General features: G+C 45.2%; 1 non-coding gene and 1 pseudogene across 1 annotated transcript; both read right to left on the bottom strand.

Moving 5' to 3' along the window:
* Positions 1–37,513: 37,513 nt before the first annotated feature.
* On the bottom strand, positions 37,514–37,587 carry Trnat-ugu (transfer RNA threonine (anticodon UGU)). Its single transcript has one exon. It is a non-coding gene; the product is annotated as a tRNA-Thr (tRNA).
* Positions 37,588–44,964: 7,377 nt separating this feature from the next.
* On the bottom strand, positions 44,965–45,082 carry LOC126295529 (5S ribosomal RNA; annotated as a pseudogene).
* Positions 45,083–72,089: the final 27,007 nt, after the last annotated feature.

Here is a 72,089-nt window from a genome sequence, read left to right on the forward strand (position 1 = left end):
CGATAACATTTCGAAGCTTGTCCGGGCATGTTTTCTCAGTATTTCGGTATGAGCCAGCCGTGGCCTGCAGTGGCACGTTACACACTAATTCTATTTAGCCCGGTTTGTTACCTCCCATCTATCTTTCTATCTGTTTCGCGCTGATAATATCTATACAGCGTTGCATATACCGCTATATATGTATAAAAAACATTTTAATTATTCTTTTATTTGTCCGTCCGAGTAGCAACTCGATTTAGCCATCAATGATAGTTACAAAAGTACATGGAATAAAGGCATACTCCGTCTTGAGGCCACGAGTGGCCTACCGGGACCATCCGACCGCCGTGTCATCCTCACTGGAGCATGCGGATAAGAGGGGCGTGGGATCAGCACACCGCTCTCCCGGTCGTCATGATGGTTTTCTTCGACCGGAGCCGCTACTATTCGGTCGAGTAGCTCCTCAGTTGGCATCACGAGGCTGAGTGCACCCCGAAAAAACGGCACCAGTGCACGGGTGGTCACCCATCCAAGTGCCGGCCACGCCCGACAGCGCTTAACTTCGATCATCTCACGGAAACCGGTGTATCCACTGCGGCGAGGGCATAAAAGAATACAGAAGTGTCAACTTATCAGTCAAGCGTCATAAAAAAAGATTAACACGTATGAGTACTTCTTCTGCGGTCTTAGAAAGCTTTTCTGATATATCTTGCGTATATATTGGTGAGTCATCCTGTACGATGGACTACATCCTTGCGGGCTCCTTAGGGTCCTCCTGTGTGATTGTTTTGTGCCAGTACATGACATATAGATGCATTCGCACGTCGTTGTTTGTCATCCTATCCGCATTCTTGTGGACGTTTTTCATATTTTCTACATACGTTACGATATAAGATGGGTCTTACATTCGGTCTTCTAAAACGTCTCGGACGTTCATTTTACGTATGTAACACAATGCATGCTGCTCAGTTGTGTACGACTTAGCGTTTTATACTTTCACACGACACACAGCTCATGTTCCTGTTCTCTACTTCTGTATAAGGTATTGTCTCCTTTATACATTTATCACATTCTGCAGTTATTTTGTCTTTTAGTGGTTTATTTCAATTTTCGGTAGATAATGTATGTCCGACTGACCAACAAAACTCATGACTGCTTATAGACAGAACTTTTTAATAAATAATATAATTGTATAATTACGAGTAGGAATTAAAATCCACGGGGAAGAAATAAAAACTGAGGTTTGCCGACTACAGTGTAATTCTGTAAGAGACAGGAAACCACTTGGAGCAGCTATTGAATGGAATGGACAGTTTCTTGAAATGAGGATATAAGAGCAACATCAACACAAGCAAAACGAGGATAATGGAATGTAGTCGAATTAAATGGCGTGATGTTGGGAGAATTACATTAGGAAATGAGACACTTAAAATAGTAAAGGAGTTTTGCTATTTGGGAACCAAAATAACTGATGATGGTCAAAGTAGAGAGGATATAAAATGTAGACTGGTAATAGCAAGGAAAGCGTTCCTGAAGAAGCGAAATTTGTTAACATCGGGTATAGATTAAAATGTCAGGAAGTCGTTTCTGAAAGTATTTGTATGGAATGTAGCCATTTATGGTAGCAAAACATGGACAATAAAGAGTTTAGACAAGAAGGGAATACGAGCTTTAGAAATGTCAAGTTTGTTTGTCGTGTGTTGCTACAGAAGAAAGCTGAAGGTAAGATGGGTAGATGACGTAAGTAATGAGGTGGTATTGAATAGAATTGGGGAGGAGTTTGTTGCAAAACTTGATTAGAAGAAGGAATCGGTTGGTGGGACATGTTCTGAGGCACCAAGCGATCACCAATTTAGTACTGAAGGGCAGCGTGGAGGGTAAAAATCGTAGAGGGCGACCATGAGATGAATACACTAAGCAGATTCAGAAGGATGTAGGCTGCAATAGGTACTGGGAGATGAAGCAGTTTGCACAGAATAGAGTAGGACGGAGAGCTGCATCAAACTAGTCTCTGGACTGAAAACAACAACATAATTGTACAATGTTTTGAGTGGGAATTGGTTACGGTATATTTTAGATATGTGACATTGGATGCCTCTGTTCCTTCTATCAAGTTTTTGCTGTTAATTCACGTGTAGTGTCATGTCCTTTCTTCTTATTCTGTTTTTATATTAATTGATTGATAAGTTGATAATGCTATCATTACTGTTTTACGCATACAGGCCCGAAGATGGGGTGCATCTGTAGATTTAGCCGGTTTTTTCTCTACACTTCGCAGGTCTATCATCAATTCTTAGTTCAGTAAACTTTATTGCAACAGCAATAAATATACGATCACAAAGTATAACTTTAGACGAAACACCAGCACGTTGAAGCCCCGAAACTGGTTGAATCAAAATAAATAAAATCATAAGATCGGCTGTAGGCGTTTTATTTCCTCAGGATTTGACTCTATTGACAAATTTTGCACAAGTTTGTCCTGTATTGTGTAAAGGGAGCGTTTGAAGGTGTAGGCCGAGTTGGTAACGAAGTAATCGGCTCCCTCAGCATATTCAGCGGGCTTCGTGGAGTGGCAGACTGGTGTGTTACATCCCGGCACTGCTGTGGTGGCTTCAGAACAGGGGGGCCAAGCCTGCTTTTAGTCTCTCCACCGACTCGCATCGAGCGTTCCGCTCTCTGCGCGGTCTGGCGTTACGTGAAGGTGGGGGGGGGGGGGGGGGGGGGAGAGGCAGTAGCAGTACAGCCTCTGGAAAACTCCACACAGCGGCTTGCTGGAACAAAACAAAAGTATACGGTAGCGTGAACAGGCTGAGCTGCAACAAAGAAACACGTTGCACTGATACAGATCCAACGACAACAATTTCTACATTTCGGCTGCCGATCTAAAAATCGTTCACCAGATCGTTGCAGTCAAAGTGCATCTTCTCAGAGATGTCCAGTGCGGGCCGTAATTATCAAATGGTTCAAATGGCTCTGAACACTACGGGAGTTAACTTCTGAGGTCATCGGGCCGCTAGAACTTAGAACTACTTAAACCTAACTAACCTGAGGACAGCACACACATCCATGCCCGAGGCAGGATTCGAACCTGCGCCGTAGCGGCCGCGCGGTTCCAGACTGTTGCGCCTAGAACCGCTCGGCCACTCCAGCCGGCCCATAATTGTCGTCCGGGAGCAGAACTTCCTAGATACGCTAATGTGTTTAAGCGGAGTACATTTACACTGAAAAAAAAAAAATGTTCTTGCTTTGCCACCAGGAGCAAATGTGGCACTCTGAAACAAAAAAATACACAAGTAAACTCTTACGTTTGACATCCACAACTGGTGCTAAAATTTGTGATTACGAGTAAATCCTTTTCACTTCACAGATCCTTTATTTAGTGAAAATCGTACACATTATCTCCCAGTTTAAGCAACTATTAATTCAGAGTCACTGTGCTAGCTCCAATGCTGATGGCGCTTTGTAACTCATGTTTGGTTCTACATCTACATGGATACTCTGCCTGGCAAAGGGTTCATGAAACTACCTTCACTATTCTCTGTTATTCCAGTCTCGTATAGCGCACGGAAAAAGCGACCAACTCTCTCTTTGTGTGCGAGATGTGGTTTCCCTTATTTTATCATGGTGATAATGTCTTCGATACGCCTGGGCATTGAGTCAAACACAGCTCGGATGGCGTGTACAGGTACAGATGCGCATGCAGTTTCAACACGATACCGCAGTTCATAGAGAGTAGTGACTGGCGTATTGTGACGAGCCAGTTGCTCGGCCACCATTGACCAGACGTTTTCAGTTGGTGAGAGATCTGGAGAATGTGCTGGCCAGGACAGCAGTCGAACATTTTCTGTATCCAGAGAGGCCCGTACAGGACGTGTAACATGGGCTCGTTCATTATCCTACTGAAATGTAGGGTTTCGCGGGGATGGAATTGAGTGTAGAGCCACTGGTCGTAACACATCTGAAATGTAACGTCCACTATTGCAAGTGCTGTCAATGCGAACAAGAGGTGACCGAGACGTGTAACCAATGGCACCCCATACAATCAAGCCGGGTGATACGCCAGTATGGCGATTACGAATACACGCTTCCAATGTGCGTTCACCGCGATATCGACAAACACGGATGTGACCATCGTGATGCTGTAAACAGAAGCTGCATTCACCCGAAAAAATGACGATTTGCCATTCGTGCAACCAAGTTCGCCGTCGAGTACACCATCGCAGGCGCTCCTGTCTGTGATGCAGCGTCAAGGGTAACCGCAGCCACGGTCTCCGAGCTGATAGTCCGTGCTGCTGCAAACGTCGTCGAACTGTTCGTGCAGATGGTTGTCGTCTTGGAAACGTCCCCATCTGCTGACTCAGGGATCGAGACGTGGCTGCACGATCCGTTACAGCCGTGCGGATAAGATGCCTGCCATCTCGACTGCTAGTGATACGAGGCCGTTGGGATCCAGCACGGCGTTCCGCATTACCCTCCTGAACTCACCGATTCCATATTCTGCTAACAGTCATTGGATATCGACCGACGCGAGCAGCAATGTCGCGCTACGATAAACAGGAAACGCGATAGGCTACAATCCGATCTTTATCAAAGTCGGAAACGTGATGGTACGCATTGCTCCTCCTTACACGAGGCAGTTGAACAACTTTCCACCAGGGAACGCCGGTCAACTGCTGTTTGTGTACGAGAAATCAGTTGGAAACTTTCCTAATGTCAGCATGTTGTAGGTGTCGCCACCGGCGCCAACCTTGAGTTAACGCTCTGAAAATTTAATCATTTGTATATCACAGCATCTTCTCCCTGTCGTTTAAAGTTCGCGTCTGCAGGACGTCATCTCCGCGGTGTAGCAATTTTAATGGTCAGTAGTGTAGTTGTAAGTTCAGGGGAGACTGATGACCGCAGATGTCAAGTCCCGTAGTGCTCAGAGCTTCTTTTTTTTTGTGTCGCGGAACCGTTCCGCCGGCCGGTGGATGTGCCGTACTCAGCTGGGGTGGTGCGCCTCCAGTTGTCTGCGGGATTCGGTAGCGGCGCATCCGGCAGGCGGCTCACACACACACACACACACACACACACACACACACACACACACACACACACACCAGCAGCCGGGCAGGCAGCCAACACCGCGCACCGCAACTTCCCGTCTCGCTTGCGCCACCGGCTGCTCAGCCCGTGGCGCGGTGCAGCCGACCGCGGGCGCGTCACGCCGTGCCAAACACCCTGCGCCAGGACACACACTTGGCCGGTGGACGAGCCATGGCGTCCCTGTATACGGCGTAGTTCAGCGACTCGACGTCGCGTTGGGCTTACTAAGTCGCTGCAAGTCCCCACGTCGAAATACTGACTCGCGCTGCCTCTACAGCCGTCCACCATTGTCCAACTGTTTCCGATGCTCCAACTGACCTCCGGGTGATGTACCCATAAACGTTCGATCGGATTCCTGTCTGGCCATCTGGGTGGCCGAATCATTTGCGGGAATGTTGATGGTTTTGGGGCAGCAACCAGCCACTATTAATACTGGTATTTATTTGGGTAAAAAGCGCCTTTAACGGTTTCGAACTGCCAAGTTCACCATATGACGGCTGTTCACATGATTTTAAAGATACACTTTACGTTACCGTCCGTTTTCGATTTTTATTATTCCAGTCTGCTGAACTATTTTTGGTGGGTTGTTGCTCTACGGTAGAAAACAGTGCTAGAGGCGCCCTGTGTGAAAATAACTAACCTCCAAACGATGAAATACACCCACAGTATATGTGCGAGGTTAAGTCGTTATGGTACTTACGTCGGAAATTCCAGGCGCTTTTCTTGCGAAGTTGCGGGATTGTATTTTTCGCATATTCCTAAATATATCCAGCACTGACGTAAGTGCGGAATTTCCGACGTAAGTACCATAACCTCGCACATATATTGAGGCTGTAATTCATCGTTTGGAGGTTAGTTATTTTCACATAGGGCGCTTGTAACACTGTTTTTCTACCGTAGGACAACAGCACACCAAAAATACTTCGCCACAGTGGAATAATAAAAATCGAAAAGGGACGATATTGTGAAGTGTATCTTTAAAATCATGTGAGCAGCCGTCTGATGATGAACTTGCCAGTTCGAAACCGTTAACGCCGCTATTTACCCAAATAAATAGCAGTATTAATAGTGGCTGGTTGCTGTTTCCTTCTTTGTAAGAATTAACCTACATTAATTGTACACAGCCACGGTCTCACCATGTCAGTTTTAGACGAAATAGAGAAGATTTCTACCACGCACCAAATGTTTTGATACATGATATGTTTCTAAGCTCTTTGTATATGTCAATCTTTTCAGTGACAAAGCTTAAGTGTTCAGTGAGAAATATGAACGTGCGCAACGATAACAATGCAGTAGGAATGTATTCGCATCTGTTGTACGAATGTTGTGGAAACGAACACTCCAAACCGACATTTCCCAAGAACTAATCTGTAAAAAGAAACGCACCACATCTAATAAGGAAACCGTGTAAAGAGTCTGAAACGAATCGTAACCGTCAACGGTACCCTCTGAATAAAGGAAGTGAAAGTAAATTTGTGGCTGGTAGCTGTCTCAACACCATCAAGATTTCTCTTCACATAACGGCCACCGTCTCCGACCACGTCATCACATGACAAAATTTGAATTCGCTCCAATTGCCAAGAATGTTCTGGCTCACTGACATGACGTATTGTCTCCCATAAAAGTGCCATCATTGTTCGATGCAGGTAGTCTCCGGGTAGGCGGGCGTAACCATTTCCGGTCAGTGGTCGGTTAAGCTGGAGCACAGGACCGAGTCCAGTCCATTCCATGTAAGCACACCACACTCCATTGTGGCCTCGCCACCCAGCTTGCACAGTGGTTTGTTGACAACTTCGGTCCGTGGGTAAATGAGGTGTGCGTGGCAGTCGAACCCTACCGTCAGCTTATAACGACTGAAATCTCGACTCACGTGACCAGGCCACGGTCGTCCAGTCGCCTAGATTCCAACCGATACGGTCACGAGCCCACGAGAGGCGCTGCAGGCGATGTCGCTCTGTTAGCAGAGGCACTCCAGTCGGTTCTCTGCTGCCACACACCATTAACGCCAGATTTCGCCGCCCTAAACCGATACGTTCGCCTTGCGTCCCAGATTGATGACTGCGGTTATTCGACGCAGTGTTGCTTGTCTGTCAGCACTGACATCTCTTGGGCAGCGCCACTGCTCTCTGTCGTCAAGTGAAGCCCGCCGGTCGCTGCCGCATCCCTCGTGAGAGCTAGCGCCTGGTGTTGGGTATCCTCGGCGCGCACTTGAGATTTCCGGAGGGGAATGTCCCACGCGTCTGCTTCCTGCTGTCATTCTCCGTTGAGAATGCGGTGATTGGCGCGCTGCCCCTCCCGCCGGAGGTTCGCGTCCTCCCTCGGGACAGGTCTGAGTTGTCCTTACGGTAACTTAGTTGGGTAGGACGTCAAACAGGCCGAGTTGGAGCAGCAGAGGCACCACAGGACATTTTAATTTCCCCTGTCCATACTTTTACAAATACATCCATAAAACTTTGTCAGCATCAGCAGGAAGGATTCAGGATTCACACTCATAGGAGTGGAAGTTACAAAACATAACGAAATAATTTTTTTACATGAGAAATTTCATCATTTTTTCACTTACTAATGGCAGCATTTGTTGCTGTAGGTACACTTTTCTTCGTAAGTTAGAGTCTTCGATTAATTTTGCACAGCATACAAACCATACTTAAAGGTGTATGAAACTCTAGAACTTTCCAAATCTATTACAAACTGTAGTAAAAATTGAGGTTCTTAACTATAAAACCAACAAAAGCAAAACGAGGATAATGGAATGTAGTCGAATTAAGATGGGTGATGCTGAGGGAACTAGATTAGGAAATGAGACACTTAAAGTAGTAAAGGACTTTTGCTATTTGGGGAGCAAAATAACTGATGATGGTCGAAGTAGAGAAGATATAAAATGTGGAGTGGCAATGGCAAGGAAGGCGTTTCTGAAAAAGAGAAATTTGTTAACATCGAGTGTAGATTCAAGTGTCAGGAAGTCGTTTCTGAAAGTATTTGTATGGAGTGTAGCCATGTATGGAAGTGAAACGTGGACGATAAATAGTTTGGACAAGAAGATAAGAGAAGCTTTCGAAATGTGGTGCTACAGAAGAGTGCTGAAGATTAGATGGGTAGATCACATAACTAATGAGGAGGTATTGAACAGAACTGGGGAGAAGAGGAGTTTGTGGCACAACTTGACTAGGAGGAGGAATCGGTTGGTAGGACATGTTCTGACGCATCAAGGGATCACAAATTTAGTACTGGAGGCAAGCCTGGAGGGTAAAAATCGTAGAGGGAAACAGAGATGAATACACTAAGCAGAGTCGGAAGGATGTAGGCTGCAGTAGGTACTGGGAGATGAAGCTTGCACAGGATAGAGTAGCATGGAGAGCTGCATCAAACCAGTCTCAGGACTGAAGACAACAACAACAACTACTATAAAATTTGTGTTTTTTCTAAACATGTTCAAAATATAACAGTTCATTCATTTTCTCATAAAGTAAGTAAATTCTAGAGTTTCATACACCTGCATGGTATGTATGCTGTGGAAAATTCATCGAAGAATCTCTCTAACGTATGAAGAAAAGTGTGCTATAGCCATTAGTAAGTGAGAAAATGATGAAATTTCGCAAGTAAAAAGAAAATTATTTTGTTATATTTTGGAACTTCCACTGCAATGAGTGTGAATCCTGAATGCTTCATGCTGTTGCTGACAAAGTTTTACGAATTTACTTGTAAAGTTACAGGCACTGGAAACTAAAATGTCCTGTGATGCCTCTCGTACTCTTAAGTCGGCCCGTTTGACCTCCTAACCCCCTTAATTAGTTGTAAGTCTAGGGACCGATGACCTCAGCAGTTTGGTCCCAAAGGAATTCACACACACTTGAACTGAAGCGCCAAAGAAACTCGTACAGGAATGATTATTCAAATATGAGATACGTAAACAGGCAGAATACGGCGCTGCGGTCCGCAACGCCTGTGTGAGACAACAAGTGTCTGGCGCAGTTGTTAGATCGGTTAGTGCCGCTACAATGACAGGTTACCAAGGTTTGAGTGAGTTTGAACCTGGTGTTGTAGTCGGCGCACGACCGGTGGGACACAGCATTTCCGAGGTAGCGACGAAGTGGGGATCTTCCCGTAATGCCACTTCTCGAGTGTAACGTGAATGTCGGGAATCCGGTAAAACATAAAGTCTTCGACACGCTGCTGACGGAAAAAATACTCGTCCACGAAGACGAATGCCTCGTCGATATGCTGCCGATATGGTTGAACTGTCGGTCGGAGGATGGCATTCACGTATCGTACAGCCGTTACGGCGCCTTCCGTGACCACCAGTGGCGTACATCGGCCCCACATAATGCCACCCCAAAACACCAGGGAACCTCCACCTTGCTGCACTCGCTCTATACTGTGTCTAAAGCGTTCTGCCTGACTGGGTTGCCTCCGAACACGATTGTGTGGTTGCAAGCATATGCGACACTGATCAGTGAGGATAACGTGATGCCAGTCCTGAGCGGTCCATTCGTCATGTTGTTGGGCCCATCTGTACCGCGCTGCACGGTGTCGTGGTTGCAAAGATGGACCTCGCCACAGGCGTCGGGAGTGAAGTTGCGCATCCTGCAGCCTACTGCACACAGTTTGAGTCGTAACACGACTTCCTGTGGCTGCACGGAAAGCATTATTCAACATGGTGGCGTTGCTGTCAGGGTTCCTCAGAGCCGTAATCCGTAGGTATCGGTCATCCACTGCAGTAGTAGCCCTAGGGCGGCCTGAGCGAGGCATGTCACCGACAGTTCCTGTCTCTCTGTATCTCCTCCGTGTCCGAACAACACCGCTTTGGTTAACTCAGAGACGGGTGAACACTTCCCTTGTTGAGAGCCCTTCCTGACACAAAGTAACAAAGCGGACGCTATGGAACCTCGGTATTGACCGTCCAGGCACGTTTGAGCTGCAGACAACACGAGCCGTGTACCGCCTTCCTGGTGGAATGACTGGAGCTGATTTGCTGTCGGACCCCCTCCGTCTAATAGGCGCTGCTCATGAGTAGTTGTTTACATCTTTGGGCGGGTTTAGTGACGTCTCTGAACAGTCAAAGAGACAATATGCACAGTAAACGTCTGTCGCCAGGTGTTCTGGGAAGCGGGGTGGTGCAAAACTTTTTTTCGTGTATTCTTGTTTCAGAAGGATGTAGGTTCCAGTAGGTACTGGGAGATGAAGAAGCTTGCACAGGATAGAGTAGCATGGAGAGATGCATCAAACTAGTCTCAGGACTGAAGACGACAACAACAACAACAACAACAAGAACAACAATTATTCTTGTAGAAATCCAGTCCAAAGTTTGAAGGGCACTTCCCGGCTACCAACGGGTATGGATTTTCGTCACTTTTTGACGTGGCTGCTGATACCGTTTGAAAACACCATGTCTTTTCAGAGAGGCCTTAGGTGCCAACTATAGCAATTAACATGTCATCTGAAAGCTAGAGTACTGCGCTGCGTAATCCGTAGACACAACTCAAGTGTGGGTTGTAAACCATCTGCCGACATTGCTTGGACGCGCTGTCTATGATACAGAAGTGTAATTGCTGATGCAGCGTTACTACCCACACTGTTTTCTGCTGAGTGGGCATCTCAGGGGCAACTTGCGGGAGAGTCATCAGTGGATGTTCCCTCACTCGTTCGAACGCCGTCTGCTCAAATTCTACAGTCCGGGCAGTTGTTTTACGGGAACCTCCGCCAGGTGTTCGGTGCTCGCAGGGCCCAGTTTGAGACGGGTTCCTAACCACAGCGTTAAGTGTCTCCTAAGTACAGCCACACCTGGTGCGAAATATCTGCCAGTACTTACGTTCGACTTTCTGGCCACTAACATTCTTCTTCACTGTGGGCTACATTCAGTTTCCAATTAGTCACACAAAGTGTGGTGGGGGCGAAGTGGGATATCTTTCACGATAATCCATGACATGAATCCACTTTAGTGGGAAATTTCTTGCCAGTGTTTTTGTGACAGTTCTGCCAATAGAATTTCTCACATTGGGGGCCAGAACAGAACACGGTTCCAGAGCATAACTAAGAAAGCTTAATAGTTTGAATAAATTGAAATGACCAACGTAAGCTGCTTTTGCCGAAGAGTGGTAACCCAACCACTCTGAAGTCTCTTAAGAATCGAATTCCCATGTGTAAAACAGTGAGAAAAGGCTTAAAAAATGTTTGGAAAAAGGTTCATAGTTTAAATCGTCCAGTGCTCTCATAAAATACTGAATGTGTTCTTCGTAACCTGTACTGCGTTTTACTCAAAAGCTGCTGTTTAACTCACCTCAGTGTTTGTCATAGCTTCTGAACTATGTGCCGCGCCCAGTGTTACAATTTTCTGGGTACATTCAGACGTATCTATGGATACTGTCGTCAAAGTGTGTCGTAAATCGAGTTGACAGTAAATTTAAGAAGTCACGCCTGATGCCGGCTGTTTACTGCATAATCAGCGTAAATGTAGTGCGTGGTGACTTTTTTCTGTCATCTATTGTGGGATAGAATATTAGTGAGAGGACCCGCTGAAAAGCTTTTGCAAGTATGTTTCAGTTTTGTAGGAAGTCGCTAAGCGCTCTCGAATACTGGACGAATGTAGTCTGGGTAATTTACACGCCTCGAGTAACGCTTTGCCGAGGCGTATGCACAGATTGTAGCTGCGGTACCTTTGTAGCTGCGGTACCTTTGTAGCTGCGGTACCTTTGTAGCTGCGGTACCTTTGTAGCTGCGGTACCTTTGTAGCTGCGGTACCTTTGTAGCTGCGGTACCTTTGTAGCTGCGGTACCTTTGTAGCTGCGGTACCTTTGTAGCTGCGGTACCTTTGTAGCTGCGGTACCTTTGTAGCTGCGGTACCTTTGTAGCTGCGGTACCTTTGTAGCTGCGGTACCTTTGTAGCTGCGGTACCTTTGTAGCTGCGGTACCTTTGTAGCTGCGGTACCTTTGTAGCTGCGGTACCTTTGTAACAGTGTTAAACCTGTAACGAAAGAAAGGTTATGTCGCTTAATGAGTAGATTACAATGGCATTTTAAAGCTTCAGTTCGGCGACTAATTTAGCAAAATACAGGAAATCAGTTTTTGTCGCGACTGTACGCCGCTGGTGGTCAGGGAGGGCGCCGTAACGGCTGTACGATACGTGAATGCCATCCTCCGACCGATAGTGCAACCTTATCGGCGAGGCATTCGTCTTCGTGGACGACAATTCGCGCTCCGACCGTGCACATCTTGTGAATGACTTCCTTCAGCATAATGATACCTCTCGACTAGAGGCCACCATGTTGTCCAGACACGAACCCTGTCGAACATGCCTGTGATAGACTGAAAAGGGCCGTTTATGGACGATGTGATCCATCAGCCAGTCCGAGGGATCTACGGCGAATCGCCGTTGGGGAGTTCTACAGTATTTCGACCAATGTCTCCACGTCCATGCGCTTCGCAAACATAACCGGCCGACTGCCAGTTTTTCGCTGAATCTTAGAAACGACACGATTCATAGGCGCTAACGTAGCGCGCCGGACTGCACTAGGTTCGTATCGGCGCCCCGGAGCTTTCCCGCCTCCCATGTGACGCGCTTACGCATATTCATGAGGCACCACACGCGGCCATACATTAGCATGTCGCGTGTAGACTACCCGGCAGAAAAGCTGCAGCGGCCGTAATGGGCTGATTTGAGACTCTGGTATTGCTGTATTATTACTCAAAGTTCCCTGTCTTGTATCAACAGAACCTTGTGTGGAATCTTACAGGCGTCTCGCCTGTTCCCGATGTGTTTTCACTACTGTGTTGGCGTATGCTCTCGCGAGCAACCTTGTGGGCAAAGATGAAGCTAACATCGATCGTAGACGCTGGATTAAGCGCGCCTTTCCCGACAGAGGCCAGAGACACACTGACCACCAACAAGTCGCCAATGCCCTCTGGCCGCTGATCAAACTCATTCGGGTTTGGCGTCTGAGTTACTCACAGACCGGCTCGGTTCATGCCACGCGCTCTGACAGTATACAGCGACTACAGCGGTGGTTATAGCGGCACCAGCAGTGAGACTCAAGTGTGTAACACCAAGATTATACCGATATTGTCTGCAAGAGGACCGTTACTGAGGAGCTTGTACCTCTCAACATGGACTCTCTACTCAAGTTAACTAAATGTTCACGTAAATAAGGAACTGCGTTAACCCACGAGTGCATTTGTGTTTTAGAAACAGGATACCGCCCGCCCGTAAGAACGTTCTCTACCTTGGTTCCTTGCGGCACAAGAGTCTACAACTACCAAGCGAGTGTAGTTGCTTTTCGGTTCGGTGACCGATCATCAAAATGTCATTTCCGGGATCGTACGACGGTTGAAAGGAGGGACCGTGTTAGGACCTTGCGCGGCGAAACAATTTTTCGAGTCTTGGTCCGGAACACATTTTTAATCTGCCAGGAAGTTTCAATTTTTGAAAGTTCGAATTCAGTATTTCGGCCTTTCCTGTCACCTTTCATTTCGGTACCAGTGTTCTCACTGAGTGAATCACTAGAGGACTCAGAACGGCTTATTTTACGTAAGGCCATAACTCGTTAGGGCTTTCTACATCTACATCCATAATCCGCAAGTCACCTGACGGTCTGTGGCGGAGGGTACCTTGGTACATCTATCGGTTCTCCCTTCTATTCCAGTCTCGTATTGTTAGTGGAAGGAAGGATTGTCGGTATGCCTCTGTGTGGACTCTAATCTCTCCGATTTTATCCTCACGGTCTATACGTAGCAGGGAGCAATATACTGCTCGACTCCTCAGTGAAGGTATGTTCTCGAAACATCAACAAAAGCCCATAGCGAGCTACTGAGCGTCTCTCGTGCAGAGTCTTCCACTGGAGTTTATCTATCATGTCCGTAACGCTTTCGCGATTACTAAATGATCCTGTAACGAAGCGCGCTGCTCTCCGTTGGATCTTTTCTCTCTTCTATCAACCCTATCTGGTACGGATCCCACACTGCTGAGCAGTATTCAAGCATTGGGCGAACAAGCGTATTGTAACCTACTTCCTTTGTTTTCGGATTGCATTTCCTTAGGATTCTTCCAATGAATCTATCTGGCATCTGCTTTACCGACGATCAACGTCATATGGTGATTCCTTTTTAAATCAGTCCTAATGCCTACTCCCAGATAATTTATGGAATTAACTGCTTCCAGTTGCTGACCTGCTATATTGCAGCTAAATGATATGGCATCTTTCTTTCTACGTATTCGCAGCACATTACACTTGTCTACATTGAGATTCAATTGCCATTCCGTGCACCATGCGTCAATTCGCTACAGATCCTCCTGCATTTCAGTACAATTTCCCATTGTTACAACCTCTCGATACACCACAGCATCATCTGCAAAAAGCCTCAGTGAACTTCCGATGTCATCCACCAGGTCATTTATGTATATTGTGAGTAGCGACGGTCCTACGACACTCCCCTTCGGCACACCTGAAATCACTCTTACTTCGGAAGACTTCTCTCGATTGAGATTGACATGCTGCGTTCTGTTATCTAGGAACTCTTCGATGCAATCAAACAATTGGTCTGATAATCCATATGCTCTTAGTTTGTTCATTAAACGACTGTGGGGAACTGTATCGAACGCCCTGCGGAAGTCAAGAAACACGGTGTGTACCTGTGAACCCGTGTCAATGGCCCTCCGAGTCTCGTGGACGAATAGCGCGAGCTGGGTTTCACACGACCGTCTTTTTCGAAACCCATGCTGATTCGTACAGAGTAGATTTCTAGTCTCCAGAAAAGTCATTATACTCTAATATAATACGTGTTCCACAATTCTACAACTGATCGACGACTGAGATACAGGTCTATAGTTGTGCAGATCTGTTGGACGTCCCTTCTTGAGATCGGGGGTGACCTGTGCCCTTTTCCAATCTCTTGGAACGCTACGCTATTCTGGAGACCTACGGTACACCGCAGCAATAAGGGGGGGGGGGGGGGGGGGCGGTCGGGCAAGTTCTTTCGCGTAGTCCGGCCTCTAGCCAGATTAGTCGCCGCTGTGTTGCTTCGTCATTGAACGCCCCTCTCATAGGCCTCCCAACGTTTGTTTACACTTTGTATCGACGATGCGGAAAGTCACTGTTAAGCAGGAAAGAAAAGTGTCATGTCCAGCGCATCAGTATTACGAAACTTTGGTTAAGTTTCGGTTACACGACAAGTTAGGCAGATTTAAGGACTGTGCTTCGGACGCGCCGTGAACATGGCGTCCTCGCGGCCTCCACAGGTGGTGGTGACGTGGCCGTGCGTCACAGCACGCGATGCGCCCGCCGCCGATCGCTCATTTCTCCGGCTTCGCGGCGTATTTACTCTGGAGACAGCGTCGCCGCCGACGGGGAAGCAGAAGGCGCGCGAAGCGCGTCTTAAAATAAGGCCCGTCTGGATGGCGCTTAGAGTACGGAAGGCGGAACCGCCGGAACCTGCTGCGCATCGTGAATGTCGGTATGGGAACTCGACAAGTTTACGCTCATTCCAAGCGACCTTCGAGGAGAAGCGGACGGAGTGCAGTGGTGCACACACACACTGAAAAGCCAAAGAAACTGGCGCACCTGCCAGATTTGTTGTAGGGCCCCCGCACGTGAAAGTGGTATGGACTCGAGTAATGGAGGGAAGTGACACCACGAATCCTAGAGAGCTGTCCATAAGAGGACGAGGGGGTGGAGATCTATTCTGAGCAGCCAGTTGCGAGGCATCCCAGATGTGCTCTATGACGTTCACGTCTGGGTATTTGGTGGCAGCGGAAGTGTTTAAACTCACAGTGGTGTTCCTGGACCCACTCTGTAGCAATTTCGGATGTGTGGGGTATCGCACTGTCCTGCTGGAATTGCCCAAGTAGTCGGAATCGACAATGAATACGAATACATGCCGATGATCAGACAGGATGCTTACATACGTGTCACCTCTTAGAAGTCGTATCTGGGCGTATCAGGGGTCCCATATCACTCCGACTGCACGCGACCCACACCATTACAGAGCCTCCACCAGCTTGAACAGTACCCTGCTCACCTGCAGGGTCCAGAGGTTTTGTCTGTACCCGTACACGTGTAACCCGCTCCATGCAAGTTCAGACGAGACTCTTCCGACCAGGCAACATGTTTCCAGTCGTCAACAGTCCGATGTCTGTGTTGACCGCAAGACACACAGCTTTATTGCCTCGCCTGAGCCTGTTACGGGCGTTAAGCAACTGGGCCTTCGCCCCTGAAAGCCCATACCGATCTAATGACCTCGTTGTCGACGGGACGTTAAACACTAATCTCCTCCTCTTCCCATGCCGGTCATGTTTCGTTCAGAGGTTCGCACGCTGGCAGTTCATGACCTAGCATTGAAACAGGGAACAGTTTGCGGAAGGCTTGCACTTGTCACGCTGAACGATCCTCTTCAGTCGTCGTCGGTGCCGTTCTTGCAGGATCTTTTTCCCGCCGCAGCGACGTCGGACATTTAAAAAGGCGTACGGGAAAATCCCCACTTCACCGCTACTTCTGAGACGCTGTGTCCCATCGCTCGTGCGCCGACTGTAACACCACATTCCAACTCGCTTAAATCTCCATAGCCTGTGTAACCGATCTAACAACTGTGCCAGAAGCTTGTCGTCTTATATAGGCGTTGCCGACCACAGCGACTTATTCTGCCTGTTTACCAATTCACGTATTTGAATATGCACGCCTATCCCAGTTTATTTGTCGCCACAGAGTATATATAGAACTAACGAAGCCGGCAATGTATCACAAACTCCGTCGCCCCCCCCCCCTCTCCCTGCTTGTCCATCTCTCCATCCTCCTCCTCCCTCCCCCCTTTCACTCTCTCCTCTCATCTCATCTCTCTCATCTCCTCATCTCATCTCTCTCTCATCTCCTCATCTCATTTCTCTCTCATCTCCTCATCTCATCTCTCTCTCATCTCCTCATCTCATCTCTCTCTCATCTCCTCATCTCATCTCTCTCTCATCTCCTCGTATGCCCCCCCCCCCTACTCCCTTTGTCCATTTCTGCACCTGCTCTCTCCGATCTTGAGCTTGTTTATTGTTACTGCAAGCACAAGCCTTGATTGGGAATTGAAGTCCCTTAATATGAATGCGTAAGTTGGCTGAGTCGTCGTTTACGACACAAATCTATCGAGCAGCTAAATTTCAGTGACAGCAGCTAAATTTCAGTGACAGCAGCTACATTTCAATGACAGTACGTTGTACTCTTGCAAAGTTCCGGCTGATTCAGATTCTGTAGTAGCATTCTAATCATAATCCACAATTACAACTTGCTTGTTACCTCTAAAACCGGCAGCGAAGACGGAAACAAAACAGCAGGTTGTGCATATCGATATTTTTGCGGCGCAATCATTCTTTCATAAATTTTCTGGCTTGCAGCCTCATAAATTTCTAATGTTCTTTGATATTTCAGCTGTATACCGTCCAGCCATCTTCAGAGTGAGCGAGGTGACTGACGCTCCAGCACACGCTCCGGGACGAATTTTGTTAAGAGAGGTAGCGTCTTCAGCGTGGACAAGTCTTGGAATCCGGCACTTTGTTGTAACAGACGTGGAAAGACGTCGCAACGGTGCAGTTCGTAGTGATAAATCGATACCACCGTGTGGATCGACCCTGCAGCCACAGAACTGACGTCGCGGAGGTGTTGTACGTCATTGGCGCCGATCAACGTCTCTGGTGCCTTGTGTTATCCGTGGCTGCATGCGCAGTGAGAATTTCTAAATGAACGCAGCAAGCGTCGAAGCGTCGAGTCACCTGGCTCACTCTGAAGATGGCTGGACCGTATACAACCGGAACATCGAGAAGTTGTAAAGTTCATGCGTCCGCACTCCCGTAATTTTGTGGAGCAAAACAGAAAATTCTTGTTTAAAATTGTATACTTAAGGAGAAGGAATATAATTGGAGATAGAGTTCGTCGAATCATTTAAACGCCCTACACACCTACCAATTTGCCGGCCATCCGATAATTTGTGCATGTATAACGACTTCAGAACAATAGTTCTTGTTGGCTGGTCGGTCGGTTCTGTACTCTACTGTACTGTACTGTACTGTACGGTCGGTACGAGTACGGGTACAGTCTGTTTGTCGGTCGGTCTGTCTATTGGTTGGTCTGTCGGTCGCTACTGTACGGTACGGTCTGTTTGTCGGTCTGGACCATTTGACGCAACAAATTGTGCCATGTTTAGCGGCGCTGTCCGACTAAAGTTGGTCTGCAGTTCTGCGCTAGAAAATATGCGCTGTTTAAAATGGTTAACGTGCCAGATAATAGGTGTCATCAGAGTTTCTAGACAGGGCTTCTCCATTTCTTTCGTTACTGTAATGTATTACGACTATGTGTATCACAGACGTACGATAGTAAAACGTACTAGAATATCATTTAATGCGTTTGGTTTGCTTTGCCTTTATACATTTTCTCGGGCAGGTATAAATCATGTCAGAGGCTTCAGACATAATTTTGAACGATAATAATTTAATGATATTCAGCAGCTACCAAGAGCATCAATTGTTCAGTAGGTATTGCTCAACGATTCGCTGCGAAGGGGTCTGGCGTACTGCGATAGCCATCTAGCGGTAGAAAGGATGAAACTACCAAAATTAGCAGGCACATTCTCTGCGCGCCAGAATAGAGCAGTTCTAACAATGGGAACCTCCCCCCATGAACCATGGACCTTGCCGTTGGTGGGGAGGCTTGCGTGCCTCAGCGATACAGTTGGCCGTACCGTAGGTGCAACCACAACCGAGGGATATCTGTTGAGAGGCCAGACAAACGTGTGGTTCCTGAAGAGGGGCAGCAGCCTTTTCAGTAGGTGAAAGGGCAACAGTCTGGATGATTGACTGATCTGGCCTTGCCACACTAACCAAAACGGCCTTGCTGTGCTGGTACTGCGAACGGCTGAAAGCAAGGGGAAACTACAGCCGTACTTTTTCCTGAGGACATGCAGCTTTACTGTATGATTAAATGATGATGGCATCCTCTTGGGTAAAATATTCCGGAGGTAAAATAGTCCCCCATTCGGATCTCCGGGCGGGGACTACTCAGGAGGATGTCGTTATCAGGAGAAAGAAAACTGGCGTTCTACGGATCGGAGCGTGGAATGTCAGATCCCTTAGTCGGGCAGGTAGGTTAGAAAATTTAAAAAGGGAAATGGATAGGTTAAAGTTAGATATAGTGGGAATTAGTGAAGTTGGGTGGCAGGAGGAACAAGACTTCTGGTCAGGTGACTACAGGGTTATAAACACGAAATCAAATACGGGTAATGCAGGAGTAGGTTTAATAATGAATAGGAAAATAGGAATGCGGGTAAGCTACTACGAACAGCATAGTGAACGCATTATTGTGGCCAAGATAGATACGAAGCCCACACCTACTGCAGTAGTAAAAGTTTATATGCCAACTAGCTCTGCAGATGACGAAGCAATTGAAGAAATGTATGATCAAATAAAAGAAATTGTTCAGATAGTGCAGGGAGACGAAAATTTAATAGTCATGGGTGACTGGAATTCGAGTGTAGGAAAAGGGAGAGAAGGAAACATAGTAGGTGAATATGGATTGGGGCTAAGAAATGAAAGATGAATGATGAATCCGCTTTGAAGAATTTTGCACAGAGCACAACTTAATCATAGCTAACACTTGGTTTAAGAATGATGAAAGAAGGTTGCATAGATGGAAGAACCCTGGAGATACTAAAAGGTATCAGATAGATTACATAATGATAAGACAGAGATTAAGGAACCAGCTTTTAAATTGTAAGACATTTCCAGGTCATATGTGGACTCTGAGATAAAGGAGATGGGACCTGGATAAACTGAAAGAACCAGAGGTTGTACAGAGTTTCAGGGACAGCATAAGGAGACAATTGACAGGAATGGGGGAAAGAAATACAGTAGAAGAAGAACGGGTACCTTGGAGGGATGAAGTAGTGAAGGCAGCAGAGGATCAAGTAGGTAAAAAGAAGAGGGCTGGTAGAAATCCTTGGGTAAAAGAAGAAATATTGAATTTAATTGATGAAAGGAGAAAATATAAACATGCAGCAAATGAAGCAGGCAAAAAGGAATACAAACGTCTCAAAAATGACTTCGACAGGAAGTGCAAAATGGCTAAGGAGCGATGGCTAGAGGACGGATGTAAGGATGTAGAGGCTTATTTCACTACGTGTAGATAGATACTGCCTACAGGAAAATTAAAGAGACCTTTGGAGAAAAAAGAGCTACTTTTATGAATATCAAGAGCTCAGATGGAAACCCAGTTCTAAGCAAAGAAGGGAAAGCCGAAAGGTGTAAGGAGTATATAGGGGGTCTATACAAGGGCCATGTACTTGAGGACAATATTATGGAAATGGAAGAGGATCTAGACGAAGATGAAATGGGAGATACGATACTGCGTGAAGAATTTGACAGAACACTGAAAGACCTGAGTCGAAACAAGGCCCCGGGAGTAGACAAATTCCATTGGAACTACTGAACGCCTTGGGAGAGCCAATCCTGACAAAACTGTACCATCTGGTGAGCAAGATGTATGACACAGGCGAAATACCCTCACACTTCAAGAAGAATATAATAATTCCAATCCCAAAGAAAGCAGGTGTTGACAGCTGTGAAAATTACCGAACTATTAGTTTAATAAGTCACAGCTGCAAAAAACTAACGTGAATTTTTTACAGACGAATGGAAAAACTAGTAGAAGCCGACCTCGGGAAGATCAGTTAGGATTCCGTAGAAATAGTGGAACACGTGAGGCAATACCGACCTTACGACTTATCTTAGAAAATAGATTAAGGAATGGGAAACCTACGTTTCTAGCATTTGTAGACTTAGAGAAAGCTTTTGACAATGTTAACTGGAATACTCTCTTTCAAATTTTAAAGGTGGCAGGGGTAAAATACAGGGAGCGACAGGCTATTTACAATTTGTAAACCAGATGGCAGTTATAAGAGTCTAGGGACACGAAAGGGAAGCAGTCGTTGGGAAGGGAGTGAGACAGGGTTGTAGCCTCTCCCCGATGTTATTCAATCTGTATTTTGAGCAAGCAGTAAAGGAAACAAAAGAAAAATTCGCAGTAGGTATTAAAATCCATGGAGAAGAAATAAAAACTTTCAGGTTCGCCGATGACATGGTAATTCTGTCAGAGACAGCAAAGGACTTGGAAGAGCAGTTGAATGGAATTTACAGTGTCTTGAAAGGCGGATATAAGATTAACATCAACAAAAGCTAAGCGAGGATAATGGAATGTAGTCGAATGAAGTCGAGTGATGCTGAGGGAATTAGATTAGGAAATCAGACACTTAAAGTAGTAAATGAGTTTTGCTATTTGGGGAGCAAAATAACTGATGATGGTCGAAGTAGAGGATATACAATGTAGACTGGCAATGGCAAGGAAAGCGTTTCTGAAGAAGAGAAATTTGTTAACATCGAGTATAGATTTAAGTGGCAGGAAGTCATTTCTGAAAGTTTTTGTATGGAGTGTAGCTATGTATGGAAGTTAAACATGGTCGATAAATATTTTGGACAAGAAGAGAATAGAAGCTTTCGAAATGAGGTGCTACAGAAGAATGTTGATGATTAGATGGGTGGATCATATAAGTAATGAGGAAATATTGAATAGGATTGGTGAGAAGAGAAGTTTGTGACACAACGTGACTAGAAGAAGGGATCGGTTGGTAGGGCATGTTCTGAGGCATCAAGGGATCACCAATTTAGTACTGGAGGGAAGCGTAGAGGATAAAAATCGTAGAGGGAGACCAAGAGATGAATACACTAAGCAGATTCAGAAGGAAGTAGGTTGCAGTAGTTAGTGGGAGATGAAGCAGCTTGCACAGGATAGAGTAGCATGGAGGGGTGCATCAAACCAGTCTCAGGACTGAAGACAACAACAACAAGGGAGCCTCCCCATCGCATCCCCCTCAGATTTAGTTATAAGTTGGCACAGTGGATAGGCCTTGAAAAACTGAACGCAGATGAATCGAGAAAACAGGAAATAGTTGTGTCGAACTACGAAAACAATCAGCAAAATATACAAACTGAGTAGTCCATGCGGAAGATAGGCAACATCAAAGACAGTGTGAGCTCCGGAGCGCCGTGGTTAGCGTGAGCAGCTGCGGAACGTGAGGTCCTTAGTTCAAGTCTTCCCTCGAGTGAAAAGTTTAATTTTCTATTTTCAGAAAATTATTGTCTGTCCGTTCGTCCAATGCGAGGTAACACCTAAACAAACATCGAAACACACGACGTCAGTCGACTACAGCGCACGGGAGAGAGAGTATTCCTGCTCACGAGGCTCTCTGGCTGGCAGTTGGCTGTTCGCTACTTTGAACGGACAGATAATAATTGTCTGGAAAAACTCCTTCATGTTGCATATTTTGCGCGTGGACTTCTCAGTTTGTATATTTTGCTTATTTTTTTCATAGTTCTACACAACTAGTTCCTGTTTTATCGATTGATTTGTGTTAATTTTTTCAAGGCCTATCCATTGTGCCAACTTATAACTAAATCTCGGGGGGGGGGGGGGGGGGGAGGGGAGGTTCCCTTGTGAGCTGCCGTAAATCCGCGCATGAGCACTAGGCAGCGATAACTATCGCATGCGCAGAAAGGGTGCGTCAGTGTTTTCTGCTTGTTATTTGCTTATTGTTCAGTGGCTAGTTGCTGATTTCAGATTTTTGTGTTGGGGATTTTCCGCGTTTTTTTTTCAGTAGCTAGGTTATCAGAAATGGAAAAGACGAACTTTTTTTGCGAGTTGACTTTCTATTATATTAAATGTTTGTGAAAGCATTTTTTCTATTGATTGTTTCGTATTCTAGAAGTAAAACGGTGCAAAGAGACGTTAAGCCTAATTCAGGTATACTGCGAGGAAAGGTGTCTATATGACGCACTGTACGGTAACAAGCTATGTCGGAAATCGTTTCTTTCTGCGTACTATGCATATAACGGCGCACGGTGATTTTTCGAGTTGTATGCTAATGCCTCACTTACGAAAGTTCATATTCGATTTGATTGCACCTGTCTTTTATTTCAGCATGCCAGAGAAGAGAAACTGGCAGTGGCAGGTAGCAAAGTCCGTACGTTTTCGCCCAGCGCAACAGACGAGGACTGCAAAACTCATGGGTGGTACATACATATATCCAAAATTTGGAAAATTGACATAAGTATTGGTCCTTCGAAGTGCTGCAAACTGCAGTGCATACATCCGCGACTACTTTTAAAATGGTGACGTGCAGTATTGTGTGGCTAAAAGCGTGACCCTTAGAAGATTGGTGATTTTACAACCAGCCTGCAACGTAACTGGGCCTTTACCGGTATTTCACGTGATCCGGGCTGGTGTGATCACAAAACGTATAAACATGCGATTTAACTGTTGGTTTCGTGGTTGTGGGACACCCTGCGTCATGACCGTGTCACACCTGTTGAAGCCATCTTCAGTCACAGACAGAGAGAGTTCTCGCAACAGGCCATGTCCATCATCACGAAATTCCGAAATTCTTGTCGGAACTTCGGGCCTCAATTCTTTTATAAGGAATATTCGTTGCTCCTTTTCAGCCAGAGAGGAACTCTACAACCTCAGGCCTTTCGTCTTCATCGTCGTTCTGCCCTAATCGGAAAATCTACTGACACGGCCGGCGCAGTGTCTCCAGAAACAAGTGCGTCCTCCATGTGCAAAGTGCTGTAGGAAAACATACACCTGTGTAACCAAGTGTCGTAATATAAAACTGAGTCTTTCATTCAGAACAAAAGTAACCTACATAAGAGAATAGCAATTAGTTAATAAATAATGATAAAAACAATTTCTTATGAAAGAGGAATCTAGAGCTAACATAAATAATTTGAGCGGATGATGTTCCAGTATGTGATACGTTCCCCTTGCGTCTAGGACGATGGAACGAACGACGTTACAAGATATCAGACACTCGTATCTGCGTTTGGCGCATTGTTACCGTCTACTGCGCTTGCGCTCCAGGTAGTGGGTGATCCAAAAGTTAGTATGAATTTGAAAACTGAATGATGTAGATAGAGGGGTACAAATTGACCACATTCTTCGAATGACATGGGGTTTTATTAGGACAAAAGAAAGCGAAAGTTCAAAAAAGTTCCGACAGATGGCGCTTCATCTGATCAGAATAGCAATAATTAGCATAACAATGTAAGAGAAAGCAAAGATGCAGTTCTTTACAGGAAATGCTCAATATGTCCACCATCATTCCTCAACAATAGCTGTAGTCGAGGAATAATGTTGTGAACAGCACTGTAGAGCATGTCTAGAGTTATGATGAGGCATTGGCGTCGGATGTTGTCTTTCAGCATCCCTAGAGATGTCGGTCGATCACGATACACTTGCGACTTCAGGTAACCCCAAAGCCAATAATCGCACGGACTGAGGTCTGGGGACCTGGGAGGCCAAGCGTGACGAAAGTGGCGGCTGAGCACACGATCACCACTAAACGACGCGCAAGAGATCTTTCACGCGTCTAGCAATATGGGGTGGAGCATTTTTGTTCTAATAAAACCCCAGGTCATTCCAAGCATGTGTATCAATTTTTACCTCTCTATTTTCATTATTCCGTGGTTTATTAAGTTTTCGGATTGATACTGACTTTTTGTTCGCCCGATATATCCCGCGTTGATGGTGAGCAGGTGTACGTGAACCAACCCGTAGTTCCAGATACGGACGCTCGGGGCGCTGGTGCCTAGGTGTACGGTTCAGGCGTATCGTGTAATATGGCCACTAAATAATTATTGAAATCACCGGATGCCAGGTCCTTATGCACGGAAGCAGAGAGAGAGAGAGAGAGAGAGAGAGAGAGAGAGAGAGAGAGAGAGAGGATGAATTTCTTTCTTAGCGTAAGCCTAGTTAACTAGCGTTGAAGTTATCCACTGAGACCGTTGCTGGCTGAAATTGAAGCGGCCCGCCAGATACAGCTAGAGTCAGATGTTCTGGTAGCGTACACGACGCCGTTCGAAGACCGCTGAGCCTGTGGCTGGGGTTCGATCCTTATTGGCGGCCCGCGTCCAGTTTTCGGAACGCTCTCGTACTGGGTTTTAGGAAACCGAACCAAGAACACGTGTCTGGCGACCTGTCTGCATTTGCACGCGCGTAGGCCGCCTGATTGGTTAGCTTCGACACTAATTAAATCGGAAATCGTGCAGAGGTTGTTGTTGTTGTTGTCTTTGTTGTCTTTGTCGTTGTTGTTTTGTTGTCTTTGTCGTTGTTGTTTTGTTGTCTTTGTCGTTGTTGTTTTGTAGTCTTTGTCGTTGTTGTTTTGTAGTCTTTGTCGTTGTTGTTTTGTAGTCTTTGTCGTTGTTGTTTTGTAGTCTTTGTCGTTGTTGTTTTGTAGTCTTTGTCGTTGTTGTTTTGTAGTCTTTGTCGTTGTTGTTTTGTAGTCTTTGTCGTTGTTGTTGTTGTTGTCGTCGTTGTTGTTGTTGTTGTTGTTGTCGTCGTTGTTGTTGTTGTTGTTGTTGTCGTTGTTGTTGTTGTTGTTGTTGTTGTCGTTGTTGTTGTTGTTGTTGTTGTCGTCGTTGTTGTTGTTGTTGTTGTTGTCGTTGTTGTTGTTGTTGTTGTTGTCGTTGTTGTTGTTGTTGTTGTTGTTGTTGTTGTCGTCGTTGTTGTTGTTGTTGTTGTCGTCGTTGTTGTTGTTGTTGTTGTTGTTGTTGTTGTTGTTGTCGTCGTTGTTGTTGTTGTTGTTGTCGTTGTTGGTACCTACTGCAACATACATCCTTCTGAATCTGCTCAGTGTATTCATCTCTTGGTCTCCCTCTACGATTTTTACCCTCCACTCTGCCCTGCAATGCTAAATTTGTGATTCCTCGATGCCTCAGAACATGTCCTACCAACCGATTCCTTCTTCTTGTCAAGTTGTGCCACAAACTCCTCTTACTCCTGTCGCCACCTGCAGGGTCGGTGTCTTTACCACTAGCCTCCAAGCACCTGCTGGACCCATCGCTCCCCAGCAGCCAGTAAACACACACGATAGGCAGTGCGACTGCCCCTGACGTTCCATGACGGCAGCCGGCGTGACGGGACATGGATTTTGCATCAGCTGGGAGGCGACTTCCCTCCTGGGCCGCGTTTGATGTCTGCTGATCTGCATACGGGGCGGCAGCACACACACGCCACAGCCAGTACACAGTATAGCGCGCTGGGGCCGCAGAGTCGCCCCCAGGCAAACCCTGTCGCTCCCTCGGCTGTCGGATGATGCCGGCGCCAGTTTTACGCGCAGGTTTTACGAGCGAAGCGAAACGTCATTCGGCTGCTTTATTTGCTCGCGGGAAGTGGAGCGCAGACTACACGAAGGGAGAGAGGTCTTCCGGTTAGCTCTCCCTGAATGTGCTTCCTAGGAGGCTACATGAAACCAGTCTAACTGTTCTACACTTTTGTACCCAAGTTTCTCCTTCATCAGACTACTTGTACGTGATAACTCTGCTATTCACAATAAAGTTCAGTGAACCACCTTCAAGCTGTCTCTCTACTGTCCCACTCTCGAAAAACGAGCACTTAAATTTTACTGCACGTAGCCTACACTGACGATGTGGCATTACTCGCAGGAAACTCTGCTGTGCGAGGCGAAGCCTATCAACACCTGGAGAAACGTGCAAGGGAACTTGGCCCGACAGTCAACGTCGAAAAGACCAAGTGTATGGCAATGAGCAACCAACAAACCCTACCAAATCTCAGGATGGCCGACACGGAGTTCGTAAGGGTGAGAGACTTAAAGTACCTTGGGTCGAATATCACCGAGACACATGACATTGGCAGTGAGGTGTAAGCCAGAACAGCATCAGGTAGCAGGTGCTACATTGCCGCATTACCCATGCTTAGGAGTTCACTTCTATCACGAAAATCCAAAAACCTCATTTACAAAACAATTACAAGACCAGTTATGTATGGTGCCGAAACATGGACCGTGACAGTAAACGAGGAACTGACCACCACCATATGGGAGGGAAAGGTGCTACGTAAAATATGTGGCCCAGTATATGAGCAAGAAAGTTGGCGCATTCGTAGCAATGCGGAACTACACCTTCTTTTTGAAGAACTGACATTGTTACTACCATTAAAATAAGAAGACTGCGGTGGCCAGCGCAAGTGGTCAGAATGGGAGAAGACACAGCGTGTAAGAGGATTTTTGATGGGAATGCTGGAGACAGACAGCGGATGGGATGCAGTTGAAGCCATGAAGATGTTGGGTGTCAGAGGATAGAGACGGAAAGCCACGGATCGGATAGAATGGCAGGAAATAGTGATGCAGGCGAAGGCCCTTAAAGCGCTGTAGAGCCGAGGAGTAAGTAAATTTTACTGTGCGAGCCGTGATTTCTCTTATTTCATCGTCATCATCATTCCTCCGTATGTAGGTGGGTGCCAACAGAATGTTTTCGCCATCGGAAAACTCGTGACTGAAACTTCATGAGAAGATCCCGTCGCAACGAAAAACGCCTTTGTTATAGTGATTGCCACTCCAATTCACGTATCGTGTCTGTGGCACTCCCTCTTTTACTTCGCGATAATACAAAACGAGCTGCCCTTCTTTGTACTTTTCCGATTTCATCCGTCAGTCCCAGCTGATGCGGATCCCACACCACACAGCAGTATTCCAGAATAGGGCGGACAAGCGTGTTGTGAGCAGTCTCTTTGGTAGACCTGTTGCACCTTCTAGGTGTTCTGTCAACGAATCGTAGTCTTTGGTTGGCTCTACCCACAACGTTATCTATGTGATCGTTCCAATTTAGGTTATTTGTAACTGCAATTCCCAAGTATTTAGTTGAATTTACAGCCTTCGGATTCGTGTGACTTACCGCGTATTCGAAATTTAGCTGATTTCTCTTAGCACTCCTGTGAATAACTTCACACTTTTCTTTACTCAGCCTCAGTTGCCACTTTTCGCACCATACAGATAACTTATGTGAATCATTTTGCAAGTCGTTTTGATCATGTGTCGACATTACTATACGGTAAATGACAGCATCATGTGCAAACAATCTAAGACGGCTACTCGGATTGTCGTCTATGCTGTTGATGTAGATCAGGAACAAGAGAGGGCCCGTAACACTTCCTTGGGGGAACGCCGGATATTACTTCTGTTTTACTCGGAGACTTTCCGTCTGTTACTATGAACTGTGACCTTCCTGGACATGAAATCAGGAATCCAGTCGCACAACTGAGGCAATATTCCACAGGCACGCAGTTTCGTTGGAAGACGCTTGTAAGGAACGGTGTGGAAAGCCTTCTGGGAATCTAAAAATACGGAATCAGTTTGAGATCCCCTGTCGATAGCACTCATTACTTGAGCAGTATAAAGAGCTAGTTGTGTTTGACAAGAACGATATTTTCTGAAACCGTGCTGACTATGTGTATCGTTTTCCTCGAGGTACTTCATAATGTTGGGATACAGTGTATGTTCCAAAACCCTGCTGCAAATCGTTAGTGATTTGGCCCTGTAATTCAGCGGATTGCCCTACTTCTCTTATTGGTTATTGGGTATTGGTGAGACTTGCACTTCAACAGCGGACATTTCTTTCGAAATGGTTCCATACTGCTCGTCAACTCTTGTACGCACTTTCCTTGTTGAGGGCGCAGAGTCCACTTGTATCTTACATCATCAGAGTCGGTGGACAATGGCAGAGACACGTGGAGAGTTGTGAGATGCCGGCAACAGCACTTGATGGAGAGTTCGAAATGAGCTCATTTCTGATCTCTGGCACACATGTACATGGGGAGCACCGCAGCTTCAGGAACATTCGTGGCAGCAGTCTGGCGTTACCCAGGTACACTACTGGTCATTAAGATTGCTACACCACGAAGATGACGTGCTACAGACGAGAAATTTAACTGATAGGAAGGAGATGGTGTGACATGCAAACGATTAGCTTTTCAGAGCATTCACACAAGGTTGGCGCCGGTGGCGACACCTACAACGTGCTGACACGAGGAAAGTTTCCAACCGATTTCTCATACACGAACAGCAGTTGACTGGCGTTTCCTGGTGAAACGTTGTTGTGATGCCTCATGTAAGGAGGAGAAATGCGTACCATCACGTTTCCGACATTGATAAATGTCGGATTGTAGCCTATCGCGATTGCGGTTTATCGTATCGCGACATTGCTGCTCGCGTCGGTCGAGATCCAATGACTGTTAGCAGAATTTGGAATCGGTGGGTTCAGGAGGGTAATAGGGAACGCCGTGCTGGATCTAAACGGCCTCGTATCACTAGCAGTCGAGATGACAGGCATCTTATCCGCACGGCTGTAACGGATCGTGCAGCCACGTCTCGATCCCTGAGTCAACAGATGGGGACGTTTGCAAGACGACAACCATCTGCACGAACAGTTCGACAACGTTTGCAGCAGCATGGACTATCAGCTCGGAGACCGTTGCTGCGGTTACCCTTGACGCTGCATCACAGACAGGAGCACCTGCGATGGTGTACTCGACGACGAACCAGGGTGCACGAATGGCAAAACGTCATTTTTTTCTGATGATCCCAGCTTCTGTTTACAGCATCGCGATGGTCGCATCCCTGTTTGGCGACATCGCGGTGAACGCGCATTGGAAGCGTGTATTCGTCATCGCCATACTGGCGTATCACCCGGCTTGATGGTATGGGGTGCCATTGGTTACACGTCTCGGTCACCTCTTGTTCGCATTGATTGCACGTTGAACACTTCTCGGTTGGAATCCCGCATTGCTGTTGATGAGATTATCAGCTCTGCGGCAAGGAAAGCGTTTGTGAACAAGAGAAATTTGTTAACATCGAGTATAGATGTGTCAGGAAGTCGTTTCCGGAAGTATTTGTATGGAATGTAACCATGTACGGAAGTCAAACGTGGACGATAAATAGTTTGGACAAGAAGAGAATAGAAGCTTTCAAAATGTGGTGCTACGAAAGAATGCTGAAGATTAGACCAATAGATCACGTAACTAATGAGAAGGTACAGAATAGAATTGGGGAGAAGAGAAATTTGTGGCACAACTTGACCAGAAGAAGGGTCGTTTGGTAGGACATGTTTTGAGGCATCAAGGGATCACAAATTTAGCATTGGAGGGCAGCGTGGAGGGTAAAATAGTAGAAGGAGACCAAGACATGAATACACTGAGCAGATTCAGAAGGATGTAGGCTGCAGTAGGTACTGGGAGATGAAGAAGCTTGCACAGGATTGAATAGCATGGAGAGACTGAAGACCACAGCAAACAACGAATATGTATCGCTTCGTTAGTGACGCAGTCCCAGAAAGATGATGCTGGGGATAAAAGTTCCGTCTTTCCATAAATCGTATAATGTTCTCTATTCAGTGTTCAGCAATTGCCGACTTCTCCGGTCGGCGTAGGCGGGTAAGATGTCTGTGTTCAGCGCGGCGTTGTTGTACTGTGCGACACGTCTGGGCTATATATTCCGCCCCACATTGTCGAGGAATCATATACACATATTGTTTCCTCAGGCCAAGATCATCCTGCATCGAAACCAACAGACTCCTCAGGTTTGCATAAGGTCGAAAAGACACACTCAGTTTCATATCTTTCAAGGACTCTTCCAACAGGACGCAAAAATACGGCAAGAAGGCAAAGCGCATGGAACGTGTCAGTACATGAAATTACAACACAAAAGTAATAACAGATAAAAGTAAAATGTTTTGAACCCAAAAAGTGAAGCCAGAAGCTTAAGTAAAAGCAATGAACAATACAACAAGAATCAGCTTAATTTTTCAAGGAACTCCTCGACAGAATAGGAGTAGTAACCCGTGAGGAAAATCTTTAGTTTCGATTTGAAAGCGCGTCGATTACTGCTAAGATTTTTGAATTCTTGTGGTACTTTATTGAAAATGGATGCAGCGATATACTGCACACCTTTGTGCACAAGAAACCTATCCAAATGCAGGTCGGATTTCCCCCTAGTATTCATTGAAAGCTGATATTGTTAAGAAAAAACGACATTAAAGAACGTATGTATTGAGAGGGCAAAGACAAAACACCCACACTAGCAAACACGGGTCGGCAAGAGGTTCACGAACTTACACCACCTACTGCTCGAACCGCCAGTTTCTGAACCAAAAATACCTTTTTAAAATGCGAAGAATTAACCCAAAAACTAATACCGTATATATGACATAAACGAATGGAGATTAGCAAAGTAGACTAATTTTCGTGTGCAACGAGCACTCACTCCAGATACCGTTCGAATAGTGAAAATGAGAGTATTAAGTCTGTCACAAGATCCTGAATGTGGGCTTCCCACGACAGTTCATTATTATCTGAACGCCTGGAAGTATGAACTGTTCAGTTTCACTAATTATACGCCCATTCTGTGAAATTAAAACGTCTGGTTTTGTTGAATTGTGTTGGAAACTGTAAAAAAGTGAGTCTTGCTGTTATTTAGCGTCAGTTTGTTTTCTACGAGCCATGAACTTCTGTCATGACCCGTGCTTGCCGTGTTGCACACCATGCTCCACTACCAAGCTAGTGTCATCAGCAATCAGAAATATTTTAGAATTATCGCTAATACTAGAGGGCATATCATTTATTTAAATAAGGAACAGGATTGGCCCGAACACTGATCCCTGGGGCACTCCACTCACAAGGAGACGGCACGGCCGTGGCGTTTCGGATTTGTCCGAAATTTTGTGTGCTGGAAGAGGACCCCCTAACGCGTCACCTGGTTAAAATATTAGGACGCATTACCCGGAAAATCCCGGGAAAAATCGATGTAAAGTTTCTTAGGTGCCTTATGAGTACAAAATGTTGGTCCACCAGCGAGCCACCATCTGGTCTAGGTGTTTAGGGCTCGGGACTATTACGCCAGAGGTCTCGGGTTCGATTCCTGCTTCTACACTTTTTTCTTCTGTTTCATTTTCTTTTGCTATTCCAACAATTATTCAGAAAGTTTCCCAAACCTACATTATCTTTAACAAATTAGTTACAGCATTGAATAAAAATTATTTTCTTTTTGTCCAACAACACAATTCATGGCGGTGGGTTTTCCATTTTCCTTGTAAAGTATATGAGGAGAAACATTGCTTTTTTTAATCAGAATAACAAAGTCTATTGGGAAATACTCAATTTTTATACATATAATTATCACAAACAAGAACCGCTGTGGTAATTATCGTAAAAACAAACGAAGCAATAATTTTTGCGACTTCTTGCGCAACAACTAAAAGCTGATTTTTTTTACAGTCACTCGACGTTTGCAAAAAATCTGTACAAAAACATGCTCCATTAACATTCACGAAAAGGTTTAGAGTTTCTGATAATTTTCAGGCAAACCAGGCATATTGAATTATGTCTCGGAATTTTGATGGTGAATTGTAGAATGAATTTTCATAAAATCTTCCCGGGAATTAATTTTACGATTCTCCTGTAACAATGCACTGCAATTTTGCAAGCAACAGAAGTAAAAAAAAAAAGTGCCGGAGGATGAATAGAACCCGAGACCTCTGGTGTAAAGGTGCGAACGCTAACCGTGTAGGCCAGACGGCGGTTCGGCAATGGCCTTACATTTTCTACTCATACGGCACCTGAGAAACTTTGGATCGATTCTTCCCCGGATTTTCCGAGTAGTGCGACGTGAGGTGTTGGGGGGTCCTCTTTCAGCACACAAAATTTCGGACAAATTCCCGACCCCTCAATCGTGCCGTCTCCTTGTCAGGCCGCACATCACAGCCATTGTTAAAGGAACATCTGAACCAGTTGTGAGCTACCCCCCCTGTATTCCCTAATGGTCCAACTTCGGGAGCAATATTCTGTGATCGACACAATCGACCACCTTAGTTAAATAGAAAAATATGTCTAGCGTTCGAAACCTTATGTTTAACACATCCAGTACTTCACAGAGGAATGAGAGTATAGCATTTCTAGTTGTTAAACGGCTTCTAAAGTCCAACTGCAGGTATAATACCAAATTATGCTATATAAACTGATAAACTGTCCTTACATACACAGCCTTTTCAATAACTTTAGTGTACAGTGATGGCATAGAAATACGTTTAAACTGTCTTCATTGTCCCTTTCTCTCTTTCTATAGAGCTGCTTTACTTACGAGTACTTAAATCGCTGGCCATTCCTGAAGGAAAAACTACAAATATGGCTAAATGCAGGGCTAACATGTACAGCGCAGTACTTCAGTATTCTGCTAGGCGCTCCATCATATCCATGAAGGTCTTCAGCGATTTATTCACTCAATCTCCTCCTCCTCTCTGTCACAGATGAGTATTTCAGACATCAGTCTCGGAAAGGTATTTGCTAACAGAGCTATACGATTCCCAGTAGAGACTAAATTTTTATTTAATTCACGAGCAATGCTCAGAAAATGATTTTTAAATACTGTACATATATCTGATTTTAACAGTAACAGAAGTATTTTAACCACAAACTGACTTCAGATCGTCAGCCTTGTGCTGCTGACCAGACACTTCTTTCACAACTGACCACCTGGTTTCATACTGCGTGCCTTCCAAATAACATTCCTAAGCATCTAGACTGGCAATGGCAAGGAAAGCGTTTCTGAAGAAAAGTTTGTTAACATCGAGTATAGATTTGTCAGGAAGTCATTTCTGAAAGTATTTGTATGGAGTGTAGCCATGTATGGAAGTGAAACACAGACGATAAATAGTTTGGACAGGAAGAGAATAGAAGCTTTCGAAATGTGGTGCTACAGAAGAATGCTGATGATTAGATGGGTAGATCATATAACTAATGAGGAGGTATTGAATAGGATTGGGGAGAAGAAAAGTTTGTGGCAGAACGTGACCAGAAGAAGGGATCGGTTGGTAGGACATGTTCTGACGCATCAAGGGATCACCAATTTAGTATTGGAGGGCAGCGTGGAGGGTAAAAATCGTAGAGGGAGACCAAGAGATGAATACACTAAGCAGATTCCGAAGGATGTAGATACTGGGAGATGAAGCTTGCGCAGGATAGACTAGCATGGAAAGCTGTTTCAAACCAGTCTCAGGACTGAAAACAACAACAACAAGAAGCATCTTACAATACTGTTTGTAACGGGCTACTGCCGGCCCATTTCGAGCAGTTTCCGAGTACAAGTTCTACGATAGGGAGTCAATAAGTAATGCGACGCGTCTCAGTTAAATCGAAAAAATATGTCTAGCGTTATAAACCTTCCGTTTAACTCATCCAGTACCTCACAGGGTTTTAATTATGCCTTTCCAAACTTTCCAGTTTCGTGTACATCTGGATCAGTATAAAAATTGAACAACATCGCTTATGCCCGACTGACGTCTTACTGTCGTGCCTTTCGACTCTCATATTTGCAGTGTGGATAGAGGGGTAGTTCGTTTCAGGAAGAACGAAGAAGAGCACTCGAAACGGCGAATGCCCGAGCGGGACAGCTGTCGGACTTTTGCAGCGACTCTGGTGCCCGCAGGTTTGCGACGGGGATGAAATTCTGCTCGCTGGCGCACCACATTAGCGGGCGCAGGTGAGACGCGGCGGCGGTGTGCTTCCCGGCCGTGCCTGCATTGCGACACCCTCACCCCGTGTGTGTCTCGGACAGCTCGGTGGACTAGTGCGGCGTACCCTTTGCACTTTGGGTGACATTTATGTGCGCGCCGGCAGCTCCGCGGTGCCACACACACACACACACACACACACACACACACACACACACCACGGCCCCAGCGACACGAGTTTTATTGCCCCACTTACGGACCGCAGTGTCGTTTCGGCCTATCTGGGCATCGTCAGGCAGTAGCGAGCTGTGCTCTGCTGATTTAATGAGCGGGCATCTGACGTATGCTAATGAGGCGGCCGGCTGTCGGACGGCATTCTGCGTTACCTGCTGCCTGCGGTCGACTCTGCAGCCGTGGGACCTGCTGGCCAACCAGCGGCTGTCACTCTGCCCACGTGGAGTCTCGCAGCGTACCAGGTACCCGATGGCCGAAGCACCGAGGTAGGTCGTGAATGGTGAGGGAGGCCACGCCGTAATACACTGAGGAGCAGGTCATCAAATAGCGATACGCATTCACAGAGTGGTCCATTGATGGTCGCCGGGCCAAATATCTCACGAAATAAGCGTCAAACGAAAAATTACAAAGAACGAAATTCGTCTAGCTTGCAGGGGGAAACCAGATGGCGCTATGGTCGATCCGCTAGATGGCGCTGCCATAGGTCAAACGGATATCAACTCCGTTTTTTAAAATAGGAACCCCCATTTTTTATTACGTATTCGTGTAGTACGTAAAGAAATATGATCGTTTTAGTTGGACCACATCTTTCGCTTTGTAACAGACGGCGCTGTAACATTCACAAACGTGTAAGTACGTGGTATCACGTAACATTCCGCCAGTGCGGACGGTATTTGCTTGGTGATACGTTACCCGTGTTAAAATGGACCGTTTATCAATTCCGGGAAAGGGCGATATCGTGTTGATGTATGGCTATGCTGATCAAAATGCCCAACGGGCGTGTGCTATGTACGCTGCCGGCCGGAGTGGCCGTGCGGTTCTAGGTGCTACAGTCTAGAGCCGAGTGATCGCTGCGGTCGCAGGTTCGAATCCTGCTTTGGACATGGATGTGTGATGTCGTTAGGTTAGTTAGGTTTAATTAGTTCTAAGTTCTAGGGCACTGATGACCTCAGAAGTCCCATAGTGCTCAGAGCCATACGTACGCTGCTCGGTATCCTGGACGACATCATCCGAGTGTCCGGACCGTTCGCCGGGTAGTTAAGTTACTTAAGGAAACAGGAAGTGTTCAGCCACATGTGAAACGTCAACCACGACCTGCAACTAATGATGATGGCCAAGTAGGTGTTTTAGCTGCTGTCCCGGGTAATCCGCACATCAGTAGCAGACAAATTGCGCGAGAATCGGGAATCGCAAAAACGTCGGTGTTGAGAATGCTACATCAACATCGATTGCACCCGTACCATATTTCTGTGCCCCAGTAATTGCATGGCGACGTCGTGTACAGCTCTGCCACTGGGCACAAGAGAAATTAAGGGACGATGACAGATTCTTTGCACGCGTTCTATTTAGCGACGAATTGTCATTCACCAACAGCGCTAACGTAAACCTGCGTAATATGCACTATTGGGAAGCGGAAAATCGACGATGGCTCCGACAAGTGGAACATCAGCGACCTTGGTGCGTTAATGTATCGCGGGGCATTGTGGGAGGAAGGATAATTGGCCCCCATTTTATCGATGGCAATCTCATCGGTGCAATGTATGCTGATTTGCTACGTAATGTTGTACCGATGTTACTACAAGATGTTTCACTGCATGACAGAATGGCGACGTACTTCCAACACGATGGACGTTCGGCACATAGCTCGCATGCGGTTGAACCGTTATTGAATAGCATATTTCATGACAGGTGGATTGGTCGTCGAAGCACCATACCGTGGCCCGCACGTTCACCGGATCTGACGTCGCCGGATTTCTTTCTGTGGGGAAAGTTGAACGATATTTGCTATCGCCATCCACCGACAACGCCTGACAACTTGCGTCAGCGCATTCTCAATGCATGTGCGAACATTACGGAAGGCAAACAACTCGCTGTTGAGAGGAATGTCGTTACACGTATTGCCAAATGCATTGAGGTTGACGGACAGCACTTTGGGCATTTATTGCATTAATGTGGTATTTACAGGTAATCACGCTGTAACAGCATGCGTTCTCAGAAGTGAAATTCACAAAGGTACGTGTATCATTGGAACAACCGAAATAAGATGTTCAAACGTACCTACGTTCTGTACTTCGAATTTAAAAACCTAGCTGTTATCAACAGTTCGTCGATAATTGTGAGCCATATGTTTGTGACTGTTACTTCGCCGTCTATCACAAAGCGAAAAAAGTGGTCCAACAAAAATATTCATATTTCTTTACGTACTACATGAATATGTAATAAAAATGGGGGTTCCTGTTTTAAGAAAACGCAGTTGATATCCGTTTGACCTATGGCAGCGGCATCTAGCGGGCCAACCATAGCGCCATCTGGTTTCCCCCTTAAAGCTAGACGAGTTTCATTCTTTGTAGTTTTTCGGTTTGACGGCTATTTAGTGAGATATTTGGGCCGTTCACGATCAGTGGACCACCTTGTATCCAGTTGGCAGAAACCACGTACATAAGGGATACAAGCGCGGCACACTGCCGGAGGTGTCGTTTGTAGTAGGCGATACATGTGGAATGCGGAATGGCAGTTCGAGCGAGATGCAGTGGACATTGCACTTCGCAAAATGTCAAGAGCGTGCCGAGAATACCGAATAGCAGGCATTACGTCTCGCCTCAGTCACTTAACGACCGAGAGCAGCGTCGTTTGCGGATAGTTGTCAGTGCTTACAGACAAGCAACACTGCGTTACATAACGGCAGAAATCAATGTGGGTTGTACGACACGATATTAGGAGGTTCGCCGTGCCTAAGTAGAGGGTGACAGTTACTGAACAATATCAAAAGAAATCATCATAAATGATAATTAATTGAAACCCTCTCCTGCCGACAGGTGTTGTTGATACACCTCAATGGGGACAGCTGAAAATGTGTGCCCCGACCGGGACTCGAATCCGGGATCTCCTGCTTACAAGGCAGACGCTCTGTCCATCTGAGCCACCGAGGACACAGATGAATAGCGAGACTGCAGGGACTTATCCCTTGCACGTTTTCCGTGAGACCCACATTCCCAACCATGCACGTACATAATATTTTTAATAGATACTTTGCGCATCCACTCATTACTCGCGCCCAATGTGACGATTCCCGTAAGAGCTCCGGCAACCTGTGCACATCCGCACAGACAAAGGTCAATGGCCGGGTGGCCATTTAACTGTATATGAAGATAGTAACTGTTCTCGAAAGAACAGATACCATTGATGACCATGAAGCTTCTCTAGAATAAATGACAATTCAAACCCTGAGCTTAGGAACATTGCGTAAATAGATAGTGCACAGTTGGGACTGTGGGTCTTACGGGGAGCGTAATAACTAAAGATGACCGAATTAGAGATGACCTAAAAATACAACGGCTATTCGAAGGAAAGCGTTTTTTGAAGAAGAGAGATTTAACATCGTGTATAGATTTAAGTGCCTGGAAGTCGTTTCTGAAAGTATTTGTATGGAGTGTAACCGTGTATGGAAGTGAAACGTGGGCGATAAATAGTTCAGACAGGAAGAGAACAGAAGCTTTCGAAATGTGGTGCTGCAGAAGAATGCTGAAGATTAGATGGGTAGATCACGCAACTAATGAGGAGGTACTGAATAGAATTGGAGAACAGAGGAATTTGTGGCAAAAGTTGACTAGGAGAAGGGATCGGTTGCTGGGACACGTTCTGAGGCATCAAGGAATCACCAGTTCAGTATTGGAGGGTAGCGTGGAGGGTAAAAATCGTAGGAGACAAAGAGATGAATACACTAAGCAGATCCAGAAGAATGTAGGCTGCAGTAGGTACTGGGAGATGAAGACGATCGCACAGGATAGTGCAGCGTGGAAACTTGCATCGAACAATTCTTCGGACTTAAGACCACAACTCTACTTCATTTATTTTTTTTATTTCAGGGCAACTCGTCTATTTTACACGTGTGCATCTCTTACATCCATGCACCTACCGCGTTGGAGAATATTTTAAAATTGCATTTTAAGTTGAAATGTTTTGTCTGTCTTCACGTTTTCTACTTGCTACCATTGTACTTTGCCCATAGTTAGTAGGTATACCGTCAAAGAACGGTGACCAATATTTTATACGGCGAGCTTATATTACGTAGTACAGAATCGAGAAAGAAAAAAAAAAACACTATATCGCTCACTTCTGTAAAGGCTCAAGTTAATATCATACCAGACAAATTCATCCCGTTAATAATAGCGTGCCGTTTCCTGTTAGCGACGCTCTAATTAGATTTTTTGTTGCCACTGTCACCGTAATTAAGCGACATGTCGCAGAAACTGGGCCGTATCCACTTGCTGTCGCCCCATAGCGAGGAACTGAAGTGATTCATAGTCGACTGGACCCACAGGTGAAATAGCGCCTACGCTAGCAGCAGTGTTCCGCATGTTTTATGTCGCTGTTTTGCATGATACGTGATGGATAACGTATTTCGGAACGCGTTTCGTATCTCATTAAATGTTTGCATATGGACTGTCACAGTGACAGATGGCCGCGATTTCGTAGACGGATGGCGAGCAAAGCCGCCTGACAGAATACGAGAGAAATACTTGTATCGTGCCTTGCTAAGCGGGCAGCGTGGCCTGTGAAATAATTTTAGAGTGCGTGGCAGAGGGTGGGATATACGATACCGTTGCTAAGTCACGCGATCGTGTTCGGTCATACTTATCGGTTTACTATGTTACGAGCCTTCGTCTTGAGGTATATGTTCTCAGTCTTTCGCAGGTGTACAACAGGAAAGTAGGAGAGGGGAAAATAACCGGAATAGATCTGTGTGGGCGGATTGAGACTCGTGCCAAGCTACATCTGTGGGTAGAGCACTTGTCGCGAAATGGAAAGGTTCCTGGTTCGTATCCCTGTCTGACTCACAGTTTAAACGTGCGAGTAAGCTTCTCTTGCGTGTCTCTTACCCTCTTCGCGGCCTCAGCTCTATTTTTAGCGAATTGTCATCACGAAACCGAAAGTGGACATCTTAGCAATGCTTGGCTTCGCACCGTTCCAACCCGAGTTCCACATCTGCATCTACGTATAAACTGGTCAAATAGTGAGGTGATTTTTCATATTTCGCGAGCAAATTACATTAGACTATCGCCCCTTTTTTTGTTACGTTGGTTCACGTGTCCCGAACACATGTTAACGGTTTAAAGAGTACAGCACACTTCGTTTGTTTTGACAGATAGAAAAGTTAGACAAGTTTTACTGTGTTTGCCTATTTTCGATTATTGCAAAAAAATGGAGGAAAGAAGCTGCATCAACTTTTATTTGAAAACTGGAATCAAGTGGCCCAAAAAACTTGAGATGTTGAAAGTGGCATACGGTGAGTCTGCTCTAAGTAAAAAAAGTTTAAAAGTGATACGACCTCTTCCAAGATGACTGAGAAGACGCCAATGACCAACTTCGCTCCAGACACCCCAGCACAACAGGTGATAACGCTGAAGCCGTGAAGAAACTTGTTGTGCAAAAACGTCGAACTATTGTAAGAGACGTTGCTGAGGATGTTGGCATATCGATCGGCTCGTTTCCTGCAGTTTTTTGCGGATATTTTGGGTACGAGACGTGTGTCAGCGAAGTTTGTTCCAAAACTTCTGAATTCTTGTCAGGAGCTCTTGAATGGCGTCATCGATGATCCTGATTTGCCCAGAAGGGTCATAACTGGTGGCGGGACATGCGTTTACAGTTGCGACGTCGAAACCAGGGGCCGGTCGCCCCAATGGAAGCATCCCGCAGAGCAAAGAGCGAAAAAAGCACGCCAAGTTCGCTCAGATGTCAAAGTTTGCTCACTTCTTTTCTTTTTCATGTACTGTGCCATAGAGCATCGTGACTTTTTGCCTCAAGGTCGTACGGTCAATAAGGGGCATTACCTTGGCGTTATGCGTCGCTTGCTATTAGGAGTACGCAAAAAAATCTTCCGGAATTGTGGGAAAACAATTAATGGCTTTTCCTTGACGACAATGCACCTGCTCATCCATCGTTGCTTGTGAGAGATTTCTTGGGCAAAAACAACACGACAGTCATGCCTCAGCCACCACATTCACCGAATTTGACCCCCTGCGACCTTTTCGTGTTCCCGAAACTGGAGAGACCTATGAAAGGACAAAGTTTTTGAACGGCTGAGAAAATAAAAACTGCGTCGCTGGAAGTACTCGAGGCTGTACCAGGGAGTGGTTATGAGAAGTGCTTCGAGGATTGGAAGAAGCGTTGGCACATGAATATTGATGAAGAGAGAAATATTTTTTTCATAAAAATATAGTGCCACGTTACTTTTTGAACGCACTTTGTACTCCGGAAGTCTGTATACGGTGCATGGCGGAGGGTACCTTGTACCACAACAAGCCATTGCCTTTTCTGCTGCAGTCCTCCTTAACGTTCCTTGAGCTCTGCGCACACTCCCAACATTGTTTCCTTGTGTAGCCGCGTCAACTCCTTTAGGTCCCACCTTGCACATGTTTCGCGGTACTTCAACTTTCTTGTTACAGATAATGTTATGAACTGTACCAGTACTAACTTTAACCCAACGAACTACCTTTTCCATAGTCACACGGCACGAATAATGTCATCAATTCGACTTTCCAGTTAGGGAGTTGAAACTGCAACTGGTCGGGCAGAACGGTGTTCCTCAGTCACAGAGTCGCAACCATTTTTGAGCTGTTCTACCCACTTGTAAAAATTTGTACCATTCATACTACTTTCGTCATAAACTTTAGACATTCGACAGTATATATTCACTGGTTTCTCTCCTTTTGCAAGTAAAAAACGAATTGTTCAACTAATGTGGATGTTTGAAGTGGACTCGCATTTTGAAATGTATTTTTGAGGTTATCAAGAAAACAATGTTGATACATCAGCTGATCAGTGCTCATCCCAGTGATGCCAACTCAAAGCCATAAAAATACGAAGCTTGCCTTACTAACAGTTTCCCCCCCCCCCCCCCCCCCCCCAGACCAGTTTGTCTAAATAATGAATGACCCTTGTACGTTTTCTGATTTTTTTCTTTTTTTTCTGAGGTTAAGGCCTAATTTTGGCACTAGCAGAGGTCTTTTGGCCAGAAATGCCCCTCTTTGCCTGTGCTAGCCTCTCTCTTCCACTCTCCTGTGCTTCGTGTGTTATTTTGCCACAAATGTAGCAGACTTACCGCAACGCCAAATAAAGCAATGGCAGGGCGAGAAATTAGCGCGGACCCTGAAGGAAACTTGACAGTTTCGCCACTGATCATTTTTCCCCCCGCGTGTGAAGAAAAATTTCGGTGTTAAGGCCACGGTTGGCGCGTGTTACTGCAGAGCCGTGCGCCAGGATTGCAGTCGAGAAGAGCGGGAAAAAGTTGGCACTTGTAGGGAAATTGTGGCGCCACTGTCAAGTTTCATAGGAGCTGCGAAACTGAGGCAGTCCGTTACGTTAGGGGCGCTGCGTAGTGGGGGAGAGTGCAGTTACGCAAGACGCCGCCTCGCGACGACGGCGCTGTCATCGCAGACTACAGCTGCCCCCTGGGAAATCAGCCGTCGGCGGCTTCGGCCACACACACACAGTGAGGATGTCGTAGAAGAATCAGTTAGCCTCGGCTGTCATTATGCTAATAGCTGTAACGACCACTCTAGTCTCGGTAATGGGCTCAGTTCGGGCGGCAAGAGAGTGTAAAAGTTTGTGGACGTAGGAGTAACCCACTAAATTACAGGCCCATGTCTTTAACGTCGATATGCAGCAGCATTTTGGAACGTATATCGTGTTCGAACATTATGAATTACGTCGAAGAGAACCGTCTATTGACACACAGTGTACACAGATTTAGAAAACATCATTCTTGTGAAACACAACTAGCTCTGTACTCGGACGAAGTGTTGACTGCTATTGGCAAGGGATTTCAAATCGATTCCGTATTTCTGGATTTGACACTGTACCACACAAGCGACTTGTAGTGAAATTGCGTGCTTATGGAATATCGTCTCATTTGTGTGACTGGATTCGTGATTTCCTGTCAGAGAGCTCACAGTTCGTAATAACTGACGGAAAGTCATCGAGTAAAACAAAAGTGATTTCTGGCGTTCCCCACGCAAGTGTTCTAGGCCCTTTGCTGTTCCTTATCTATATAAACGGTTTGGGAGATAATCTGAGCAGCCGTCTTCGGTTGTTTGCAGATGACGCTGTCGTTCATCGACAAGTCATCAGAAGATCAAAACTATTTAGAAAAGATGTCTACTTGATCCGAACATTGGCAGATTTACCCTAAATAACGAAAAGTGTGGGGTCATCCACATGAGTGCTAGAAGAAATCCGTTAAGCTTCGGTTGCACGATACATCAGTCAAAGTTAAATGCCGTAAATACAACTAAATACCTAGGAATTAAAATGACCAACAACGTAAATCGGAAGGAAGACATAGAAAATGTTGTGGCTAACCAAATTGGCAGAACACTTGGAAGGAGCAACAGGTCTACCAAAGAGACTCCTTACACCACGCTCGTCCGCCCTACTCTGGAGTACTGCTGTGCAGTGTGGGATCCGCATCAGGTGGGACTGACGGATGACATCCAAAAAGTACAAAGAAGGGCGGCTCGTTTTGCATTATCGCGAAGTAGGGGAGATAGTGCCACTGACACGATACGTGAATTGGAGTGGCAATCTTTACAACAAAGGCATTTTTCGCTGCGACGGGATCTTCTCATGAAATTTAAAACACCAGAGTTCTCCGATTTCGAAAACATTCGGTTGGCACCCACGTACATAGGGAGAAATGATGCAATCTCAATGTAGACAAGTGTAATGTGCTGCGAATACATAGAAAGATCCCTTATCATTTAGCTGCAATATAGCAGGTCAGCAACTGCAAGCAGATAATTCCATAAATTATTTGGGGGTAGACGTTAGGAGTAATTTAAAATGGAATGATCATATAAAGTTGATCGTTGGGAAAGCAGATGCCAGACTGAGATTCATTGGAAGAATCCTAAGGAAATGCAATCCAAAACAAAGGAAGTAGGTTACAGTACGCTTGTTCGCCCACTGCTCGAATACTGCTCAGCAGTGTGGGATCCGTACCAGATAGGGTCGATAGAAGAGATAGACAAGATCCAACGGAGAGCAGCGCGCTTCGTTACAGGATCGTTTAGTAATCGCGAAAGCGTTACGGAGATGATAGATAAACTCCGTGGAAGACTCTGCAGGAGAGACGCTCAGTAGCTCGGTACGGGCTTTTGTCGAACTTTGGAGAACATGCCTTCACTGAGGAGTCGAGCAGTATATTGCTCCCTCCTATGTGTATGTCGCGAAGAGACCGTGAGGGTAAAATCAGAGATATTAGAGCCCACACAGAGGCATACCGACAACCCTTCTCTCCACGAACAATACGAGACTCGAATAGAAGGGAAAATCGATAGAGGCACTCAAGGTACCCTCCGCCACACACCGTCAGCTGGCTTGCGGAGTATGGATATAGATGTAGACACACTGTGCCTTCTACTGATTGGTTAACGTGGCTTTTGGGCACTTGGACCTCATCCACTACATACGTACTGCGAAGCAAAAACAGAAAAAAACTTTGATAGTTGTAAACAATTCGACACAAGTTTTTTATTTGTATGTTACTTCTAGCGTGAGTTATCAGTTTACGTAATCAGGGAAAGACCTTTCGGACACCCTGTGTTATTGATGGTTAAAGTCTCCGTGGTGTTTGTTAAGCTTACGGAGAAACGCTACGGGCTTACGCTGGAAGAATTCGATGTACAGGAGGGCGACGTGTGTAGTTTGGTCGTTGTAGGAGCGGGTACGGTGGGCCGTTGTTAAGGCGGTGCGTGCCAAGGTAGAGCGCGGCGCTCGGCAACAGATGTGTCGGAGTCTCCCTGCTGCTCTCGCTGCCAGCTTACGCCAGCCGGTAGGAGGGGCGCCAAACATCGTCAAGACGCCATTAGTCGCGCGTCGGGGGCACCCCGGGTTCTGGAGGGGAGGGCGCTCCAGCACGGCCGCTCCAGGGACGGCGTGTGCGCGTCTGCACTGTACGACTCAAGGCGTGGACCCTGGGTTCGATTCTGGGGAAGGGCAGGCGGGTCACACTTCCATACTGCAATCCCCCCATAACCATCTTCCACATTCCATAGGGCCACGGATGCCAAACATTTTGATAGTGGAGTCAGTAATGTAGATACAGTCTACTCCGTCTTCAGGCCACGAGTGGCCTACCGGGACCATCCGACCGCCGTGTCATCCTCACTGGAGGTTGCAGATAGGAGGGGCGTGGGGTCAGCGCACCGCTCTCCCGGTCGTTATGATGGTATTCTCGACCGGAGCCGCTACTATTCGGTCGAGTAGCTCTTCGATTGGCATCACGAGGCTGAGTGCACCCCGAAAAATGGCAACAGCTCATGGCGGCCTGGATGGTCACCCATCCGAGTGCCGGCCACGCCCGACAGCGCTTAACTTCGGTGATCTCACGGGAACCGGTGTATCGGCTGCGGCGAGGCCGTTGCCGGAGATACATTGCTGTAATAATAATAGTAATAATTTAACTAAAGACAGGGACTATTTTTCGAAGTGAAATGTAATCAGTAGTTAAAATTTTCTTTTAAAGTGCTGTAGAATGTTGCCAAACATACCTTACGTTCCACCAACACTGCATAGTGGATGGAAGAAAGAGGTAACGGTGGAAGTACGTACTGTAAGAGGTCCCACAAGTGTCTACGTCTACATGGATACTCCGCAAATCACATTAAAGTGCCTGGCAGAGGGTTCATCAAAGCACCTCCACAGTTCTCTATTATTCTACGACGTACAGCGCGCGGAAAGAACAAACAGCTGTATCTTTCCGAAGAAACTCTGATTTCCCTTGTTTTATCGTGGTGATCGTTTCTCCCTATGTAGGTCGGTGTCAACAAAATATTTTCGCATACGGAGCAGGAAGCTGGTGATTGGAATATCGTGAGAAGATTCCTCCGGAACGAAAAACGCATTTCTTTTAATGATGTCCGCCCCAAATCCAGTACCATTTCAGTGACACTCTCTCCCCTGTTTCGCGATAATACAAAACGTGCTGCCCTTCTTTGTACTTCTTCGGTGTACTCCGTCAGACCTATCCCACACCGCGCAGCAGTATTCCAAAAGACGACGGACAAACGTTTAGCAGATGTATTTAGTTAAATTTACGGCCTTTATTTTTCACTGATTTATTGTGTAACAGAAGTTTGAGTTCCTTTTAGCACTCATGTGGATGACCTCACACTTTCCGATATTTAGGGTCAACTGCCAGTTTTCGCACCATACGTACATCTTTTCTAAATCGTTTTGCCATTTGTTTCGATCTTCTGGTGAATTTACTAGTCGATAAACGATAGCGTCACCTGCAAAGAACCCAAGAGGGCTGCTCATATTGTCTCCCAAGTCGTATGTATAGATACGGAGCAGCAAAGGGCCTATAACACTACCTTGGCGAACGGCAGAAATAACTTCTGTTTTACGCGATGACTTTCCGTCAATTACTACGAAACGTGACCCCTCTGCAGGAAACCACGAATTGACTCACATAACTGACAAGAGATATTCCATACGTAAGCTGTCGCAGTACAAGCCGCTTGTGTGGTACGGTATCAGAAGCCTTCAGGGAATCGAGAAATACGGAATCACTTCGTGAATTTCTCTCTCTATTGCAACCATTACGTTCTTCGTTATTTGTTTGTAAATAATGCATCTATTATAGCCAAACAATTTTTACACTGGCGACCTTCAGTTGTAGCGAAGTGCAGTCCAGTAGACCTGCGCACAGCTACCCAGCACGTAATCGCTTCATCAGAGTGGGGGCATCCAAAACACAAGCAATATTTGTCTCCCGCAGAAGGTTCACAGAAACCCTTCCAACAATAAATCCGATATGGCACGGTAGTAAGCATATATTCTTCCGCAAAGAGCTGCGGGATAATCGTCGACCGTCTCTTGCACGGGACTGAACACAAACCTGCAATCTCTAAACAAGTATCACTACACAAATATATTTTCTCTCAAGCTTAAAAAGAGACTTGTTCAGTGCTAACACACTCCATTCCAGACGAAAGTCATCCCATTCTCCGTCGACGTCCGTGTGAGAGTTCACAGCAGCTGGAACCGACGATGCGTGCTTGTGTGCGGCACGTTTGTGTCGAACACTCTTTCCACCATATCACGCTAGAAAAAAAAAAAAAAAAAAGAAAAGGAAAGAAAAGAAAAGAAATATCGTGGCTATGTGGCAATAACTGTTTCGTATTCTCAATCATTTCAGTCCCCTCTTATTGATTTTCAAGTTTTAGGCAACTACCTGAGAGCACGGCAGAAATAACAAAGCAAAACCCTGTCTCTGCCGCTACATAACACTGCCATATTCGCTAAATCGTTTTGTGTACCACTAACCCGACTATCGAAAAATGTTCCTCAAAATGTCAGAAAAATTAAGTCTTTCAAACTTCAAATGACAGATTCTGTCACGTCGTCACAATTCTCACCTCTTGCATGTACACACACTCTCTCTCTCTCTCTCTCTCTCTCTCTCTCTCTCTCTCTCTCTCTCTCTCTCCCCTTGTCTCTCTCTTTTCAATCCCCCTTTTCTGCTTCTCCTCCACTTTTTCCTCCCCCTTTGTCTACAGGATTCGCTGTTGATATTACGTTCGTTCATTACAGTAACTTTTTCATTTCTATTTCCTCCCTCTCCTTTTTTGTTTTCGGATGTATCACTCCCTTAAATACCAAAAAACGCCTAGGGACAGGCTAATAATGTGAGGAATGAGACACTTCAGTTCAGGGTGCTTGCGTACATGTTTCAGACATGCGAGATAGTGTTTTAATGTTTCCGTTCACTGGTAGTGTCTTCAGAACTTCGGCTCTTAATGAGACTGTTAATAATTCAACTACCTTTTCACGACATTACTACAGTGTAAATGTTTGAATGTTGCTCTAATGAAAATGCACACAACTTTATCTGTACTTGCTTCCTTACTTCAGTTTCACGAAAAAGTATACATAAATGTTGGTATTGAAATACTAGATTGAACAGGGAAATGTGTAGTTCCTTTTGTAAGCAATTATGATGGCCGTGTACAAACAACCAGGAAACTGTCAACATTTGCAGGTTAGAAAATAGTTGATGGAAACAAGAAACTGTTTCTGATTGCATTAGGTTACCCCCATATAAACGAAAATAGGAAAACAATTTCTTTTGGCTGTGTTTCGCGATACATTCAGAGCTCACGTGATGAATTATTTGGTACGAGCGGTTACGGCAAATTCTTGTCAGGTTTCTAAAACACCACCTACGTGCCGGCCTCTGTGGCCGAGCGGTTGTAAGCGCTTCAGTCCGGAACCGCGCTGCTGCTACGCTCGCAGCTTCGAATCCTGCCTCGGGCATGGATGTGAATGATGTCCTTAGGTTAGTTAGAACTACTTAAACCTAAGTGTAGGGTGCTGATGGCCCCAGATGGTCCCATAGTGCTTAGAGCCATTTAAATCACCTACGTCGAGGTTATAGTGTTATAAGAATCGTGGCGCCAGTAATCTTCCAGCACGACAACGCTCGTCCACAAAACTCAACTGAAGATGCTCTGCGAAACCTCAAGTTGGAAACGAACCCCACACAGTCCTTACTACCCACATGTTGCGCCTTGCGATTTTTATTTTTTCCTCTACTCAGGAGAGAGCTCAAGGGCCGGCTGGTGTGGCCGAGTGGTTCTAGGCGCTTCAGTCTGGAACCGCGAGACCGCTACGGTCGCAGGTTCGAATCGTGCCTCGGGCATGGATGTGTGTGATGTCCTTAGGTTAGTTAGGTTTAAGTATCTCTAAGTTCTGATGACCTCAGATGTTAAGTCCTATAGTGCTCAGAGCCATTTTTAGAGGTCAAGGGTGTTAATTACACTGAAGACTACTGTCAAGTCGTGGGTTCGAGAAACGTCTGAAGACTTTTTCAGTGACGAAATGGAAAAAAAACTTCTTGTATTTTTGGAGGAAAGTATTTGTGTTAACGGCGACAAAATGGAAAAATAAGTTAAAGTGGTACTTTAATGTACGTTGCTTTTCACCTGATCTTTCTAATTGTGTACTAAATTTCAGCGTAGCCTCGTATGGAGAGATGAGTCTTGCAGAGGAGGGAGAGCTTTATTAACCCAGTCGGCGAACTTTGATTACCGCAATACCGACGCATCGGTTCTTTTTAACCTGTCTGCGTGTGAAATGCTAATTAGCATTTCGGTCCGGACACTCCAGCGGCTGGAAACAGATGCCTACGGTCGCTGTGGGGTGCAGAGAACGCGGCAGAGATTGGATTTTCGCCATGCCGGTCGTAACCGAAGATCTCTCCGGCCGCTGCCGCGGGCAGGCTGTAAGCTGCTAGCCGGTCACACCGCAGGAATCTCTCTCCCACTCATACACAACCCAAGCCAGCAGGTAGCTTGTGGGAAGGAAGGAGGGGAGACACGGCCCTTTGTCCGGTCCCAGGTTCAAGGTCACGGCGGCAGCTGTTCATACGACACGTGGCCACAGAATGTCTGGTCACTCGTACTTACCGTAGCTACCACTTAGAGGGAAGCTGACTCGTAGATCGCTGCTGGCCAGATATAACTACGCAATTTCCTTTAGCTTCCGTCTAACCTTCACACCCTACGGCTGTAGCGCACGCCTGTTTGCAGCTACTAATGTGGACACATTGTACGCAAGGTCGCTTCTTTGACTAGCCAAGACTAAACGGCAACATTTTAGGGGCGGAAAAAATTAATTTCAAAACCAACAGCGAAACAATCGAGTAAATGAGGAGAAAAATGAGAAAGGATAATTAAAGCAAATTATTGTTTTCGAAAGCATATGGAACAGCTACATAAGAAGTGTTAACTTAGTTTGACGAAAGTACACACACTGCTTCGTACCTACCTCAGAATTTAGGCGGCCGCTTCTGGGTAGCAAACGGGAACGAACGTGACCTTGACTGACCTCTGTCGAGCGCTTGTGGTGAAATTGCGTGGTTATGGAATGTCGTGTCAGTTACGTGACTGGATTTTAGATACCTGTCAGAGAGGTCACAGTTTGTAGTAACTGACGGAAAGTCATCGAGTAGAACAGGAGTGACTTCTGGCGTTCCCCAAGGTAGTGTTCTAGGCCCTTTGCTGTTCCTTACCTACATAAACGATTTGGGAGACAATCTGAGCAGCCGACTTCGGTTGTTTGCAGATGACGCTGTCGTGTATCGACTAATAAAGTTATCAGAACATCAAAACAAATTTCAAAACTATTTAGAAAAGATACCTATTTGGTCCGAACATTGGCAGATTTACCCCAAATAACGAAAAGTCTGAAGTCATCCACATGAGTGCTAGAAGAAATCCGTTAAACTTCCGTTACACGATAAATCAGTCAAAATTAAATGACGTAAATTCAACTAAATACGTACGAATTACAATTACTTCTGACTTGATACGGCACCTCCATCATTCCTTGTTTCTCCTTTTGGCTTTGCGGATGACAATTTCGTGAGAAGATTCCACCGCAACGAAAAACGCCTTCGTTTTAGTGATGTGCACCCTAAATCCTGTATTATTTCAGTGACGCTCTCTACCATATTTCCCGATAACACAGAACATGCTGCCCTTCTTTGAACTTTTCGGATGTACTCCGTCAGTCCTACCTGGTAAGGATCACACATGGCGCAGCAGTATTCTGAAAGAGGGCGGACAAGCATATTGTAGGCGGTCTCCTTAGTAGGTCTTAGTAATGTCCTGCCAGTAAAGCGCACTCTTTGGTTAGCCTTCCCCACAACATTTTCTGTGTGTTCCCTACAATTTAAGTCGTTCGTAATTGTAATTCCGACGTATTTAGGCATCGTTTTAGGGACTCTTCACTGTGTGTGTGTGTGTGTGTGTGTGTGTGTGTGTGTGTGTGGTCATGGTTTCACTATCTTCTGCGTCTGCATCTAATGTATCGGTGTCTGCCTATTGTAGATACAAATGAAACTTCCTGGCAGATTAAAACTGTGCGCCAGACCGAGAATCGATCTCGGGACCTTTGCCTTTCGCGGGAAAGTGCTCTGCCAACTGAGCTACCCAAGCACGACTCAGGCCCTCTCCTCACAGCTTTACTTTCTTTCAGAAATCAACGAATGTATTTCTTCGAGAGATTCAATCATTTGTTTTATAACTATGTAGCAATATAGGTTGCAATGCATTAAATTTCAAACACATTTTAACAAAAGAAGAAGAGCGGCAAATAGCGTGCTATCTAAACCAATAAATATCCTTTTACTTAAAATGAACGTCTCATTAATTGTTAATATACACTGGATGTACCGTGTCATCAAAAAGTCAGTATCAATTTGAAAACTTAATAAACCAGGGAATAATCTAGATGGAGAGTTAAAAATTGATACACATGCTTGCAGTGACATGGGCTTTCATTAGAACCACCCCAAGATCTATTGCGCGCGTCCTTTGGTGATGATCGTGTGCTCAGCCGCCACTTTCGTCACGCTCGGCCTCCCAGGTCCCAAGACCTCAGTCCGTGCGATTACTGGCTTTGGGGTTACCTGAAGTCCCAAGTCTATCGTGATCGACCGACATCTCTAGGGATGCCGAAAGACAACATCCGACGCCAATACCTCACCGTAACTCCGGACACGCTTCACAGTGCTGTTCACAACATTATTCCTCGACTACAGCTATTGTTGAGGAATGATGGTGGACATATTGAGCATTTCCTGTAAAGAACATCATCTTTGCTTTGTCTTACTTTGTTATGCTAATTATTGCTATTCTGCTCAGATGAAGCACCATGTGTCGCACATGTTTTGAACTTTCGTATTTTTTTTCCAACCTCCGATAGGCTGTAAATAAGAGAGAAGTTAATAGAAAACCATTATTTTATTACTAAATTTTTTGTACACTTACGGTTACTTTTCGTCACAACCACCGAAAAGATTGAGACGTTTATCGTACCTGTGGACACGTTTTGCGATACCCTCTTCGAGAAATGTTGCCACGAATCATTGCAAATGAGCATCAGCGTTGTTTTGAAGATCTTCGTTGGTCTGAAAGTGTTGCCCCCCCTAGCAACGTTGTCAGCCCAGAGAAAAGGTGCAAGTCGCTGAGAGACTCGTCATGACTGTACGACGAATGATCGAAATTGTTCACGGGGCCGTCGGGTTGCGCCAGCGTTGTGTGGACGAGCGTCGTCGTGGATCAACACAATTTCTGAAGCCAAATGCAAATTTAGTCATTCAGAGCAAACGAAGAGCAATGCTGACTGAATACGTGGCTAGGAGTGCAGCACCTTCAAACCAACCAAGATCTTCAAAGCAACGTGAGTGCTCATTTGCAATCCATTGGCGGCAACATTTCTTGAAGAGGGTATTCCAAAGCTTGTCCACAAGTACGATAAACGTCTCAATCTTTTCGTTGATTATGTTGAAAAGTAATGTAAGTAGGCTGTTTACGTTTTCTTATTGGTAACGCCACGTAGCGCTCTGTATGAAAAATCACTGGCTGTGCTGTGCGCAGTCTGTGGCTAGTTTGCATTATTGTCTGCCATTGTAGTGTTGGGCAGCTGGATGTTAACAGCGCGTAGCGTTGCGCAGTTGGAGGTGAGCCACCAGCAATGGTGGACGTGGGGAGAGAGATGGCGGAGTTTTGAAATTTGTAAGAATGGATGTCATGAACTGATATATATATTATGACTATTAAGGTAACCACATTGTTTGTTCTCTATTAAAATCTTTGATTTGCTAACTGTTCCTATCATTAGTTGGTACCTTCCATAGTTTGAATCTTTTATTTAGCTGGCAGTAGTGGCGCTCGCTGTATTGCAGTAGTTTGAGTAACGAAGATTTTTGTGAGGTAACTGATTTGTGAGACATATAGGTTAATGTGAGTCCGGGCTATTCTTTCGTAGGGATTTTTGGAAGTCATATTGCGTTGCGCCAAAAATATTGTGTTTCCGTTTAAGCACAGTCTTGTATAAATTTTTCAAAGGGACGTTTCAGTAACCAAAAGGTACAAAACATTTGCTAATAAAATGTTTTCTATAAACTTGTCTTTTATTTATAGCATGTCGGAGGTTGAAAAAACAAAAAGAAAAAAGAAAGAAACGGCCCTCGTATTTTATCAGCATACTCTGAGAGGAACCTGACTGGTATACAATCTGGCCGGAGGCCTTGCCTTTACTAACTGATTTAAGCTGCTTTGTTACACAGAAGATATCTACTTCCATTTTTCTCATCTTGGCAGTTGTTCTTGATTGGAATTCAGGAACATTTACTTCGGCGGGGGAACATCGTCATGAACCGGACATATGAAACCACAAGTAATGCAAAAATGAAATTTTTGTAGCGAGTAGTTCCTGTAAATTCGTTTGAGAACGGCTGGGCGCACACGTGGCCTGTTAACTCTCTCAGCAGCTCGTCTCTGAACTCCAGAGACGTGTGCAGTAACTTCCCACTCCAGTTGTCACTGCAGGAGGCGTTCTCTGCGTGCACAGGTGGCGCGGGTGGAGGTGTCGTGGTACTTGTTTGTTCGTCAACTGCCTCGGCTCTCCCCTGGTGGCTGGGGAGCCTGCCTGATCCCGCTAGCGCCCGGCCAGGCGCCGGTTTTATCTGCCGGCTTCGCGTAATGCGCCTCTTATCTGGAGGATAATGTGGCCCAGTTTTACGACCCGCTATCTGCGAGATCCGAGTCTCGACCCGGGCACGCCTTCAGACCGGCCCTGCGGCCCGCACACAGCGCCCGCACACATGTTCGTCATGGTGTCCTGCAGACGCGCCGACGCCGCCTACGGTACGTGTAGCGGCTGTTCGCTTACCACTGTTGATAGTTTTAAGAGCATCCGGAATGCGATACATCGACATTCAACGTATAATTGTCGGACCCGCATACATCGAAGAAAAGTGTCGATATAAATGTATCGGCGAACTAAATATCGAGGTACCGGTCTATAAAAACGTCGCCGACAAATGAAAACTTTATATACGAAGACAGTAACTTGTTCTCGAACGAACAGTTACTGTTGACGACCGAGCAGCTTTTCCGTGGAATAAATGATAACTGAAAACCTGAGCTGCCGACCGGTGTTTTTGATATACCTCGATGTGGACAGCTGAAAATGTGTGCCCCGATCGGGACTCGAACCCAGGATCTCCTGCTTACATGGCGTCCGCGAGTAATGAGTGGGTGGGCAAATGTCTATAAGGTGCAATACATATGTAGAATTGTGGACAGTTGGGAATGTGAGTCTCACGGGAAGCGTGCAAGGGGTGAACATCTGATTCTGGAAACATAACGCCTTCAGTCACACAAAATGTTAATTGTGTTAACATCCGTGATTCCCTTTGGAATTCATGCTGGAAATGTTTTCCTCAGCAGTTGGGGGATTCCTTTCTAACACACGACCCACTGGGTTCTCTCTTGAGAGGTAGTGACTCCAGGTAGTTGCTTGCCACCTGAAACATAATAAAGGGAATCATTTAGAAAAATATCCAGACACAACAATGATTTCGTTCACATGATGCAGCATATAGCAAGTACATATGCCGCATATTCCTTTTCAGGGAAATCTAGGAACTTTGCCGTTTACGCGCTGAATAACACAAACCAAGCTGACACTTTTTTTCGCTGGTCGTGAAATAATCTGTTGTTGTCGTTGCTTTTTGTAACGTGCAGGGGCGAGTTGAATTCATGAATATGTAATGTTCTAGTTGTTAGCTCGGTGGATTCGCTACCGTTGCTGCGGAACTTGGCTGCTCTCTCACCAAGTGTGTGTGTGTGTGTGTGTGTGTGTGTGTGTGTGTGTGTGTGTGTGTGTGTGTGATTACTCCGGCTGGCGCAATTCCAGCTCCAGCGTGGCCTTTCCATTGTGGCGACCCATTCGGCCTCAGAGTTCGTCGTAATGAACCATTCTTCGCGGAAGGCAGGGTTGGAGAGATAACGGTCAACCCTTCCACAATGACGCCGTCCTTATTCCAGACTACGTGCGAAGCTTTGGTTTGTTTAGCGCACCTTGCACCTCCTTTTCAGTGTCGTTGATTTTCTAACCATTGTTCGGGTGACGTGGTTATTTCACACGCTGGGCCTAAGTTTGCACTGTGTATGTTCGGCATTTTCCTTCTCAATTCCGCGCTCACACGTGTACGACGCAGCTTGGGAAAAGTAAGTTACTCATTATTATGGCACGCCGAGTAAGTGCTATTGAATACGGCACTGGACTTCAGAGTGACTTACCCTACTGGCCAATAACATTACTACACCACGAAGAAATGCTGATGATGAACGAGTATTCATTGGACTAATATATTATACTAGAACTGACAGGTGATTACATTTTCACACAATTTGGGTGCATAGATCCTGAGAAATCAGTACCCAGAACACCCACCTGTGGCCATAATAACGGCCTTGATATGCCTGGGCATTGAGTCAAACACAGCTCGGATGGCGTGTACAGGTACAGCTGCCGGTGCAGCTTCAACACGATACCACAGTTCATCGAGAGTAGTGACTGGGGTATTGTGACGAGCCAGTTGCTCGGCCACCAATGACGAGACGTTTTCAATTGGTGAAAGATCTGGAGAATGTGCTGCCCACGGCAGCAGTCGAACATTTTCTGTATCCAGAAAGGCCCGTACAACACCTCCAACATGCGGTCGTGCATTATCCTGCTGAAATGTACAGTTTCGGAGGCATCGAATGAAGCGTAGAGCCACGGGTCGTAACACATCTGAAATCTAACGTCCACTGTTCAAAGTTCCGTCAGTGCGAACAAAAGGTGACCGAGACGTGTAACCAATGGCACCCCATGCCGTCACGCTGGATGAAATGCCAGTATGGCGATGACGAATACACGCTTCCAATTTGCGTTCACCGCGATGTCTCCAAACACGAATGCAGCCATCGTGATGCTGTAAACAGAATCTCGATTCATCCGAAAAAATGACGTTTTGCCATTCGCGCACCCAGGTTCGTCGTCGAGTACACCATCGTAGGCGCTCCTGTCTGTGATGCAGCGTCAAGGGTAACCGCAGCCACGGTCTCCGAGCTGATAGTCCGTGCTGCTGCAAATGTCGTCCAACTGTTCGTGCAGATGGTTGTTGTCTTGCAAACGTCCCCATCTGTTGACTCAGGGATCGAGACGTGGCTGCACGATCCGTTACAGCCGTGCGGATAAGATGCCTGTTATCTCGACTGCTAGTGATACGAGGCCGTTGGGATCCAGCACGGCGTTCCGTATTACCCTCCTGAACCCACCGATTCCATATTCTGCTAACAGTCATCGGATCTCGAACAACGCGAGCAGCAATGTCGCGATACGACAAACCGCAATCGCGATAGGCTGCAATCCGACCTTTATCAAAGTCGGTAACGTGATGGTACGCATTTTTCCTCCTTGCACGAGACATCACAACGACGTTTCACCAGGCTACGCCGGTCAACTGCTGTTTGTATATGAGTAATCGATTGGAAACTTTACTCGTGTCAGCACGTTGTAGGTGTTGCCATCGGCGCCAAACTTGTGTGAATGCTCTGAAAAGCTAATTATTTGCATATCACAGCATCTTCTTCCTGTCGGTTAAATTTCGCGTCTGTAGCAAGTCATCTTCGTGGTGTAGCAATTTCAATGGCCAGTAGTGTAGATAAATGTCACTATCTTTGTAACATAGTTACCAGATCTGTGTAAATAACGGTTGCAACGTAACACCATTGCTCGGTGAGCCTAATGGTAATACGATCGCCCGTGATTTTGCGGGAGATCCGGGTTCGAGACCCGCTCCGGCACAAATTTTCATCGTCGTCATTCCATTCTACAGCTTATGGCTTTCCATATTACTCGCAGCTGCGCATAAATTTGATGTATTTCGTAACGGCTGTATTCGCCCGCAGAGCATGTTAAACTGCATCATTCTTGTGAGCAAAGCAGATCGTACAGTGTCGTATTTCTCGAGTCGTTGAATTCCTCGACTACAAAGTATGTTTCTTGATGACGGAGCCTTTCGAGAACCGCTGTGCGAACGTCGTCGGCGGCGGCGGAGCAAAATATCCGACTGCTCAGGACCAGTTGGTCGGTTGTCTGGACACTGCCGCCTCTGCTGATGGACTTCGTTCCTCATCAGCTGTCACCATCTCGCTACCGCTCCTCGCGACTAAATACTAAGTGCGTTCTCTTTCCACACTTTCCTCCATCTTGAGTTTTTCCCGGCTAGTTCATTATTTAGGTGGAAGAAGAAAACCTCCGTGTTTGGTGGCGTTTGGTTCGAACCTGCATTTGCGAAAGTACGTTCTTCCTTTGCCACTACACCCAGGTTCCCGTGAGGAAATCTCACTGTTCAGTTGAGGTACACCTCGCTGCAAGCACCCAGTTGTAGAGCCAACTAAACTCCGTTGTTGAGGGTTGAATGGCACTTGAGCGGTTTTTTGTTCTGCTGAAGACCGCCTAAGTGTTGTTCAACCCTCAGTATGGAATTGTTCTACCAAGTAGCGACGGAAGGAGCCAATAAATAAAACTACTTTGATATTATTTCTGGCATGTGTGCGATGCACAAGCTGAAGAGAACTGGAACATGGACTGGTCTTTGTAGCAGACTATTTTTTAAATTTATTTGACAGTGGTCAGGCAATCTTGCGATCTCCTAACCATTACAATATGAAGCCTGATTTATATAAATGATCTAGGTGATAATCTGAGCAGCCTCCTTACATTGTTTGCAAATGACGCTGCTGTAATTTACCTAGTAGTAAAATTATCAGACGATCATTTCCAATTACAAAGTGATCTTGAGAGAATTTCTGTATGGTGCGAAAAGTGGCAACTGGCACTAAACAAAAGTGCGAGGTCGTCCACACACGTACTAACATTAACGCGATAAAAGTTTATGTATACAATGAATCGCACAAATCTAAGTGCTGTCAATTCGACTAAATACCTAGGATTTACAATTAAGAGCAACTTGGAATGGAAAGACCACATAGATAAAGTTGCGGGGAAGACGAAACAAAGACTGCGCTTTGTTGGCAGAGCACTTAGATGTGACAAACTCACTAAAGAGACAGCCTGCATTAAACTTGTCCGTCCTCTGCTGGAATATTGCTGCGCAGTGTGGGATTCTTACCAGGCAGGATTGACGGAGGACTTCGAAAAAGTGCACAGATGGGCAGCTCGTTTCGTGTTATTGCGCAACAGAGGTGAGAGTGTCACTGATATGATACGCGAGTTTTGGTGGCAGCCACTGAAACGAAGGCGGTTTTCTTTGCGGCGAGATTTCAATCACCAACTTTCTCTTCCGAATGCTTACATATTTTGTTGACGCCCACCTACGTCGGAAGGAATGATCATAATAAGAGAAATTAGAGCTCTAACGGAAAGATTAAAGTGTTCCTTTTTCTCGCGCGCCATTCGAGTGTGGAATGGTAGAGAAGTAGTACCAAAATGGTTCTATGAACCCTCTGCCATGTGCCGGCGGGAGTGGCTGAGCGGTTCTAGGCGCTACAGCCTGGAGCCGAGCGACCGCTACGGTCGCAGGTTCGAATCCTGCCTCGGGCATGGATGTGTGTGATGTCCTTAGATTAGTTACGTTTAATTAGTTCTAAGTTGTAGCCGACTGATGACCTCAGAAGTTAAGTCGCATAGTGCTCAGAGCCATTTGAACCCTCTGCCATGCACTTGCGTGAATTCCACAGTAACCATGTAGATGTAGAAGCAACAATATTTTGAACTTTACAGCGTTCGGAAATATTTCAATATTCGAAGGCAATGTTTAGATATTTTCCTTACAATTGCGTCGCACTGCTTTACCAAATTTCATGTCGGTGTAATGACCTTCAGATTCTATAGGGCTGAAACAAACAGAGGGCGCCAGTCCTAAAAGCCTTCATGTAAGAGAAACTTTCTGGAGCTTGGAACAGAACGAGTTTAGCTCAGCGATCATCTGGTACATAAACAACATCTAAATAAACGTGCAGGTGGATCCTGGCGCAAAGTTGTTCATTTTGACGCGCGTTAAGCATTTTAGGAGTGAGGGTGTGCGTTTCGAACGTGGAACGCATCTTCAGGGACTGTGGGATGCAGGTGGAGACAGCAGCTGCTATGAACACGTGAGGAAGCTGGTTTCCCCGGCACGCGCGCCGCCCGCTGTGTGATTGTGAAAGCCGCAGACATTTCTTGTCCTGTCCTGTCCTGTCCTGTCCTGTCTCGTCCTGTCTCGGCGCCGTCGCCGGCTGACAAATGGATGCTGGGCCGTGACTCTGCGTTCCGCCTGTCCCCATTCTGCCAGCTGCCGCCTGCGTTCCACACGCACCTGCGTGCGCGTAACGCGAACCGGTTACAAGTCCCAGGCGCGGTAATCCGCAATAACGTCTGTTTTCTCTGGCTGCACGCATTCGGCATTCGGGCCCGCTGCGTATTTCCGTCGCCGTAACAGGTGGGTCCGTGCTCTCCATCAACCCGGCAAAAACTCCAGGCAGTAATGTTACAGGAGGGGAGGAAAAAAGGCACCGCAGCAATGCTTCCCTGAAACCTCTACCTTCACAACCGTCCAGTACAACTGACTAAAACACTGTTGTTGTTATTGTTTTTGTGGTCTTCTGTCCTCAGACTGGTTTGATGCAGCTCTCCATGCTACTCTAACCTGTGCAAGCTGCTTCATCTCCCAGTACCTACTGCAACCTACATCCTTCTGAATCTGCTTAGTGTATTCATCTCTTGGTCTTCCTCTACTATTTTACCCTCCACGCTGCCCTCCGGTACTAAATTGGTGATCCCTTGATGCCTCAGAACGTGTCCTACCAACCGGTCCCTTCTTCTAGTCAAGTTGTGCCACAAACTTCTCTCCAATTCTATTGAATATCTCCTCATTAGTTATGTGAACTGCCCATCTAATGTTCAGCATTCTTCTGTAGCACCACATTTCGAAAGCTTCTATTCTCTTCTTGTCCAAACTATTTATCGTCCACATTTCACTTCCATACGAATACTTTCAGAAACGACTTCCTGACACTTAAATCTGTACTCGATGTTAACAAATTTGGCTTTCTTTGCCATTGCCAGTCTACATTTTATATCCTCTCTACTTCGACTATCATCTGTTATTTTACTTCCTAAATAGCAATACTCCTTTACTACTTTAAGTGTCTCATTTCCTAATCTAATTCCCTCAGCATCACCCGACTTAATTCGACTACATTCCATTGTCCTCGTTTTACTTTTGTTGATGTTCATCTTATACCCTCCTTTCAAGACACTGTCGATTCTGTTCAACTGCTCTTCCAAGTCCTTTGCTGTCTCTGACACGATTACGATGTCATCGGCGAACCTCAAAGTTTTTATTTCTTCTCCGTGGATTTTAATACCTACTACGTATTTTTCTTTAGTTTTCTTTACTGCTTGCTCAATATACAGATTGAATAGCATCCGGGAGAGGCTACAAACCTGTCTCACTCCCTTCCCAACCACTGCCTCCCTTTCATGCCCCTCTACTCTTGTAACTGCCATCTGGTTTCTGTACAAATTGTAAATAGCCTTTCGCTCCCTGTATTTTACACCTGCTACCTTCCGAACTTGAAAGAGAGTATTCCAGTCAACATTGTCAAACTAAAATGCCTTAAACTAACACGTGATCAACAGTTAACGTGGAATATCCAACCTAGTAACCATTGGAAAACAAAGCCCACAGTGGACTAAAACTGGCACTCGACCGAGCCTGTGGACCAGATGCGTTGACTATAGTGCGTACAATCAGGTCTCTTATTCACGGTGTCTTCACTCAAGCCAGTGTTGTCTAGATATTTGCCCCTCCCAAGTTTCAGGAATTCCTCGAAATCCTTGAGCCTCGTGAACCCCGCTTTAGCGTCCATAGCCGCGCGGGATATCCATTCGGTCTGGGGCGCCTTGCCACGGTTTGCGCGGCTCCCTCCCGCCGGAGGTTCGAGTCCTCGTTCGGGCATAGGTGTGCATTTTTTCCTTAGCGGAAGTTAGTTAGATCAAGTAGCGTGCAAGCCTAGGGACCGATGACTGCAGCAGTTTGGTCCCATAGCAACTTACCACAAATTTCCAAAATGTTTCAAAGTTTCAGCTTCCATAACGGCCGTGCTATCTATCTTCTTTTACAGTCACTGTAGAACCACGGATAGCATGTTCGTGGATTACATGTTTCTCTTATCCAAAACTTCGTTGTTCCTTGTCATGTGTCACATTCGTTTCCCGAAATTCTTAAATATTCTCTCCTCTTGTCTGCTCCATTGCTGACATTGTACCCTTTACCTTTGTCTTTCTCTGTCGTTCATCTCCTGCGGGTTCCTCGTAGTATGTACTTACTTCCCTCTGTACTTGCATCTGCCGTTTTTCTTTCCAACCTTCTTGATCTGCAACTCATATTTCCTCTGATACGAGCGGCGTTTGAAAAGTTCGTGCAAAAATAAAAACTGCTTACGTGTTTGGGGTAAACCTTTTTTTATTTTTCGACATAGGCTGCTTTTAGACTTACACACTTCGTCCAACCCTCCTCTGCTTCGTTGACCCCTTCCGAATAATAGGAATCGTCCAAGTCTGCAAAATAGCTATTAGCTGGTGCAATCACCTCCTCGTTTGAATAAAATCTTTGTCCCGCCAGCCATTTCTTCAAATTTCGGAACAAATAGTAGTCCAAGGGAGCCAAGTCTGGAAAGTAGGGGGGATGTGAAACGAGTTGGAATCCTATTTGCAATAATTTTCCGACCATAACTGCTGAGGTGCGTGCTGCTGCATTGTCGTGGTGGAAAAGGCCTTTTTTGCGGTCCACTGGCGTTTTTCTTGCAGCTCGCTTTTCAAACGGTCCAATAACGATGAATAATATGCACCTGTTTTACCCTTTTCCACATAGTCGATGATGATTATCACTTCCAAATCCCAAAAGACAGTCGCCATAACGTTTCCGGCCGAAGGAATGGTATTTGCCTTTTTTAGTGCAGATTCTCCCATGGTAACCCATTGATTACATTGTTCTATGGCCTCAGGAGTTTATTAATGTATCCACGTTTCATCCACAGTGACTTAACGATGCTTAAAGTCCTGAGAATTCTTCCTAAACAGCTGCAAACCATCCTTGTATCACTTCACAAGATTCCATTTTTGGTCAAGCGTGAGCAATCGCGGAACCCATCTTACGGATAGCTTTCTCATGTCCAAATGTTTGTGGAAAATACTATGTAGCCGTTCATTCGAGATGCCCACAGAACTAGCAATCTGACGCACCTTAACTCTTCTGCCATCCTTCAGCATATCACGGATTTTATCGATGATTTCTGGAGTCGTGGCCTCCACAGGGCGTCCAGAACGCTCAGCATCACTTGTGACCATATGGCCACTCCGAAAATTTTGAAACCACTTATAAACTGTTCTAATCGAAGGTGCAGAGTCACCGCAATGTTTATCAAGCTTCTCTTTAGTCTCCTGAGGCGTTTTGCCTTTCATAAAGTAATGTTTATCACCACACGAAATTTTTTCGTCCATTTTTTTTGACCGTCTCTAGATTTCCTTGATTCACACGAACGCCAAACACAAAGAAATAGACCAATGTGGCTGAAACTTCGTGTGCGTTCTTTCGAGAGATGCTACTAACTAAACATGACGTCGATACGCGCTGGTGGTGCCATCACTGTGTCTTTGCACGCACTTGTCAAACGCCCCTCGTATATTGCAGCAACACTGTCGGTCATCCTATACACAACCACAATAACTCTGGGATGTGCGCTCCTGCAAACTTTCACTAGTTTCTGCAAATCCTTGATCACTAAGGACTTCGCTTCGCGTCTCCTGTCAGTTCGTCACCCCAACTCCAGTCACACGTACCATCAAGACCCTGATTCATTCTTTCCTCACCTACGCTAATATTAGTTGGATCTCTCCTCACCCACCAGTATCCTGTAAGACGTTAGAAATATCCCCCAATGTCGAGCATGTGCAATAACTCCATCACTCCTGCCTCTTAACATCAAATTCAAACACCCTACACTCTTCTCCATCATTCATAACTGAGGCTTCAGAACCGGAGAACTACGACCCTATCAGCACATCCACTGTCCTTACAGCTTCACACTCTCAGGATGCTCTTCCCTGTTCCATACCACAAAATCAACCCTGAGATGTGCCCATCTTGTCAACTGCAACTTACTGTACCTCTTGCATCTCAACAACTGTCCACCTCCTGCATAAGTGCAATGGTACTCTCCTACCACGAACTGAATCGTGTCTCTCGACTCTTCCCACCATTCGGTTCACACACTGTTTCTTAACACTTTCTTTGCAATCCGATCTGCACCCAAATCGTTCAATGGGGGAAGGTTATCATGGGCTAATTGCAACATCATACATACAGTTTCAGCACCGTACGCATTACCATATCATAACACTCGTTACAGTTTGATACGAAGTGGTGATATTCTTGTTCTACATCTACATGACTACTCTGCAATTCACATTTAAGTGCTTGGCAGAGGGTTCATCGAACCACACTCATACTATCTCTCTACTATTCCACTCCCGAACAGCGAGCGGGAAAAACGAACACCTAAACCTTTCTGTTCGAGCTCTGATTTCTCTTATTTTATTTTGATGATCATTCCTACCTATGTAGGTTGGGCTCAACAAAATATTTTCCCATTCGGAAGAGAAAGTTGGTGACTGAAATTTCGTAAATAGATCTCGCCGCGACGAAAAACGTCTTTGCTTTAATGACTTCCATCCCAACTCGTGTATCATATCTGCCACACACTCTCCCCTATAACGCGATAATACAAAACGAGCTGCCCTTTTTTGCACCCTTTCGATGTCCTCCGTCAATCCCACCTGGTAAGGATCCCACACCGGGCAGCAATATTCTAACAGAGGACGAACGAGTGTAGTGTAAGCTGTCTCTTTAGTGGACTTGTTGCATCTTCCAAGTGTCCTACCAATGAAACGCAACCTTTGGCTCGCCTTCCCGACAATATTATCTATGTGGTCCTTCCAACTGAAGTTCGTAATTTTAACACCCAGGTACTTAGTTGAATTGACAGCCTTGAGAATTGTACTATTTACCGAGTAATCGAATTCCAACGGATTTCTTTTAGAACTCATGTGGATCATCTCACACTTTTCGTTGTTGTTGTTCTTGTTGTTGTTGTTGTCTGAAGACTGATAGACGCAGTTCCCTGTCCAGACTACTCTATCCTTTGCAGGTCCCTCCACCTCTTATAAGTACTGCAGCCTACTCCCACGTGAACCAGCTTCTGTAGACAAGTCGTGATACCTGTTTAAAACTCTTAAAGGTACACTTTCCTCCATTACCAAATTGAAGATGTCTCCACACATGTCGTGCGAATCAATCGCTTCTTTTTGTCAAAATTTGCCAAAATTTGGTTTTCTCTCCAATTCGATTCGGTGCCAACTCGTTTGGTCGTAGATCTACGCATCTAATCTTCAGCATTCTTCTGTGGCTTCACAAGCTTGCGTTCTCTTCACGTGTGAACTGTTCATCGTCCACTTCTTACTTCTATACGAGCCCACACTCCAGACAGATATCCTCAGAAAAGACCTCCTAACATTTTAAATTTATATTCGAAGTGAATGATCAGAAATGCTTTTCTTGATACAGTCATTCTCCATATATCCTGTCTGCTTCGGTCATCGTTTCCAAATACTAGTTTTCGTAGCTCATTTCCTAATCTAATGCCTTCAGTATCGCTTGACTTAATTCGACTCCATTACACTACCCTTGTTCAGTTTTGGTGACGTACACATTATGATCCCTTTTTCAGGATACTATCAATTCCGTCCAACTCCTCTTCCAAGTCTTTTGCCGGTTCTGAACTATAATTCCATCAGCAAACATCAGAGTTACTACTTCTTTTAACTTCAATACTTTCTCCAAATTTTTCTGTCGTTTCCTTGCTTGGTCAGTGTGGAGATTCAAACACGTAGGGGTTAAGCTACAACCCTGTCTCACATCTTTCTCAATTTCTGCTTCTCCTTCACCTGGTGCTACTCTTGTATAGTGATACTTAAAATATATAATTTGACGTGTAGAAATTTTTGGGACTGTAATGTTTCTCGAAGATTGAAGTGAAGTGGCCTTCAAACAATTTAGTTCGTTACAAGCTGTCACTTGATAGTGACGCGGCAGCCGAAATCGCGATCGTAAATAACTAAATGCGGAGTGAGGCAGCTGCACGTGGTAATAGTAGACGCCAAAAAGTTGTCATTTCTAAAAGTTTATGTGAAGAGTTGTTAAAGTGGCCTTCATTACGCGGCTAATGGGGGTACAGAGGTCGCAGTACGTGTGTGTTGATGTACTGTACTGTACTGTACTGTACTGTACTGACGAAGCCTGTGTACAGAGAGACAGTCAGCGTGTCCGTGCTAGAAGCACACAGCGGCACGCGCCGATAAGGCAAACAATAGCGCAGGCGGGACAGACGTAAACAAGGCCGTCCCAGCTGATACCGTAAACTCGCGGACGCCCGCCAGCGTAGCACGAATTGCGGCACACCTCCCGGTTGCATCTGTTCTGGCCGAACAAGTATAGCCCGCTGGCCTGCACAAAAGCGCTCGCCACGCTACAGCTCCCAACACTACCTCCTTTCTGCGTAACTGTTGTGGTGTACGGGTAATTTAGTTACTTCGTGTAAGTCACTGCAGATTGTAACGTGTGGTTCGAAATGCGCGCGAAGGCGTCGATCGCAACCTACAGCGATGATATTGTAGCGTAGCAGTTAAAATTGTGAATATTGTTTTTGGAGCGCCACGTATATTTTGAGCGCGGGTAAATACGTCTTGTGGGGGATAGGACGTCTAACGGGCCGACTCGGAGCAAGAGAGGCACCAAAGGACATTTTAATTTCCACTGTCTATACTTTTACAAATAAATTCATACAACTCTGGTAGCATGACCAGGAAGGTTTCAGGGTTCGTAACAGTGGAAGTTCAAAAACATAACAAACTAAATCTTTTTACATGTGAAATTTCGTCATTTTTTTCACTTGCTGTTGCCGGCCGGGGTGGCCGAGTGGTTCTAGTCGCTGCAGTCTGGAACCGTGTGATCGCTACGGTCGCAGGTTCGAATCCTGCCTCGGGCACGCATGTGTGTGATGTCCTTAGGTTAGGTTAGGTTTAAGTAGTTCCAAGTTCTAGGGGACTGATGACCTCAGATGTTAAGTCCCATAGTGCTCAGAGCCATTTGAACCATTTCACTTGCTGTTGGCTGCATTTGTCGCTATATGTACACGTTTCTTCATAAGTAAGAGAGATTCTTCGATGAATTTTGCACAGCAACAAACCATACTTAGCAGATGTATCAAACTCTAGAATGTATTTTATTTATGGAAAAAATGGATGAGCTGTTAAATTTTAAACTTCATGTTAGGAAAAAGTCAATTTTTATGGCTTATTATCTCAATTATACCACTTTTTTAATTCATTTGGAAATTTCTACAGTTTTTTTTTTTTTTACACCTGCGATGCCTCTTACTTGCGAAGAAAAGTGTACCTATAGCAACAAATGCAGCCAATAGTAAGTGAAGAAACGACGCAGTTAAGTATAGACAGAGCAGGAGAGGCGCCACAGGACATTTTAAATCGCAGTAAGTCGGCGCCATACCCCACCAAAATATACGTAGCGTGACGTAATCCCAATACGCAGGCGAAAAGCTAATTATTGGTAATGGAAATGTGAAACTCTCCTTCAACAAATCACAACGTGGCGTAAACTGCAACTAACCCAGCGATAATAAAGAGCATGAAATGATTTTTCTTAGCAAATTAATCTACTGTTACACAGAAACGAAGAATGGTACAAACACCTCCGTATTACTGAAATAATTGCAAAGAATTAGTTATATTTTTTAAAGAATTGAGTTAACTTTTAATTCTTTGAATTAACTGAAAATATTTTAAACCAGAGGTGAAACCTCACATAAGCCTTGCTGTGTTAAATATCTGAAAAAGCATCGTAATCAAAAATAGCTGGCGGACCTTCCATCCTAAAATACAACTAACTTTAATTTTGAAAAGTAACTGTAAAAATTCATGAAACCACTTAGGGTTATTTTCTTTATGCGAGTGAAGCTAGGAAACACTGAAATATTCTTTAGCACATGTAATGGCGGACTCAGCGCCACCGAAACAGTTGAAGCCAGATGGACAATCGACTGCAATATTATTATCTTTAAATTTCACGTGGAGGGAGAAGTATATTTGAAAGGAAATATAAGATACTTTCAGTTAAAAATACATTGTAATTTCAAAGCTCATACAACCGTACAGATAGCGAGTTACACAAGCTGCGGCCCACAGGCGAGAGAGAACAAACAGGCGAAAATCAAACAGGGGCGAGCAGCGTGGCTTTTGTGTGTATACTGGGTGGTCCTTTCGTAGTGACCGGGCCAAATATCTCACGAAATAAGGATCAAACGAAAACACTACAAACTACGAAACTTGTGTAGCTTGAAGGGGGAAACCAGATGGCGCTACGGTTGGCCCGCTAGACGGCGCTGTCATAGGTCAAACGGATATCGACTGCGCTTTTTAAAAATAGGAACCCCCATTTTTTATTACATATGAGGGCAGTACGTAAAGAAATTTGAATGTTCTAGTTGGACCACTTTTTTCGCTTTGTGATAGTCCGAGAAATAACAAGACCTTTTAAGCTGCTCGACGTACTGAAACTAACGCACCCAACTTATTTACGTGTCAATGCAGGACGCTGGCGTGTTATAGAACGGCTCTGTTGTTGACAGTCTCGTTCTCGACGTAGCAGATGACGGTTCCAGTACTGAGATGTGTTTCTCGGATTCGGATAAGGAAGAAGCTAAAATATTACCGGACGACTGGCTGTAATTAATACCTTCCGTGGCTTCAGTATTAAACAGTGTGGTGAAATCCCTGCACTGTGCTTTTGCATTGCAGACAGCTCGGTCAGAAAAATTACCCTGTGTTCGAGTTAGGAATTTTCATCACTTGTCTTTGTAATTTGAACAGTATGTCAGGTGAGAACTAAAGCATTCCTTCTGATTACCTAAGGATGGCGGGGTAGCGCTGGAGTTTTGCCGAATATTATTTCACTCTCTTTAAAAATTGACCTTCTAAGCTATATTGTATTTTTGTCTGTCTTTGTGCATGTAACACAGCATAAAACGTATCCTTTTGATTGCACTCCACGGGAAACGAAAGCCAAGGAGATTCAAGCAGACGCGGAACAATATATGGCGTTATGTTTACATCAGATCTATTATTATGATGAACAGAGTATAGAGGGCGCTGTACATGGTACAAGTGTAGCGGAAAATAGATTGGAAAAGTGGACCGTCGGGTCGAATTACTACTCTGACGAGGGGACCCTCCATATTGTTAATTACGGATTTTGATGCGCTTCAAATATGTTACAGTGGCACTTACTCTTGCTATCCGGTATTTTAACGACGGGCCTTGGTTTTTGAGAAAATCGATTTAGAAGTTCATTACGACCTTTGCTTATCTGTAACATTACATATATTTCCAGCAAATCAGCATAGCGCACCGGTAAAGGTTCACGGCTGCCGCTCTCGATGTACTATGTTCCAATCCTGCTCGTGTAGTGATATTTTTTTGTGTGTGTTTTCAAAATCGACAAAATTTTTCAATTTTATTCAAAGAATATCAACAAACATTTTAAGGTTTGCGAAATTAAACAGATATATTCGATTATTAATTTTTTCAAATATTCATTCCGTTTGTGGTTGGCAGTCGGAGTTCGAAATTTTCGTACAACAGTCGCTTGTGTTACCTGGAATGGATCTCCACCCCTTATCGTCGCCTCTCCCATGAATACCGTCAGCCGTAGTGGGAACCGCAGCTCCTAGGCCAATGAGAACGCGAGTTGCAGTCCTTTACGTTCGCATCTGACTACAGCGTCAGTTGGTAGCAAAGCGTCTCTAGTGACCAGGTGTTTCTGCAGTAATACAGGCAGAAGAAGATCCACAATTAGAGGACTTGGGCGAAGAATCAAAAGGCGAAATCACAAATGCCATTAAATACGCCGAAAACATACTTCGCGATTTGAATCTCGTAATGAATACACCGCCTAATGTGATCTCTGCCAATTCCGTTGCAATTGGCGATGCGATATATATCGCAATACAGGATCCCTTGGCCGAAAGACAGATTTATTTATTTATTTATTTATTTATTTATTTAACCTGGCAAGATTAGGGCCATCAGGCCATCTCTTACATCTAACCAGGCATTCTACTTATTTTACAGTCATATGTTTCAGTAAATTGGTGAATTGATAGTTTTCAACGAAGAAGATGAATTGGGAGAATTCACAAACGGAATGAACGTTGTTTTCAGTCCTGAGACTGGTTTGATGGAGCTCTCCATTCTACTCTATCCTGTGCAAGCTGCTTCATCTCCCAGTACCTACCGCAACCTACATCCTTCTGAATCTGCTTAGTGTATTCATCTCTTAGTCTCCCTCTACGGTTTTTACCCTGCACGCTGCCCTCCAATACTAAATTGGTGATCCCTTGATGCCTCAGAACATGTCCTACCAACCGATCCCTTCTTCTAGTCAGGTTGTGCCACAAACTCCTCTTCTCCCCAATTCTATTCAATACCTCCTCATTAGTTATGTGATCAACCCATCTAATCTTCAGCATTCTTCTGTAGCACCACATTTCGAAACCTATTCTATTCTTGTCCAAACTATTTATCGTCCACGTTTCACTTCCATACATGGCTACACTCCATACAAATACTTTCAGAAGTGACTTCCTGACACTTAAATCTATACTTGATGTTAACAAATTTCTCTTCTTCAGAAACGCTTTCCTTGCCATTGCCAGTCTACTTTTTATATCCTCTCTACTTCGACTCCCCAAATAGCAAAACTCCTTTACTGCTTTAAACGTCTCATTTCCTAATCTAATTCCCTCAGCATCACCCGACTTAATTCGACTACATTCCATTATCCTCGTTTTGCTTTTGTTGATGTTCATCTTATATCCTCCTTTCAAGACACTATCCATTCCGTTCAACTGCTCTTCCAAGGCCTTTGCTGTCTCTGACAGAATTACAATATCATCGGCGAACCTCAAAGTCTTTATTTCTTCTCCATGGATGTTAATACCTCGAAAAAAATTAATAACTGCATATATCTTTATAATTTCGCACACCTTACAGTGTTTGTTGATGCTCTTTCAAATAAAATTGAAATATTCGGTCGATTTTGAAAAAAAAGTACTCTATGAGGGTTCGAACACGATACCTCCAGAGCGGTAGCCGTGCACCGGTACCAAAACGCTATGCTGACTTACTCGAAATGCACGTAATGTTACAGGTATACACAGCACGCAATGGACTCAAAAATCGATTTTCTCAAAAACCGAGGCCCGTCGCTAAAAAACCGGATAGCCAGGTACTCTGGGTAAGTGCTTTTAAAACATATTTCTAGGGCATCAATATCTGTGATTTACAGTATGGAGGGTGCCCTTGGGAGACTAAGAGTAATTCGTGGTGAGCTCCATCGAACCACACAGACGAAAGAGGACGCCAAAAAAAAAAAAAAAAAAAAAGAAGAAATAAATGTCTGATTGGGGGAAGTGTGTGTGTGTGGGTCCAGTGGGAAAGTGGAAGATGGACTGGCTGTCGTACGGTAGACGTTAGGTGGAGAGCGCCGTGTGCTGGTACGAACACGGCGGCCACAGCAGTTTTGCAGCAGGGGCGCCGTTGCTTCGGGTGCGCCTGAACGTTGTTACGAGGTCGGCCGCACTTTTAATCATAGCGCTAAATTGTAGCGGCGCGTCCCTGCAGAATGGCGTTCGCTCAGGTAAACCTCCTGCGGACGAATTTTAATTACGACCAGACGCAGTTAAAAAACTCGTTAATTACGCGAGATGCTATAGCCGCCGCAGCAGCCGGTGGAGACGTGGCTTCTGGGAAAATGGCGTGCGGGCGGACGGACGTCCAAAGCAAGCGCTAAACGGAATAGATTGAAATGGCGTCTGCGGTGTACGTAATGTGCTAGCCTCGTGAGAGCAGGGCAGCGATGTACACTTCCTATCATTTATTCAGTTTTGTCGTCTTTCGAGGAGTTCTAGCCGTGCCGTCGATATCGAGGCGCAATTCGAAATAAAATGAAATAAAATATGTAAAAGTAAAACCGATTAATGAAATTTCATGCACGCGTCCGTCGACGAACGACCTCGAAAAAGCAGAGATAGTAGTAGTACGCAGGAAGCTGTTGGTCAGAAGGTGAACTGTTGGGCAGTATAGCCAGCGAGTGAGGTCACGAATATATAATATATAGGGAGCAAGTGGGCTGAAGAGAAAAAGATTGCAAGCCGAGAGGGAATGAGTGTGATACGGAAGATCACGAAAGCGAATAATAATAATAATAATAATAATAATAATAATAATAATTTTCATTATTGTTATTATTTCTTCTTTCTTTTCTCAGACGTGACGCGGACCTTGATCAAGTGTGACTTCCTTTTAACTGCACGGTATATGTTATATTCCATTTGGGAACTTCTGGGTAATTGAAAGTGTGTCAATTTCTGTAGTTCTATATATACGTTTCGATGTAGCCGTATTGCGTTGACGGACTGGTGGATATTGTGTGGTATGACTCCTGTAGGTGATAGTATAATTGGTATAATGTCAACTTTATGCTGATTCCACATGTCCTTGACTTCCTCAGCCAGTTGGATGTATTTTTCAATTCTTTCTCCTGTTTTCTTTTGTATATTTGTTGTATTGGGTATGGATATTTCGATTAGTTGTGTTAATTTCTTCTTTTTATTGGTGAGTATGATGTCAGGTTTGTTATGTGGTGTTGTTTTATCTGTTGTAATGGTTCTGTTCCAGTATAATTTGTATTCATCATTCTCCAGCGCATTTTGTGATGCATACTTGTATGTGGGAACGTGTTGTTTTATTAGTTTATGTTATATGGCAGGTTGTTGCTGTATTATTTTTGCTAGCATTGTACATCCGCCTGTGATGTGATCTACTGTTTCTATTTGTTGTTTGCAAAGTCTGCATTTATCTGTTGGGGTATTGGGATCTTTAATAATATGCTTGCTGTAATATCTGGTGTTTATTGTTTTATCCTGTATTGCAATCACGAATCCTTCCGTGTCACTGTATATATTGCCGTTTCTTAGCCATGTGTTAGATGCGTCTTGATCGATGTGTGTCTGTGTTAGATGATACGGGTGCTTGCCGTGTAGTGTTTTCTTTTTCCAATTTACTTTCTTCGTATCTGTTGATGTTATTTGATCTAAAGTGTTGTAGAGGTGGTTATGAAATTGTAGTGGTGTAGCCGATGTATTTATATGAGTGATGGCTTTGTGTATTTTGCTAGTTTCTGTTCGTTCTAGAAAGAATTTTCTTAAATTGTCTACCTGTCCATAGTGTAGATTTTTTTATGTCGATAAATCCCCTTGCTCCTTCCTTTCTGCTCAATGTGAATCTCTCTGTTGCTGAATGTATGTGATGTATTCAATAGAACGAT

The sequence above is a fragment of the Schistocerca gregaria genome, chromosome 11, assembly GCF_023897955.1.
Source record: "Schistocerca gregaria isolate iqSchGreg1 chromosome 11, iqSchGreg1.2, whole genome shotgun sequence".
NCBI classification, from domain to species: Eukaryota; Metazoa; Arthropoda; class Insecta; order Orthoptera; family Acrididae; genus Schistocerca; species Schistocerca gregaria.